Here is a 72,089-nt window from a genome sequence, read left to right as displayed (position 1 = left end):
TTTATTTAGATGCGCTAATTTAGCAAGTATTAGTGATTCCACAAATGAGCAAGTTAAATATTAACCAATTCCCGAAATTCAGTTCATTAATTTAGTGATAAAATCCATCATTTGTCGAATTGCAAACAGTGTTATCGACAGGAGATTGAATACGATTTCATTGGTTAATTTAAACAATTTCCCGTCCGCTCCAATATTATTTCACATAAGGCAGCACCCATTTGTTTGGATTTATTTCAATTTAGCTGAAATGTAAAATTCCTTTAATGCAACAAAACAAATTCGAATGAGTTCTGCGGCAGCAATGCATGATTGATTGCCCATCGTTCGTGGAAAATCAATTCATAATTAGTTGCGCTTATTGTCTCGGTACCGCATTATCCTTTTACTCTGATGCATGAAAACTTTTATGTAATTCTGGAGCCCACTCAGCTTATGATGCACGTAACTTGAGCAGATAGTTTGCATGTAATACTTGCTTTTAGAAACTGTTATGCATCTCGTATCTCATGCAATAATGCAATACATCTGCAGCGCATAGCTATCGGATTGGAATTGCCAGCAATTGCGTTGGCATAGAATCGGACTGCAACAATGTTACTCTTGCATGTTGCACATCATCAACCGATGCATCAACATTAATTTAGCTTTTGCAATACATTTGTCATTTATAATCGCTGACAAATGGCTATTTGGAAATCCGCCCGGCTAAGAGGCTTATTGTTGCCGATAATGATTTTGCCGCTTACTACTACTGTGTATGCAGCCCCAATCAACAAATCTCCTTCTTGGGCCAATGGCATCTATGAATTGTAATTTTAATACCAATTTATGCGGGACTTCTCTATTGAAGCATTGCCCGTATTGTAGGTATAAAGTACTGCGTGCAGCAAAAACTAAAAAGATTTCATGATTACTTTAATTTTGCTTCAAATCGTTTGCGGCCACTGCCGCTCACTTCTTCGCATTCATATTAAATCTTAATAATCATAATTTAAACTGATTACACGCTTTAATGCATGTTCCACCGTAGGCGGTTAAATAATGTTCCGCACTCTTGTCAGCAAATCGCTTGCGTTTATGCTGAATAATCAGTAAATAATTCGCTTATTAATTGTGTGTTTGACATGTGAACAATATATCAGACGTTGTCAGTCGAAATGTTAATCAAGTAATTCTCACTCAAGCTCAACTCAAGTAAACTCTTATCGGGTACCAAACTAAATTAGCGTTGAATAATTGAAGAAGTTCGTATAGCACATCAAATTCCAATCAATTTAATTTGATTAAATTTTTTTAAAAAATATTGTCAAATCAAATAAGTTTATGTAAATAAAATATTACGAAATTATAAATGGTACAATACTCTCGAGTAATTCGAAGCACTTTTAGGCTTATCCATTCTTTTAATGATTTTACAAATCGTAAACCTCATTTGAACACGGATAGCATATGCAGCATTTAAACAATTAAACCTTGGAGGATTATACAAATGTCAAGACTTATTATTATGTTTTTTACTCTTTATTAACTGCAAAGATTTTCATAACCGGGACGGGTTAATCCGCCTAGACTGGATTATTGTTTATCATTTCATCAGACTAAGCAATAACTGAGCTATTACTGAGGCATTGTACTTGAGCACTTTTACTCTTTATTAACTGCGTGGTTTCTTCGTAAACCCTCTCTAAGCCTTGACTGGATTATTGTTTATCATTTCACCAAACTAAGCAATAACTGAGTCAGTGCACTCGAGCACTTTTACTCTCTATTAGCAGCGAGTTTTCTTCATAACCACTCTCTATCCCTTCACTGGATTATTGTTATCACTTTATCAAGCTAAGCAATAACTGACTTTAGACCTGCATAACTCTCCCAAGAGCCTGTAACCATTCTGAGATTGGAGAGCGTGTTGTTGGTAATCCGCCTAACACTTATTTATTGTAGAAACCTTTGATTAAATCAGATTGAGTTCAATATCTTCTTTTTCATAACCCCTACAGCTAAGGTCACATTTCCTTCGAACAAAAATCGAAAATGGTTATTTCTGCGTTCTTTATCGACTCTGAGCAAATTTACCTCATAATTTAAATGATCTTCCACAAAATGAAAGTAATTAAGGGCTTACATCGATATAGGAAAAAGATTTTCAATAATAAACATAGAGAGAAGTTAAAGTAAATCGCTTTCATTTGAGATATTCACCAAAGCTGTTTTTAAAATTCATTCAGTGAACCAAGAATGTAAAAATATCGACAAAATAATGGCGCTATATTATTTCTGAACTGAGAATGACTATTTATTGCAGGATTCGCCGAAAAGACCTATTCAAAAGCAATTTTCAATTTCACACTTACCGCCTCTTGCAATTTAATGAATGCAAAACAGCACAACGACGGAAAAATTTTAGTTTTTTTCACATTTTCCAATATTTTCCAACATTTTCCTGAACCTTAATAGGATACAAAGTTTTTTATATATTTTCCTCTTCGAATTTGTTGCTGTTTATTCGCTGGCATGGCCACAAAATTCTACTGAACTTGGCAAACAAATTCATTGCGTGGTGGAACATTTATTGATGCAATCAAATATTTGGCAATTTTCCCATGTAGAACAACTTTAACCGATCGTATTCGGTCGTAGTTTTTGGTGTCAAATACATAAAATACAGTTTTTATCTGAGCCGCAGGTGGTGTAGCGAGTTCCGTAATGCACATCACTTCCATTTTTTCGCATCGCGTTGTGTAATTCAGCAAATGGAGGGTTCCAAAAATGGGTTCGTGGAAGTCTCGAATTGGGCAGTTGCTGCATTTGTCAATGTCCTTGCCAACGGGCTGTGTGTGATCATCTGCATTTATGGGATTATCTGTTGCAAATGCATTATACGCAACCGAGAAATACCAATTAATGTTGCAACCACAATTTTGTGTGTTGCGGTATTTACGCGCATAGATACGCGAATTTATTGCTGCAAATTGCTACTGCAGGATGCAGGATGCATTTTAAATTCCTCTGCTGCGAAAGTAATTTTTATAATTGCTGCATTTGTAAAACACAAGTGTTGATTGCTTTAATTTAATGGCATATTCAGTACCGGTATATGCAGAATGACGAGAGCAGAATTAGCTCTTCTTGCTTTGTGTCCAAATACTATGGAAAATTATGTTTCAATAAATATTTTCAAAGTTTGGAATTATTGTAAAAGCTCTAATTTACTTAAATCATAAAACTAATAAGTATACATAGAAAAATCTTCACCACAATTTTGACATAAACAAAAAAACTAAACATATAAAATTCTCATTATATCCTGAGAAATGATTGCTTCACTCTATTCATTATATCCTAAGGAATATAAATGCTTTGAAAACCAATAGACATGCATCTTTACTATATTAAATATATAGTGTTTCTAGATTTAATATGTAATCGTAATAATCGGGCGATTGTTTCGTGGTACAAGATGTAAAAAAGTGTACGTGAAGATCTCCATATTGAATATTTACCGAGGTACAGGGTATCAGCCAAAATCTTGATAGAAACAGGATTTGGTTAACAAACTTTTAAGATCTCAAAAATGTTTAGTCAAAATAGCTTAAATCATATAATTAGGTCTGTTCCACAAGCTAACCGTAGAAACTTTGAGTAACACTGTGTATACACAAGTGCGTTCCACGAACAAATTTTTGAGTAATCAAGAGCATCTGAGAGAGCGTAACATCCCTGTCGAAATTTGAAAATGCTACCCAGGCTTTACTCGTACATTTTATTTCAAGTAAAATTTGTGTTGATGCGCGAATCAGCTGTTTTGGTGTGAATTAAAATTTGCTGATTTGCGCGGCACTGGTGTTCTCACCAAATTTTACACAAAACGTAATTAGCGTAATTTGGCACTTTATTTGTTTTAAGCTCTCAGTTTGTACTTTACTTGTGTTTTACTTGAGTTTTACTACGAGTATTTCGTGGGACAAACTTATTATGTCTACCCCAATAAATATTCTTCAATTTAATGTTTAATATAATCTTTTAGAAAATGAATTTGGAAAACACATTAGTTGCAAATAAACTTTTTTTAAAACTTTAATTATAAATAATAATCATAAATTATGAATTATGAATAAATTAGTCCGTTTTTGTTAAAAAAAATTAATAGATCATTCACTTTCTAAGCACCTCTATAGGTAGAAACTAATTTAGTATTTCACTAATAAAGTATTGGTGCCAAAAAGGAGTAAAAATTGTTAATAAAAATTTTGAATTGAATAAAGTTTTCTAAAAAAGCAGTTCACTGAGAATCTATTAACAAAGTCGTTTTTTTATTACAACTTACTCCACCACTCATTGAATAATTGCTAATATCAGACAGTGACAAGAGCTCCGTACCATTACATTCCTCAAACTCCACATATAAGCTGGAAAGTCACGAAGAATATGACTAGTAATCTCAATCAATTTGAAATAGACACAATATTCTTCTACTTCTGATAGAACAGTTTGTAGAGCTAGTACCACAGATGAGGTGTCTTACCTTATAAAGAAAGCTAACAGCAACATCACCTCTTTCATGCGTCAGTTGATATATGTTAAAGACATAGGAATCTCCTACAGAGTTTTATATTAAATTGTTTAAATTTCAATCTGAAATTTCTATAGTATATTTTTTTTTACTAAAGTAACATTAAATTTTATATATGATAGTCATGAGCTATGAAGGAATGAAAATTACTCTGTCTTCCGGCCAACATTCTACACTGAAAATATTTTAAATTAATATTAATTGTTTATTTCACTATAAATGTTTGCACAAGTTCATATACCTATATATATGTATATGTATATTAATTCAATTTAATTTCACAATGTTTCTCATATAACGACAACAAAGGATCTTCATTTCCGTTTGCAAGCTTTTCGAGAGCAACACATGCAATTGAGGGAAATTATTAACACTGGCAGGACAGGATTGCAGTTGCAGTGATGTCACGTCAAAGAAAAATCAGAACATAGCAACATATTTGATATGTAGTACCGTCAGTTCAATTACTCCACAATACATAGTGAGAAATAGCACTTTGGACTTTGCACTTTCATGTTGTCATTTACGTTATTTAAATTAATATTTAACATATTATTTTCCAAATTTTATTAATGTTAAACTCGAACTCGTACATTGTCAAGAAATTAATATTCACAAAAGGCTTCATTGATTCTGATATGTGCACACGTTTTGGATGTACATGTGGCACACATGGGAACTGGCATATGGCATTTTGCAATAACATCAACTATAAATGAAATTATTTAAATTTAAAATAAATGAATGTATATATCTACTCCAGGATGTTTAATTAGCATTGCGTTCTGATATAATGTTATAAAGTACTATTTCATTCTTATCAGAATTTATTACTACACATCTACAGAACCAACTGACATGAAAATAAATTTAAAATCAATTATTTCAATTTAAAATTGATTTAAATTAACTTATTCTTAAAAGAAATATAATATTTCGTATCCAAAAAGTTTTCATGTAATATTGGTATAGATATAGTATATAAGGTATGCTAAAAGTTATACATCCAAGCTGAAAGCAAATACTATAAAAAAGATCACAATTTCAAAGTTCGATAGTCTTCTTCTTCTTCTTCATTTCATTGCGAACATTAGGCCATGTGGTTACAGAATCTAGAAATTTTTATTGTGATTCCCTGCCGTGAAGGCTTAACACCACGGTGTTCAAAAACACACGTATTGAAACAAAGCGCCAATCAACGCGCCATTGGAATAGCCTGTTCTATTCCACTGAAGTATTCCAATGAGGTACCAATGAAGATATTTATGCAAGTCATATCTTGGTGAAATGCGAGGCACATCTTAAACCTATGCTACAATTTAGGTAGTAGCACCCGGTGGTGAATACGCAATTCCACGCCGAATGTAAACTAAAACTGAACATTCTTCTCGCGTAAGTTTCGGAATTAACCATCACCCACTACGAAGCCAACACCAATGGTCAGAACAGCCGAAACTGCGGGCCACTGACCCCCATAGTACCAGATCGGATCATCTCTGGTCAGATGTCCAAATCCATTGTGCATGCTGCCAAAGCAGGTAGATTCGCAGTATATGTTTAGGGTTATGTTTGATTTCCAGAAAATAGTTAAAGAAGAGACCAAAGCCATGACAATGCGTTACAACCGCAATGTCAGTCCTGTAAACTTTGCACGTAGTGACGGGTCACTCCTAACCTGTAGAACAGACGCCTTTTGCGGCCGTTCATTATGAGTTCATTATGAGTTCATTATGCGCTTAGCTTCATTACTCCTACGTAACCACTGAGCCTCGGGGGGAATCCCGACCACGTTTGAAATGTGTTATAGAAAGTGAGAGTAGGTACTTGGTTATTCGAGTAAGCTTAACAGAGTTGAGAATGAAGGAGTTGGGGTAGTGTTTGCCACAGAATGTAAGCCGGTAATTAACTTAATCACGAAAAACTCTTCTTTCGAAGACCCGAATCAATTCCATCTGGTGGAAACCAATCTCGGACCAGTTAGAGAAGGCATATGGAAGGAGGAGTCGTTTGAGTTGCTTATATCAGAGTACTTTTACTTGACTATTAAGATGATTGTGTCCACTGATCGCATTTTTGAGACCTTTATACGACCGCAATTAGGTTCCTTACAGCAGTATTCATAAAAGCATATTTTCACAACCACATTTTCATTATCTTTCACTTAAATAAAATCTGTCATGAAAAATGTACTCATCACATAGAGGTCTTATTTATTTATAATAAAACAAATATTTAAAAAATAAAATAACAAGAGACTACACAGCAATGTGTATTATCTGTTATATTTAAATATAATTCGAATGAGTTTTACTGCATTAATTACACCAACAAAAAACGAATATTAATTAATGTTGTGCACTTAAGTCTTTGCTTAAAAATCTGAGTTTATGTAAAATTTTCCTAAAAGTTACTTATGTCAAATCCATCTTTAATATTCTAAAATAAATCATGTCAGCAAGACAATCAAGTGCACAAAAAGTCTGAACAGAAAAAAATTATAAGGAAACAATGTCAACAAAATTCAAAATAAATTATGCAAATCAACTTGATTGCCACGTAAAGACACAAGGAACTGAACTGAGAAGGGGTAGAGGACCTCTGATGATGTATTTTTAAAATTTTTGCTAGGCAAATCTAACAGTTTGAACAAGGCGAAGTATGAAAGGGAAAATAAATGGAAAATGGAAAAACAAAGAAGAAGAACACAGAACACAAATAAAACACGTACATTCGTTATTGTCAAATTTTTTCCTAATAGGTTTTTCAGCCCTAAAATATGCCTCAGAAAAGCGATTTGCAATTTTAAAAAATAAATGAGATGAATGACATTAAAGTTTTTAGTGTTTGCTATTAGTGTTTCTAAAGTTGTCTTCTTGCTGTCCTGAATTACTTAATTTTTAAAAAGTAGCGATAAATAAAAAACTAAATGTTGATTATATGGATAATTGCAGTCGTCCAAAAATTAAGTCGTTAGTATTTGGACATTATGTCTAATAACGAACACTTTATTACGTTTATTTTTTACTGATAAACCTTTAGATATTTTATCTAAAGCGCGAGGACATTAGTTAAGTGAGTGGAGTATACTAATTATATGTATTACTATATATATTGGTGTAAATCCATAAATTGAGATTTTTGCGTTTAAAAGCTCATTTTAAATAGAACTTCTAAAAGTTGTTAAGTAAAGAAATAACGTTATGCTTGGGAAAGAGCATAAGTCCAAGATACTTCAGCAAGTTGACAAGCTGTATTGAAGTATTATTGTTCTCGAGATCAATCGTAACGATATGAAAATCAATAATATGGTCTCGTTGCGCAGCAGTGAGAATCGGTGGAGGGTAAGAACTTTCTTGAACACTTATTAAATTGATTTTTTAACGTCCTTTTTAACGAAAGAAACTAAAGTCTTAACATAAACTATTGTATTCAATAGAGTGGTGTTTCGAACAGTAGTAAATTAAAATAATAAAAATTTATTATTTATTAATTAATTGAATTTTAGGCTGACGATACAGATCAGGTTCTAGGTTCTATACTCACGAAGAGGTAATAAAATTATGCAATAGATAATACTTTCACAAAATAATACTATTAAAATTAAATAAATAAAAAAATGTAAATATAATAAATAATAATATCTAATTCCAATATTCTACAGCTGGTTTATGATTTCGTTCTAATATATATATGTATGTATATGTTAATAGCTGGCGGGTTTCTGCAGTGTCCCACCAATCTCACTGACTAATTTGTGTATTCCTCATAAGCAAGTGAATTTCTGAATGAACTTTCACAGCAATTAAACGAAACTCCAACTTCGAACATGCAAGTAAAGTACGGCTTTGGATCAGTTGGCTAATGAACGCTGACTCTGAGCTTCAAATTTGGCAGGGCACGAGTTCAACACTTGGTACTTGCAGTCTAAAAATAACTATTTATGAATAATTAAATACAAGATATAATTTCAAGAGCACTGGTGCTGTGTATTTGGTTAAGACTTATTAAGGTATAGAACTGAATTTACTATTTGTTACTATATCACTGACTAATAACTCATGTAATCCAAGATATATGCGGTATTCTTCGGAATCCAAAATATATACTGCTACAGTTACCTGATCTTTACCGGATTACTTGTAGTAGAAGAAACTACAATTAGACCCAGAATCATAACGTTTTCATTATTTTAAAAATCTGTCAACAAAGTATGTTGTTCCAAATAAAAAGAGTAAAAAGTTTACCATTTTCCACTGTATCATTGGGTTTCATATTTTATTAAAATAAAAATTATTATGATTTTAGTGACAAGTATTCATTTTTGAGATTTCAAAAAACTATAAAAACTTATGGACCACAAAAAAACAAAGTCATGAAAGAGCAGCAAGTGGGGAAAGAGTACACACAGATTGCCTAAAAACTTTTAATTGAATAAAATTCATGAGTGTCTGATGTGAAATATGTGAGATATGTGAGATACATTGTAATGAAATCATGCGGGCACTGGTGTTAAATTAATTAAAGCTTAAAGTGTTATTAAGGGATCCTTGCCTCCTTTTAAGCAAATGTTATTTTTCATTTAATTAATTCGTTTCATTTATGAAAAAATTTATTTTCATAAATTCATAAATTTTTTCATAATAAGTTCTTAATGTGTTTTTAACAATATGTTTGCGTTTTGAGTTTTTTCTTCTACGAATTTTTTTATATATTTTTTCGTGGCAGCTCAAAAGTTTTTCTGTTTCTGCAGGGCCCGTATACATTCTCCATGCGAGCATTCATGAATTATTAAAATCCTTTTTGCCATATTAAATGTGGCAAGTGCAGTGACCAAAATTTTTTATTTAGCAGTGCGGCGTTCTTCAATGCAAGCCCAGGCCCGTTTGTTAGCCTGGATGCGTGTGTGCTTACGTGTTCGTCTGTGTGCACTAATAACAACATGTTCCATCAGTGATCCGCAAATGTTAAATGCATATTTAATAACGTTGCCGTTCCCGTATGTCGACTACTGACTACAGTTGCGTCCGCTGGAATGATTCGGTTAGATGTCGCAGATTCTACTTTATGATTCGTTAAAGGACTTGAAATCTGATTGCCAGTCCGTATAACAAGTGAAAAAAGTATTAAATTTTACTTTTTATATAAAATAGCGAAATTGAAATACTCCTTTGACAAGTTTAAATTTTTACGCCAGCTCACGCCTGGATGCTGTAGGGATGCTCACGCATATCGGTGAGCAAATGGCATACGCAAGAGTTTATTTTTATGAATTGTTTACGGCAGGACCGAATAATGACTGCTGTCATGTTCTCAAGCGCATTATTCAATAATTGACATTGACACTACTGCGCCGCATTACAAGTACTTACAATGGATGCATTCCGTTGGTCTCCGTAACAGGTAACAAGAGTCGCTGATATCCATTTCTGCACAATTGTCAATTTTAATTAAGGATTGTTTTATTTATGTGCCATGATTTCGTACGAATTCTGACAGAAAAATATCTGCAAAAGTGATTTAATTATTTACAAACTACTTGGGCTGAGTATGCGTAACCAAAGAATCTGAAAAATTGATCAACTTGAATATACATCATTCTTTTTTACAAATTGAATGGTAAGAATAATAGGGGTATATATATCAATGTAGTTTGCTCCTGCTTACCCCTGCTCCTGTTTGAATAATCAATTCTATGTATATAGTTTGACTGAGAGAAAAGTTCTATAGTTCTATGATTTATCGATGACTACCGCATACGAGCTTTATGTGCTTATCATTTACATTATTTAGCAAAATGCCATCCATCAACTTTGTTTTCCAGACGACTGTAAGGACTGAAGATGATGCGCTACAGAAAACGATGTTTAAAGTGGTAGTTAGAGGAAGAAAAAAGCAGGAGAAGTAATATACTTAAGGGGGCACTAAACACAACTGCCATACGAGACTAAAGGAGGCCTGGGGAGCAAGAACCTGGAACGAGTTATTAAGATCAACTAAACAATTAATTGAGTATATTTTGACTGAAAATTGACAATTTTTTTCCATTGGCAACTTACAAATATTTTAAACAATTATTAATAGCATTTGTTTTTCACTTATATAAGAAACCACAACTCTTATTCGTAGAACTTTCAGTTAGGATATTTCATAAACATGAGAGAAAGAGTTCAAAAAAGTTAACTTAAATATTATTGAATAAAATACACAATCAAATATATGAAGTTTCTAAGCTCGTAATGAAAGATGACACTGCAAATATAGTAAATATTTATGGTAATGACTTGATCGAACCGATCAAAAAACCTTTAGCCCTTCGAATGAAAGTCAGAACATTTCTCGTTGAGTGTTTCTGAATATTAAATAGAATATAAACATTCGGCACTATATTATTAACCTACATCAAAGAATGGGACTCGATGTCTCATCACCTTTCAAACAAAGACAATATTTTGTCAAAAGACTCATCTAATTGAAATGGTAGTCATGTTGAAATGATAAACACCTAATATAAACTGTCTTGTCTATGAACTTATCAACATCTCAACTCTGCTCTAATAAACAGTTAAGTATTAGAGTGCTTGATAATAAAATTATTCATTATATCCATGTTAACCATCACTCATGTATTAATTCGAGTAGACGACATCTTTAATGAGTTGAACATCATCACAAATAAATCCATGTTACCAGCAAAAGCAAAAAAACAAGTAAATCCAAAAAGTCACCGAATCACTGTCCAAAAGTTTGAATGTTCTTAAATTACAGACTAGAAGTTTCATTCTTACTTCTTTCATTTTTTTAATATTCTTTTACTCTATAGCTTGAATTCCTTAGGTCCTGTCATACGACCTGACCCCTTCAGTGGGATATATGAATGTATGTTAAGGCTTTACACGTATTGAATAACATAAAATCAAGGTGCTCTGCACAGATATGGGCCGATGCTAATCGACTAAGGCAATATAAACAACACATCAAATTCTTTAGTCTGAGTAGATGTGAACTTATAATAATCAGCGGTATTAAAGAAAATTGACATCAAAAAATTCTAGATTCATCTGGCTCTCATTGTACAGAATCAGGTCTAAAATCTGAAACAAAGGAATATAAATTGATTACTCAATACCCTGAATGTACTCAACTTAACTAAGCTAATTTTCTTTAAAGATTAGTTCAGTAGATGATGGTGCATAATTGTACCTTCTAATAACTCCAATGCCTCACATCTTACTTATACAATAAGCGAAGATCTGTTACATCGAAGTTCCCATACTTAAATAGTAACACACGTGCTGCCCTCGTCCATAATTAATAAAACACATTTTTCTTCAAACATATGAGCTCAATAAGTTGTCGATGATCCCAAATGTTGCGAGATTCATAGAAAAGTTTTTCAATAGGAAAGTTTTAGCAATTTTAGCATTGATTAAATTAACTCAATGAAGATTTCAGTAAAAATATAAAGCTGAATAATAAAAATCTCATTTTGTACTTCACTGACATCAGGCAATGGAAGAAAACGTCCCAACTGCATTAAAACAATAACAATTAATAAAACGCTGTGGAATTTGATTTTCGGATCAGAAAACCGAAACATGTCCATGTCAATCAAAGTCCATTGTGTCCTATTTACGGGACATGAATATATAATTAGGCGGATGCGCATTATAGTAAGACCTGAAAATTTCAATTTATTAAAATTTAATATTAGAAAGGCTACCTAAACCATTTGGAATGTGAAATAGAAATTTTAATTTTGGGGTACATTACTCGTAAGGGCGTTGAGGCAGTTTGCTCAGTTTATTCATATTTCAAATAATTTTTGGTATTTTGTATATGAATTGCCATATATTAAACGTCTTAAGCTAAATTTAATAAAAATTAAAGATCTTCAAATGGACATGAAAAAAGCCTTACCGAAATTTTTAATATCAGCAAAGAAAGGATTCTGTTCAATAAAAATTAAAAATATTATAAGGTTACTTAAACAAATAAATAGACGAATAAATGTGTCTATTTTATTTTGAAAAACTTCTTCGTATTAAATAATAATAATTTCTAACCAATGAAATAATTTCAGATTAATATAAAGTCTAGCTAGAGAAGGAGGAACAAAAAACGTTCCTCCTGGAACAATTCACTAGGAGTCAGTTTATCTGTGCACTATATCACCTTACAAAACTTATCATTTACTCTTGTGAACTTTTAGGTTCACATTCTGTTAAAGAATGAAACCGAGAAAGACGTCCTGAAAGTATTATCAGGACTGATACAGTAATGAAAGATATAATTAAGGGAGTATCTTCTATCGGGTGTATAAAAATGCCTCGATAAAGTAGGTTCGATGCCACAATTTATTAAGGTAATTGGACTCAGGTCACAGTACATCAGTGATAATATAAGGTATATGATTTTTCCTGCGTAATCCACTTGTTGGAACACACCACCGTTGAAGCATAGACACAATGGCACAGTGCCCCGTTAGCACTCCAGTAAGTACACCAACTGCAGTTTTGCTGAAGCCTAAAAGGCTTATAGTTTTATTTTTGTCCAAACTAGTCCATTGGGTTCTAGCAAACCTCACAGCCTTCGCGGTTAGCCCATAAAAAATACGACTTTAACAGTAAATTTTTTTAAAAATCGTATTATGTAAATTACTTAGATACTACAGATAAATGTTAAAGGCATTCAATAGAAATCCATTAATAAAAGTCTATGAAACATTTAATTATATATTCTTATAAATTGCAACTGATATTGTCTGAAATTCTGGATATAGCGTATCGTTTTTTTGTTTTTTTTTTTTTTGAATCCAATGGACTGCAATATTTTATAGATAACTAAAAGTTTCTAAAAATATTAAAAGTAGTGCAAAAGCTTAATCGGGCATCGCTGCCATCTTTTTCCATAATAATCTTTCCGTACTTTTTACTTTGATTTTATATTAACTTGTACTATGTGAGAATAAAGCAAAAGCTTGCCTCCACATTTGCCACAGTTGCCACAGTTACCAACACGCCACGATTACCAGCAGTGTACGGTGGGAAGGCTTTTTTATTGGCACCGAAATTGCAGTCGCAGCTGGAATCCAATGTCGTTTTAAATGCTGCATATTGAGCATCGCCTGCAATAATTTCGGTTTGGACTCGGTTTAGTTTGGTCTGGTTTGGTGTGATTTCAATTTTTATTTTTGTGTAAATTTTATAGGATTGAGTCGTTGACTTTGCAATCGTCGACACTGTTTAAGTTATCGTTGGCAGGAGTTGCAGGCGATGATGTAGATATAGATGTGGATGCATCAGGCAGTCGCTTCAAGTCATGCAGTTCACTGAACTTGCATATTTTATGAAGAAACTACTGCTCTAACAAAAAAGCCATAACGTTTTTTTACTAACCTTTGGAACTTTTTAACATTTGTTGGTATTTCCTGAGCACAGTCGACTTTTTATGTTAGACGAATATGTCTCTTAGTTGAGGCAAATTGGTGCTTCAAGCGAAATAATTGTGAGAAGAAAGGTAACACAGCTGTGCACTAACCTACCATCAGGACTTAATTTTTTTTTTGTAATGAAATTTCTTATGCAATTCTATGGACGTAACTGCATTTTAAAATGATTCCATTTAAATTTTAAATGCTTGGAAATAGAATCTTCGCTTTTTCAAACATTACCACCCGATAAAAAATAACTCCGATTGCAGTTCAAGACATTTATTTTCAATGTTATAGTCCTATTTCTATTCTAAATGTTCTTAATAAATTAATACAAATTATCATATTATTTATTTTTTAGTTTTTCAGTTTTTTTATTTACATTATTATATTATTTATTAAACTCCACGTGAAAATAAAAAGGATATATTAAATACTGCTCTGCACCTTTTTCATGCTTCTACTACATATGCATATACTAGGTGGCTCGATAAATATCCGGCCTAAGTAATCAAAACGCTTTTTTTTGGAATATTATGTTTTATACTTTAATATAGTCTCCTTTTAGCTCGACACACCGAGTCCAACGATCTTTCAACATTGGGATACCTTTAATTTAATATTATTTATTAAGTTCTCCAAAATATGCCTCAGTTTCCCATTCCCATCCCATTCATCAGTGAATCATCACATAATCCATCCCATAATAGTCAGTGGGAGCCAAATCTGTAGAATACGATTGGTGAGGAAACAATTCGTACCGTAACTCATTTATTTTTGCCATTGTTTCCATTGACATTTTATATACTTTTTATAAATGCTTTCTTATTTTCAGTGATATCAAATGGCACTATTATTTTTTCCCAGTTTGCAGTTTGACTATTGTTTATATCTCGCTACGAACCGAATCGGTACACGTTTTATACTACAACCTCTGACTTTTTAATAAAACTCTACTAGATTACAAACTGAACCAGCCACAATTATCCTGAACCTCTGATGTAGAGACTAGATAAACAGAACCAAACGTTCAAAGTATTTAACCATTGAATCATACTTTAGCATTTTTCTGTAAAAAACCTTAAAGGTGTGGTCGAAATTGGGTGTAAGTCTACTATGAAAGCTCATTCCTTCATGAAGATTGAATTCCATATATTTCTCTTTATATATGAAACCTATTAAAATTTCATCTCTTCTTTTTTTCTGTTACTGTACCATTCTTCTTAGCTACAATATTTTAGCATTATCGTTATCGTTTTTATAATATATATATCTCCATATCTTCTTTCAATTGTTTCTTTCTTCCAATCAAATCAATATTTTTCATCAGTTTTTTATTTTTTTTTTTTGTATTTTATGTGCAATCCGATTTTCGTACCCTTTATCATTTCATTTTTCTCTAATTTGGAATATTCAACTCCTTTCCTTATCTATTCAAATTCCAGACATTCCATATGTATATGCAAAATAGTTGCCGGGGCAAAATGTTACTTCCCTCCAATTTGTTCCACTGTGCAATCTTCCTGAATTGTTAAATCGTGTAGAATGTTTTATTGGTATTTAAACAGAATTTCCTTCCGCTACTTTTGTACACTTTTATTGTTTTAACTTTCATTTTCTTCTTTGTGTGATTTCTGCACATTTTCTGTCTTTCCAACTGCCTTATCCGTGCAAAATATTCCTACTCTTCATCGATACCCGATACCCTATGCCCGATACCCATACGACGAGTGGATTCGAATGAAAAACGTGTGCGAGCAATTTATACATTTCCTCTACGCTAAAATATATATTCGCACTGTACTAAAAAAAAAATCGCAAATTATAGCTGAAACATTGTGTCGATAGAGACACAGATACATACATATATGAATACATGGATACATTCCTCAGAATTGCGAATTGTGTAAGTAATTATATCGATTTTCACACGGTGAGGCACTCACTACCAGTGGAGGTGAAGCAGAGAGACGAACAAGGTAAGAACGTCTGTTATCGGACTGTGAAAACCTAATTTATTTCATCTGTTGAAATGTCTTTGAATGGAGCGAATGGAGCGAATTGATTTGTGCGTTCACAGGATTGAATTACAAATGATGAAAGGTTCTTCGTTCTACTAAAACGGTAATGCATATAAATTGAGGCGGCATTGGAATTAATTTATTTTCCTTGAAATGCATAACCTGACCTAATTAACCAATCAATCAGTCAATTAATGAAACAATTAATTTATCACAAAATAATCAATTTTTTATTTTTAGATAAATTGGAGAGTGAATTGTGTTTATTGACGTCAATAAACTCAGGCCAACTTAATTTGCAAAGACTATTAAATAGATGAAATACAGGCTTCATTTCGAAGTAAGCATATAAGGACTTCTAACAAAAATGCTTGCTAAATTTATGTTATTAAAGTAACAAATAGTAAAAGAATCAAAAAAAAAACCATAGTCTAATCGGCCTGTAATCTTTAGCAGACTCCTGACCGATTTTGCCTGCCTTTGGTATAAAGACGACTTTAACCTGCTTCCAAACTAAGTGGTACATAACATAATAGGGAAGATACCGTCTAAACTTGGCAATTTATAAGAAGAGAAACTGTGCATTAAATACCTAATTTTTTCCGCTGTGACTATTGCTTCAGCCACCTGTAATGATGTGCTTGCCAAAGTGATTGAACCATTTTCTCTAGCATCATCATCGTGAGTATCTAATAGTAGTCTTAGTGTCTCAGAAGAAGTTTCAGTCCATGTGCCGTCCTCTTTCTTGAGATAAGAAGGGTTTACACTTTCCCTGGGTAGAATTTTGCTGAACCTAGCAGAGGATGAGGTTGATTTAATTGACTTACATACAAAATTTCTTCCGGCCATTACTCTGATAGCTCTTCTATAAGTTTTAAGACAATCTTTATATTCTCGCCAACTATTGTCTCAGGTCTATACGTGTAGTACGAATACATTGTGTTATTAAGTCAATTTAGCTAAAATTTTAAAATATTGCCACATATTAAATTTTGCTTGCGATACTTCTACGAAACTAAATTGAAACTATTAAGTGCAATTTATGCTCCTTTAGCAAATTATTTTAACCTATTTGTGCTCCTATTTCATCCACAAAATTTTTCATTACATTTTCATTTGCTCGCTTGCAAACCCAACAAATTACCGCACTCGACCTACTATCCATCAAAGGGATTTACAAGTCCTCCTATTGCTATGTTTGAAGCTATGTGGCTTCAAAAGCTTTAAATTAATATTCTTTAAAAACCTTTTTATTTTCGCATTACTCTCGAATTTATGTACTGCAAAATATTTAAACAAAATGTTATTAAAGAATCTTAAAAGAAAGAAATCTACATAATATAAACCGTTTTTCCCCAACGTTCATAGGTTGAAGTTTTTATGTTGATTTATTTTATGAACCATAATTTTTCAACAAAATTTTTTATGATTTTTAGCGTTTGTCCCCGTCGTCGTCCTCGTCCTTTTTATGACAAGAATTTTTTTGTAAACGACGTTGACGACAATTTTCCAGGCAATGCGAAACTTTTTCACGGCACACATTTGAGAATGAAGGATATGTGCTCGGTGCTATAATTCATTCTATATCCCCTGTTCTTTTTTGGGGACTACGCCCACCTGCAGTTTGAGTGTTTGCTCAGTGTTAAGCGCTTAAAAAGTCACAATAAAAACTAAATTTTTGATTTATACGGCAAATGAAAAGCATATTAAATCCAGAAAAATTGTATAAATAATGAATGAGCAGGGTAGACGAAATCTAGTAACACCCTCCATACACATTGGGAATAGATACGAATTTCTTTATAGTCGTATATGTCGTATTACACATTTTATGTGTGTAGAAAAATTTGTTCAAAAAAATTGGATTTTGGAGTAATTCGTGAAGAAGGAGTTAATAAAATTACAATGAAACTCCTATAAGGTTTCATTTCATTACAACACAATTCAAAAATTGAATCTTTGAAGAAGAGATTAGCCCACTATCGAACATAGTAATCAAAATATAATCCAACATAAAACAAACCAAAGTAATGCTAATTGGCAATGGTAGTTAGAACAAACATTGTACGAACATCTACTCTTCACATCACCTTTGACGAGCAAAACATCACAATTATGTTAGTGATTACTACTAACTTGGAGAAGTGAGTTGAAAGAAGATATCGACAATAGACTGAACAGAGCCAAATTTCTTTTCAATCGTCATATTTCAGTCCTATATCCCAATCTTTCGTCTCATATTTTATGAAATTTCCAACCCTTCTTTGCTTCCATAACAATACGTAGTCTTCTACATTTATTATTTTAAATCAAACCCAGACGTTACGGTATTTAAAATATGTCGTAAACTTAAAGTACACTGGAGAGGAGAAGATATAGGTAGCATAATATTTTACTTACTTGAGTAATGCAAGTACAAGTCATACGAGTAGCAAAAAAAGAATGTATTTGAAATTTTTCCAACGAACTTAACTAATTTTACTCAATCAATTTAATTGCTTTTTAGTCGTAAATCGTTTTCACCTGTTATTAAATCTTCAATGAAGTGCAAAGACATTTATTTATAATTTGCGAAAATTTTTAAAATATTTTGCAGTGTAGTTATGAGCTATGAAGCAACCATATTAACTCATTTCCTTTGAGTTAGCAATTTTGCAAACTCGATGACCCCCTAACAAATTAATTATTGATACTTCACACTTTGAAGCAACCGTAAAAGCGATGAAAAGTTACCTAACGGATTTCATCAATTATTTTTTGGTAAAAATAATTTGTTAAGGACCCTATGACATCAAGGAAAACCTGACGTTTGCTAATTACCCTGCGTCTACACTGATTGCACTTTGGGAATATTTTGGCATATGAAGAAAACAATCAAACATAATAGCCAATGTAGACGCCGATTTAGTGCTACGATACTCTCAAAGAGTCCGGATATGTATACTCAAATACGAACATTCGGATCAAACACTCAAATGTTTGGCAATCCTCGAGCTTTTTGAATACTGAATGTGCTTCTTATACAAATGCCCCTAACAGCACATAACCCAGCACCACTTGGTCTTCGAACATAAGTATATTTTATAAAAGCGGTGTTTTCAATTCAAATATATAAGTACAAGAAAAGTCGAATATTAAAATGATGGGAACTTCATACAGCTCAAATTAGATATGAGCACTCTGCATCTCTTTTCAATCAATCCGAGTTATATTTTCTGTTATGAAGGAAATTTTATATTTTTGAAAGATATTCAGCAAGGCCTCAAACACTACTATTCGTCAGTTGGAAATTGCACAAAGCTAGATTTTGTGAAGACTTTTCAAGGTGCCACGGTACATTAGGACGATTGACATTCTCAGGAACCTCAAGATTGATCCAATTAAAAAATACATAAAGGATAGAGCCCTGAAACTATTTACGAAAACCGACAGGCTTAGCAACACCGCGTTATCGAATTTTAGAATGGTTACAGGCTCCTCGGGGAGGTACGCAGATCTGAGATCCGTTATTGTTTCGTCTGATGAAGTGATAAACAATAACCTAGTTAAGGCGCAGAGAGAGGTTATATAGGAACCTCACAGTTAATAGAGAGTAAAAGTGCTCTAGTGCACTGACTCAACTAGCCCTAACATAATAAACAAGTATAAGACAGACTTCTCTCAATACTGTAGAAACAAAATCAGATCTCGAGTGAGAAATATCAGTAAAAGCTAAAATACATGATGCTTCTGAATTCTCTATATAGCAATGAATGTCAAGAAAACTACATTAACCAAATTTGATTTGACCATACACGCAAACTTTTAATCACTCAAACCATTAAAATCGTCCTTACATTCATCGGGTTTGTTTAAGTAATTCCATCAAATTAATAATAACTCCTTTTTATATCAATTAAGAGAATTATTATGAACAAATTTGTTGTGATATCGAATCAATCAAAACAATAAATAATTACTTCGATTGAATCGAATCGATTCCCGGTACTTGCAGTCTCACGAAAAGAAAAAAATTATTTACGAATAATTAAATACAAAAATTATTTCCAGGACCACTGATGATGGGTATTTGGCAATACTCGAAACAGCTGTATGGTCAGCCAAATATTCAATTAATATAAAATGAAAAAAAACTCTTAATAAATAATAACTAAATCAAAAATCCACTTTCACTAAAATATCGGAAAATATATATTTTGAATTAAAGAAATTCATTTCTGTGGAAACTGAATACATCCAAAATTTATTACAATGTTAGGAACGAATTAAATAAATATGAATAAAAAAAATGTATGTTATTATAAAAACTAATATTTCATTTTATTATATTTCCTATAATATATAAAACATATTCCTTTGATATCGGTATACACATATTTTCGTTAACATAATTTTTTAAAAATTAATTTAGACAACTGCAATTTACATTAAATCTTTATGCTATACTATACTTCAACATTTACTTGCGTTGCTATTTGTCACTAGTGGGCGCTGTACCGTATTTGATGACATCACTTTGACAGTTGTTGTGTTTGTCAGTGCGATTGACACAAAAATTGATTTCATTGCATATTTGCAAAAATTGTATTAAAAAACCAGCGATTTTGCTATTTATAAAATAAACTTTAATATTAAAGATTTTTTAATTATAAACAGCAGCAGTGCCGACCATAATGGCAGATCCCAAATTCGAAAATTTGCCCGGAATTGTAAGTTGCAAAATAAAACAAAGCTACGCCTAAAATTAAAAACTTTTTATCCACTGAGTCACTTATGGCCTTTTTCGTTATTTAAGGCTTACTTTCATTTTTCTTTATTTAATTACCCATAACTCAGGTTAGCAATTTTTATAATTGTCTGTTATTTGTTTATATAAACTATGTATAGGCTTATGACCAACCGGACGTATATGAAACTCCCGACAATCCGGATGCATCTACATCTGACTATTATGAGGAGGAGCCTGAAAACGAATCAATCGAACGTCTGCATATATCCCCAAGCGATGCCTTTAATCGTTTTCGTGGCGCGGCACTTGAGGGTAGCGTAGACTTTTCCGATCGTATTGGGCGTCGTCAATGCAGGGGTTATGATGCGCGTTCTGGAGAGTTTGAATTAGTTGGTACTGGTGAAAAAGAAACACCAGTACAGAAATGCAGGCGATTGCAGTGTGAAATGAATGAATTAATGGATGAAATTGCTGCCTTGCAAGTAGACCGAAAAATAGCTCAGGAGGAAAAAGAATCTTATGATGCAGTAGCCACTATAATATCAACAGCTAAAAGAGTATTGGATTCACTGCGTTTGGAACAAGTATTAGGTAAAGAACAAGTACCGACGGCTGCTGATAAAGAAGTAAAGTCACTTATAGGTATGTATTTATAGTTTTTTTGTTATATTTATATATTAGTATATACTTTTAACTTTGCAGGGCAAGTAGAAGAGTATAAAAAGTCGGGTGTACTTACTGCTATACCACCACCTGGTAGCGACTTGGCAGCTTCAGCTCGCATAGCTAAACTAGAACATCGTTTGCATCAACTGGAGCAGGCGGTTGGTGCACAACCAGAAAAACTAAGTAGACTTTCAACAACAACAAATACCACAAATGTTTTAGAAGCTGTACGTCAGTTAAGCACTAAAGCTGCACTCTTGCAGCCAGCACAACTCGATGCTATTGAAACTCGATTGGGAACCTTAACTAGTAAGATGGATGCCATTGCTGAAAAATCAAGTGGCTCTACAGAAGATGCAAAGCGTGATCAGAAAGTCTGTGAATTGTATGAGATTGCTAAACGCACGGAACCCGTCGCTGAGATACTGCCAGACATAATTGAGCGAATGCAAGCGTTAGAAGCTCTGCACAAATATGGTATTTGTTTTTCAAAAATAAATAAATTAACGACCTTATTAAAGCCTTTTGTTTTTTCAGCAATGAATTTCGCAAAAATTATAGCCGAAATCGAACAAAAGCAGACGAACATCACCACCAGTTTAGTCAATAACAAGGAACTACTACATTCGGTGCAGGAAACGTTTGCGCAAAATCTTGAAACGATTAATAAAGAAGTGGCTAAAGTGGATGAACGTGTTAAGGCAATAGTTAATAAAAAATAATTCTTAGGAAACAATCACTTTTAGTGCATTTGTGTTGGTACTGTGAAAAATACTGAACGTATATTTATTATTTTATTTTATTTTAGTGCATAATTACTCAACAAACTTGAAGTTTATACTGCAAAAGACATTGAAAAGAAAAAATTATCTTATCGATTGCTTTAAATCAAAATAAAATTATGAATTTTGCTTTTAAAATTTTGTGTGGTTTTAATTATGATAATTTAGAGACCTCAGAAAAGCAAGTTTGTGCAACAAGCATCCATGTACAGCATAGGAAAATAGAAACTGCACCTTTATTCGTTGGAGAGACCCAAAGTCTTTCATATCAAAGAAAAATGAAACAGTTTACCTTTAATTATTAACTGTCTAACTAATGGTTCTTATCATGGCAGCCTGTCCAATCATACCAGTTGCAGTGGCCCGACAAACAGAGAGCATATTCCGTCTTGAATATTTCTTTGGTGTGAATGTTAGAGAATGAGCCGGAATGTTGTGTCGAATGGAGACAGGAGATGCTTAGATAAAATCTAAATCGTATAAAAGTATAGAAACCCTGCCACCTCATTGGGCTAGAGCCATGATAGAATTTGTGTGCACAGTTACTTTTATTGCCAATGGTATAATCATGAATACTAGAACGTTAAAAGTTGGTTCTATTTTTTTATTTAAATAAAATAAAATTCAACTGGATAATAAGTACCGAGGGGCTTAAAATGAATATTTATTATATTTATTATATTTATTATATTTATATTTATTATATTTATTATATTTATATTTATTATATTTATTATATTTACTATAAACGACTAAATAACTGCTGTGCTTTTGTCCATTGTTATTATTGAGTCATTTAGCAATACTTAATAAATGTTATTGTTAACAGAGACATACTTACGTATATGAAGTTTAAATTGAAGACCGATTTTGTTAATGTTAAAAAACAATACAAAGAAAAGAATAAAAAAGTCGAACGATTTACAATTTTTATTTAAAGCCTTTTATTTATAATAGTGATACGCCACGTATATATCTTTTGATAATACATTTAGCTTGAATAAAGTTTTATTTTTTATATGTATTTAAATTAAATTAATTTTTAATATACGTTATATAATTTTAATAATTTTTTTTTGTCTTTTGCTGCTGTTCAATAATTTTTTTTTTGTAATTCTCAATTACTTTAAATCAACTCTTTTTGCGCTTCAAACATTTCTGACTCATTCTTACTGTATTTTTTGTTTGTTTTTTTTTTCAATAATCTTACTAATTTTGTAAGTATTGTTTTTAATTTTATTATAACTGTTTTATGCATTTTGTATAATAAAGACATTTTAAATACATTTTTTTTAATTTACGTAAATTTGAGTTTTAATATATATATATATATATGTGTATATATAATTTCGGTTTTCAAAATTGTAATTCAAACTTTTTACGTGTATATATAATTGTGAATAATTTTTTGTATTAATTTTAAAAATTCAAAATATTTATACACTGAAACACTAATTTGAAAGAAAAATATTTTTCATTTAAAAATGATTTTGTTTTGAAGCAAAATATTTATATATACTTTAAAGAAAACTATTATGGATTTTTTTTATAGTTTCCTGTTGTTTTAATTTGGGGGAAAAAATGATATACTGAAAATGTTAACTTTTTACAAATAATTAATAATATTCTTTTTACAAATAAACAAGAGCAAACAACAGCTGCTGATGAAGACAAATACATACATAAATATTTATTAAAACTATAATTATAATTTCCTTAACAATTCTTAAGACATATTTCATTTTCCTAATAAGAACTTTAACCAGAATTCTTAACGTGCATTGAACTCAACGTTTCAACGACGAAAAAACTCTCCATTGAACCTTGCCAGATGCGATAAGTTTCTTTAATGCACCTTTGTAGTGATTGCTTATAAGCTCGTACAGTTTGAAAGCTACTGAGATGTTTGAGCTCTTGCTTGAGCCTCAAAGCTTTCAAAAAATTAAAACATCTTCAACATAAATACAATACTAAAAGCCTAAATAGCAAAATAAATTTTATATTTTTATATATTTTTATATATTTATATATATACCATATAATAAAATTTCTATTAAAATTTATTTCTTTACAATTTTATTGCATTGAAAGCGCATTCAAGTAAGCTTGTCTTTTAAAATTTTAAAATTACACATTTAAATTTAAACGGTTACAGTTTGAGCAACATAGAAAAGGGGGTAAAACAGTGAAGAAGCCGACAAATTAAAAATATTTTTGTAAAAAAAATTGAAAAGCATGCAATTTTAATTAATTAAATATGATATATGTTTTAATTTAAATACATTAATTAATTGAATAAATATATATGTGAATACATATTTTTTTAATTTAATATTTTTTAATATATTTATTGTGTCTACTTCATCACTTTTTGCTTAGTGGTAAAAAGCCAGCACAAGACTGCTTATACTATTTGCATAATTTGCCCTTTATTTAATATATTTAATAATATATAAGTATATATATTTTATTATCTTTAGTTGACAAAGAGAAAGGGTTCCAAATTATTCACATTTATCTTTAAATATTTTATAATTATCATTTCTTTGGTTACGTTACTTTTGTTAAGTTGTTAAGTCTGCTGTTAATCCTTTCTGCACTGTTATTATATTTTAAGTAATCTATAGTTCGAAGCAGACTTCACTGGTTTCATTGAAATACAAGTTTTATAATTGTTTAGCTTTTGAATTATAAACTATTTTAGTGTAACTTAACTAAAGTCAGTCTTAAATGTAGTTTTAAGGTAAATATTTCCCTACTTTACAGCTTAAATTTTCTTTTTTTCGTTTAATGGTACTGCTAATTACAGCAAAAAAAAAATAATAGAGATCAATCTAAATCACGATCACTTCACTTCTATCTTTTTAAATATTATGTTGTACTTATATACTTCACTAGTTACTCTTTGTGGTATCACAACACCAAAATAAGCCCCGTCTAACCGTACAGACAAGCTGCGCGAGATATCTGCCAACTTGTCGGAACAGTTTTAGAAATAAACTTCCTTCCTTACATTTAAGGATATCTTTAAGGTAATATTTAACATTTTATAAAAATTTAATACTTAATTGTTTATTGTTTTCAATTTTATTAAAACTCAAATAACTAAAGCAATATTCAACTGTATAATTTTTACATAAAAGTACAAAGAATATAGGAAGCTCTTATATGGGGTTTTCATTAGTTTTGTTTAGTTTAATATATAATACTGTACTCGGCTCGAAGATTATTATAAAACTTATTTTTTTAGCTGTAGTACGTAACCGTCTGTGTGGGTATTTAAAGTAGTTAGCTCACATCTTATGCGATATGTCCTGAGCAAATTGGACGGTAACTGCTTATTCGAATTTATACAAATTATTATTGAGACGTACTAACCTTTTCAGTTAGTTTGAATTATTTTGTTCTAATTCATTTGTACTAAACGATTTAAACGGTGAGATAAGCATGCAAAATAAATGAAATCACAAAAAGCATTTTGATTACTCTGATATGATTAATTTCACTAATTTCACTAATATATTGAAATAAAGGTTTCAGCTTTCTTTTAGTTTATTCAAAAAGTTTCAAATTTCCATTAATAAACTTTTTCTCTTTTTTTCTCTTTTGCTGTGAATACTATGAAGAAACTGTAGAAGAAACTATTCCAAACACATTTAAGACTTCATTTTAAATTCTTCGTTGAGTAAGACATTATTTTCATTACAAGTGGTCCTGACTATTAAGCCTTTATATTAACTCACATATTACTCCATTACGACTATTATCTTATTCAAAAGCTAAACAATTAATTATTCAAATTTTCTTGTACTTATTAAATATTTTTACATGTTATATCTTATTGATACGAGTCCACCATTATATATTCGATTTTATAATGCATATAAGTGCAGTAGATATTATATATGTACGTATATATTTAAGTATACACATTAAAATATATATTGCATATATATATTTATATATATACATATTTGAGAAACACTTGAATAATACTATTAAGTTTTATAAACACATTTAAATGTAAATTCTTGAAAATAACATTGTGTATAATCTTTGTAATTGTAAATAATATCGTAAATAAAATATATAAAGCATTAACTATACATATATATATGAATTGCTATTAAGTTAAAATTTAGCTTTTTACACTTTTCAAACATTTAATTATTAATAATTTATATAAAATGAAAATAAATTACATAGAATTTATATAAGTGCAATATTTGTGTTTCGTTCATTTATGCTTCATTTTCTTCTCTATATATAATTACAATAAGTCGAAATTTTGTTTTTAGAGTATATATATAAAATAAATGAATATATATGTAAACTGTTGGTTTGGTAACAAATATTGTCTGTATATAAAAAGAAATGTGATATAAATATTATAACACTACAAGTCGTGCTAAACATTGCTGGCAAATCTCTTGTAGGTTACCAGAATAATTAGGTATTATAACAATATATATGTAAATATATAAAATATTGTACACATATATTTGTATAATTAGAAAAATCTATACAGAAAACAAAACAAAATTAACTGCATAATTAATTGATATACTATTTACATAATAACATGTCTAACAAAATTTAAAATTTAAATACAAATAACTTATAAAGATTTAATAAAAAATTTGCCTATTTTGAAAAAAATAAATAATATAAAAAATATATAAAGTAATAATTTTATAAATACTTTGTTTACTATTTTACTATTTTCTTACTCTATCATCTAGATACAATTAGAATGTAAAAGTTAAGTTGTAAATGAAATAATAAGAATACAAATAGTACTACACTTTTATAATTAATCTCATAATAATTCATCTCAGGCTGCTACTACCTATTAAAGATACAACTTTAATCTTTAATTTACTGACAACTGACAACTGAAAACTGACAACTATGCACCTAAATGTCCTTAACTGTTACAAACTACAGTTCTCCTTAAGCTTTCAAATACTCTTCTTATTAACGTGGATGAAATCCGTCGTGTAACTTTTAAATGTTTCTGTTTAACTTATCAAATTTCAATATTTCTTATATTCTTATATATCAGATATAGGTTAATAAATTAAATTTATGTGTTTTTTTCGTAATATTTAAATTTGCCTTCAACTATCTTAACATAATTTATTGTTCTAGTTAACAGAAACATTTTTTCTAGCTAATACACTAAGACGGACTCCATCGTTATTGTATCTCATTTATTGGTATTTGACGAATTTGTAGTTGTTGTTGCTTGTATTTGAGATGCTGTTTGTGATGCAGTCTCCAATGTGCGTCGTGCCAGTCTTGACCTGCAACATTCAAATATAATAATTGCCTTTTAAATAATATTTCTTTTTAAAGTTTTGACATTAACCTTATTTGTCCAGCCAACAATGGATTTATAGCATAGAGCCAATCATGTACTTCCTTATCTGCTAAAGTTTGTAACAAATATCCACGATGCTTGGTTACCACACTGAAAGATTCAAACAATATTAATGACAGTGAACGGATGGAATAAAACATTTTTAACAATTTAATACTAATATTAATAATATTGATATGAAATACATAACATGACAATATAAAATAATTGGCAGAGAATAATAATGCCAAAATATTCTAAACACGTCATATATTTAAAGACTATTTAAAGCACTGATTAAAAGTTACTTAAAGCACTGATTAAAACAAAATTCATTACACATAAATATGATATATCCTAGGAAACCGCATGATGGGACATATCTACAGCACTGTCACTACAAATACATGTTTCTAAGTCAGCTGTAAGTCAGCGATGTAAACTGTTTCCCAGTCGCCTGACTTTTCACTCTCATTTTTAGCCAAATACAGTACTTAAACCTGACTTACTCATTTGGATACAACAACCTGTTATTAGGCTTCTGCATGAATCAATATGCCTTCTCCCGTCTCAAATATCAACGCTCGCAGTAAACGCAGTGGACATGTAGACATGGTCTACCCCTATTTCGTCTACTTTCAACTACTGCTTCAAACACCTTTTTCATCAAAGCATTGCCAACTATGCTTACCACAACATACCATACGATGTCAGCTTGGACATTACATGAAGTACACCATTTACCAATAATGACTACTATAGGCAGCGTATTCAATTGGGATGTAGAGCTCTACCTCTCAACCAACAGAACTTACATTCTATAGATCACTTACCCAAATTTTAGTACCTTAATATTAAAATAATATAATACTATATATTATAAGGTTAATACTACTATCATTTTTTTTACTCATCAAATTTGAAAGATACTTATCAAAAACTATCGGAAAATCAAAAAATATACGATTATATTAACATAGATATTGAATCCGATCTACATAGTGAAGATCGATAAAAACTTATTGTAATTACATTGCAAACAACTTAGGACTACTTCCTGAAACAAATTGATTTTGTAGCCCCCACCAATGATATGAAATGAGGAAAGTGATGAGCTGTAAGATAGAATTAAATAAAAAGACATGTAGGAATGTAGTAATGGGTTCAAATATAACAAACCACCTCAACAGGGCAGAGTCATAGATATGTATACCCTTATGATTTTTTTCATATAGTGTTTAGAAGTATCTGCGGTAATGGTACATAAATCTTATCTACATTTCTATCTTGGATGTTTTCAATTCTTTAGTCAGTCAACTACGACTAACGATTTCGGTAAAACTCTTTTTATATTTCTTACAGAAAACAGTAGATCTATACACCACTCAGTTAATGGATGAAAAATAAATGCTGTCTTTCACAATATATATCAATATGAAGTACAAGAACTCGAACTTTATTATTTAGTATTTTTATAATTAAATGAAAACAAGTTTGCCGGAAGAAAATGTAATAGTTGTTTGCTATTGTTCTCTTCATAATAATATTAGACTATGATTGTCACTATTTTGTACATCATGTAATTAACCGTGCTTACCTAAATGTATTTGGTATTTTAACCATAGCAGCTTGATCCTCACTACATTCGACTTGAGCTGTTGCCAAATTTAAAACGGCACGTTCAACAGGATCCTTTTCGGATTTGTAAATGAATACATAAGGACGACGTACAGTCTATTTGAAGAATAAAATAATTTTTTTATTAAAAAAATTTTTTTTAATTAAGTATCTGTGCCGAACTTACCACCCAGCGTTTCTTCCAACCGGAGCCACCATGTTCTAAAACATTTAAGAGACCTTTGCGAGCCACGACTGGGCTAACGCGAATCTCCTCTAATTCTGGTACGTATAGTCGAAGCGGAAGAGCAGGTTGTGTGGCAGGTGGAGGAGCCTCCCAGCCATTAGGTGCATCAGAACGATCAGGAGAGCATAACCTGTAATACCAATCAACAATATAGTAAAACTGAAGTCATTTTTATTTACTGAGCGAGTCATGAACAAAAGCAACATCGAGAATGTATAAAAACAGAAAGCACAAATGCAGAAAATGAATATTTTGAAGCGCTTTGAAATCGTTAGAATCGTCTTGGTATCGAATTACATGTGTTAAGTGTAACGAATGAAACTTAAAGCCAAAATAAATTACCTTCGTTTAATTTTTGTACTTTGTTGTAATAGTTTTATATAACCAAATTAATATATATGAAAAGAAAAAATTAAAAAAAAACAATTTAGGATACAATTTTTCTGTTTTGATTCAAACAACTTAAAACTTCAAGTTCGTTAGAAATTTAGTTTGATTGCAAAAAATATTCTAATAACGATAAATACTCACTCCATGGAATTACTGGAAATGCAGCTAACGGTCATGTCAGCGCAACCCTCATCACTAGGTGAAACATCTGATTGGTTTTGGTTATCTGTAGGTTCAGTTTTACTATAGCGTCCTGCAAATACATTAGTGCATAACATAATTTAGAGATTCACAGTATGCAAGAATTTTATCTCCTTGTTAGACATACCCTGTATAAGTTTTAAGCATTTCGTCATTAAATCTTGCTCGCGTTTATTATATTCACGTTCGGGTAATATGTACTGTGGATCTTTGACGGGTGTTTGCGGTGACGGTGGAAACTTCATGTGCACAGGTGAAGTAGCAGCACGTGCAGCTAAATTGCAAACATCCTTTTCTGTTTTTGTAATTGGAATTGGATTAGTGTCCATACCCAATCGTTCACGTAACAACAACAGATGTCGCACACGCCCAACCTCTTCGAGACGCGTCAGCTTTTCGAGTTCCCATTGATGATCAAATATCAAAGAATCACCACGTGGACGCCAACCATCTAGATTTTCTTCTCCACGTACATAAGTTGAGCTTGTGTCCAGTACACGACGTTGTCGACGTTGCACACCTTCAAAGATAAAAACAAAATATTTACATTGATAAATAAGGAAGCTCGATTAGCGTTTTCAAAAAACAATTATAATAATTCTATAATAATTTTGTTAAACTTTTTCATCGTAGCGTTTTCACTAATTTACACTCATAACAACAACTACGTTAAAAATTTCTACCTGGACTACCTGCTTCAGATGCTCTTCTCAATGATAATTCGTAAACGCCAGATAAACGATTAGCTTCAGGATTCCGGTATTGTCCTGAGAAGAGATGCTTCAGAGATCGTGGTCCAGTACGTGCATCACGTCCATATATAACCATGCTCAAGTCTTTGGTTATAATAGCTGGCCGTGCACAATTTTCCAGCTGTAAACGTAAACGTTTACATATATTGATAAGAAATTAATATATTCCAAATATCGATTGAGTATAATTACCTCCAAATATGCACTTAACGTTATATATATAGTCTCTCCAGCCTGTGTGACACGATTAAGTAATGCTGAGTTATGTAAGCTAGAGTCCCAAGCAGCCTCGAAACGATAAAACGAACGATCATCCCCGGGTACATCCAACACTTCACCGGGAAAGAGACCCAATGAAAGTACACAAGCATCTTCGTCAAGGTCATCGGAAGATTCTGGTGTGTTTCTTATACGTCCCACTACTAATTCTCTAATATCTTTCCATTTAACTTCAGCTGTAGGTTCGTGCACAATTGTAATGCGTATGCGTCGTTGAATGCCTTGATGCAAAAGGAATAATCCTCGGCATGGAAGATCATCGCTATGTTCAACCACCTGTACGTATAAAGTTTTTACGAATATTTTACTATACCGTATATATCGTATAGGTTTTTTAATAACTTACCGATGGCACATATTCGCCATTAGGAGCCAGTTCACATATTTCAAACCACACCAAGACATCATGTTTAGCTAAGACTGTAGATGATGGTGGACAGGGTAGAGGTCCAAATTTGGGGCTACGTACTGGTTGACTTATTGGAATGCTTGGAGGTAACATACGTCTTGGTGGTGGTCGTGAAATAAACTCTTGTTTGGCGTCCTTGTGCAATGGATGTGACTGATAGTGACCAAATATTTTAAACATAATGGGCTGGGATTTTAGATATTCAATAAATGATTTGGTAACCGTTACAGTTATCTATAAATACACCAATATTAAACACTCAAAATTCATACACCCAAAAGAATTTACTATAAACATACATTTTGCACGTGATAAAATGCGAGAGGTGCACCGGAACCTGAATTTTTCACAGGTTCAGTAGAGAATGCCTCTTCGTGACGATGTAAGAAGCTGAAATAATTTAATAATAATGAATAGAATTAAAAATATAAAAAATCTCTGAGTCTGCTCTTACTTAAACTGGCAGAATATATCGGCATACTCTGCACCAATACCAGTTGCCTGCAAGACAGTAACGCGGAATGTGAACTGTTTTCCGACCTGTAAATGCTCACCAGGTTCTTCATTAGCTTCTTGACACTCAGAAGCTGAGTTCGAATCAATGCCACGTCCAGAGTCAGCATCTTCAAGTTCTATAAATTCAATAATGCAATTGAAAATATATTCATTAAAAAAATTAAAAATTTAAGTGGCAATGGACTGCATATAAAAATATAAAACATCAGCCTAACCTTCAAGTTTACTATCCAATCCACCATTCTCAATATAACGTTGAACATCATCTTTTTCATTCAAAGCACGGTATTTGGGTTTAGCATCATCTTCGTTAAATATTAGGCGCGCCGATTGTGCGACGCCATTATTAAAATCAATTGATTCCTCATCCTTAATGAGAATAGTTTATTAGACTATTTAAGTTATAGTAACTCTCATAATTAAATTACCAAAACAGGCTGCACGGCAATACGTAAATAGCCACGTACATCACCACGTTCATTTACTATAGCCACTTTATGTACCAAAGGCACAGGATAAAGCAAGTTGCTCAAGTAAATGAAAGAACGTCCCACCATACGGAACCATGGAAAACGATCATAAAATGGATCACTACCAGTCAAACTTTCTACGTTATAGTCTGGAGAAGTTGGGCTAAGCTCAGCTTCATTGTGATACATTTCACGCATCAATTCCAAACGTTGTCTGTAATTTTAGACACACAATATTAAACATACTTGTATGATATATAGTTTGAGTATTCGGATATTACATAGAAGGGTGCAAAACAATTATTTAAAAAAACACATTCAAAATACCAGTTGCATAGACATATATATATATATAGGTGCAAATAAAAAGTAAAGCGAGTATTCATAAATTTTTTTTTTATTTTATTTTCAGAGCAATACTGATTTTTATGTAACTGCAATAAGTGAAAAGGCTATAGAATTTGATTATCAACAGATAAATTCGTATTTATACCACAGACAATTTATCTACATATGTCTAACACCAACCACATATGTAGGTGTCTGCGGTGACACGCAGATTTGGTTTGATATACTATGGTATAGAAAAGGAATCTTATCTGTACTATCTGTACTAGTTTAAAAACTAAAATTTATTAGCTTCACTTCCGAATGATTGAATTTATTAAAATTTTGTTTAAGAGGATGTGTTATTTAAGAACTTTTTATAAATCTCTCTTAACTACTATTTAAATATATATTTAAGTACTTTTATATAATATATTGTCCTCCTTTTGTAGATACAGGTACGTCCAAAAAAAACATATATCTCGTGGTATAGTCCTTGTTTGAGGTGGTGTGCGACTATTGATCAACAGGGTGGACGAATGGCTCCAAAAAATAGAACCAACTGTTCCTGGCCTCTAGATACACAGTACAAGTATTGGCTGTTAGGGGTTAAGATCACCTTTCTGACTAATTAAGAAAACTGAGAGTAGGTTTCGAAATGAAAAGTGATGTTTTCAAAATTTCTCTTCATAGATAATATATATGAATATATTACACGAGTTTATGTGTCTTAGCTCTTCTTAAATTTAAGTCTATATATTATATTGTGGAATATCTTGTCAACATAAATTAAAAATTATAACTTATAGGAATAAATTTAAATTTATATTAAAATTAAAATAATTTTATCAACTGAGTTTAATCAATTCCAGTGTAGACATTTTACCATATTTATTATCAAAAATGATCCATAACAAGCTGTTGGACCTTAGAGACACAGTTTTCAAATGTTTATGTAATCCTAATATAAATAACTTGAAAAATAGATATTCGATATATAATTTTTTTTAACTATAATTTAAACAGACACATCAGGAACAGCCTTGGAGGTACCTTTTTTGTTCCTATTTATTCATTAGTTATTTTTAATTGTCAAAATAAAATAATTGTTATTTATTTGTATGAATTTTTTATTTGTATCCTTTTTTCATATGAATGAAGACGCATTTATTTAGAAGCCCGCTGATCCTGAACTTTTTAAGAACGTTCTATTGAGACTTACTTTTTAGAGAATCTTTATCTGCTAAAAGACATACTCTTGAGGAGCCTCATAGGCTTTCTTAAAGGTTTGCAATAGGTTTAAATCTTCCGAAATTTATACAATAAAACAATAGATTGACTAGTCTAAGTGAATGGCTACGATCATCCTAGCAACCCAAATTAACCTTTAAGTGCAACGTTCAGTAATTAATTCTATTTATTAAGCTTTTGCATAAAATAATAAATATATTAATTTTGATTTATTTTGCATAGTTCCTCTAAAAGAAAAAGTGTGACTGGTGTTCTTCATATATATAAATCATATTGTCTTTTGTAAAATTATTTTGCTGTGACAACTTTTAAGAATTAAATATATTTGGGTTAATTAAGCAAATTAAACTAAAAAATATTATTCCTAAACTTATCTTTTATAGCACCAATTATATTTACACAACATTATTTAGTCATTAAATAAATAAAAATATTGAAAGAAAATATATACATATAGTATAAATATTTACAATCAAGCAAGCATTCCTCAAAGGCAGACTTACATTAAACAATTTACAAATAAATATTTTTATAAGTTTAGCATAATATTTATGCATACACATTTTTCAAACAGCCAAATTTAAAAATAAAACTCAAATAAAATAATAGAGGCAATTATAAATTCATATTATATTTTTCCGATTTTCTAAAAAATTATTATAAAATAAATGTATCTAAAAATATAGAAGCAAATGTAAAAATAAAGCTTGAAAATATTAAAGACAAAATTTCCTATTGATCATTACCTACTACTGAAAGCCCTACTGTTTCATCAATTATTTTTTTTAATATTGAATTTATTAAAACAAAGTTTTTCTACAGATACTTTTTATGAAATATATTCTCTCGTTTTCTTAGTGCTGTTAACAAGCGCTTTTTTCATATTTTATTTGGATTTTTTTTCCATTTCTGTTTTGCGAACATACGATTCGAACACTTTAAATTTTTGAAAATGTTGGACCTCTTCGAATATGTCAGCGCTACTGAAACATCTAATCTAGTCAATATCTTATTTTCTTATGTTTTCTTTTTCGTCTGAATAATTTATGAAGCACTAGTAGAAACCATAACACAGCTTAGATGCTAGATTTGGGTAGGATTTTTTCAAACACTAACACAAAGATCTTTTAGCTAACAAAAGATCTTACCAGTCTAGACGCTGAGAACGATAAGCGATGCTTATATTATAAATTCCAATATAGAATTGAACATTGGTGAGATATAATTTAGAATATTTACCTTATCATTAAGAGGTAGCTTAATTTAATAAAATAAAATAATAATTAAAAATTAGACTGGCTATCTTAAATACCATAATAGTAGAAAAATCAAAATATATTTAAATAGAATATGAAATAAAATTAAGCGTTGTGTTTATAAATTTGTTGTACTTCGAAAAGTTCTTTGTTGTTATTGCCTCTATGCGTTGTACTATAATGCATGCATTTACCATAAAAAATCATAACTTATATAAAGATTAAATAATAAAACCTTTGAAAAATGAACGCAAACCTAGAAGGCATAAGATTCGCCAATGTTAGACGAGATGGTGAACTGGAATTCGTTTGTTGCGATTTTAATTGCTGACCATCTGTATTTATACGACTAGTCATAAGTCCATTCTTTAATGTATCTTCATGCATATTAGTGGGATTGTTGATGGTTGTTACTGAGGAATATGTGAGGGTTAAGCAGGACGAATTCTGATCGTGCTCATTGTTCGTCAATGAAGTAACGATACCGTCACATAATGATGAAGTATCATATAGCATTGATGATGGAGGACTCTCGACATTGTAAATTTGGCGCATCAATTCAAGGCGATAGCTTGTTATATTTGAAGTATTTTTTTTATTTTCGTAAATGTAAATTTTTGTAAATTTTAAATAAAGTAAACAAATTATACATAGGATCTTATAATTTAATTTAATTAATAATTAATAAAAAAAATAATAGTAATAAGAATTAAACTAACTTATCAATATATAGAATAGAATATCGCTTTAGCTACATTTATTTATTTTAAGAGTTGAATGTAGATGCATTTGGAAAGTGATAGCGTAAATGGTGGAAGTGCATTTTCAACTAACAGCAATAAATACATGGAAAACAATATAACTTTATTTAAATTTTATCTATCATTACATAGTAAAGTATTGAGTTTAAATTTTTGTATTTTAAATTAAATTACAACCACCATGCACGTTCCGGTAAGTAACAACAAAATATATAATTATTAAATAAATCAAAAATAGTCATTAAAATGCCTAAATGCCTTTGAGGATATCTCAAATATATGCAAACTCTTTTTAGTATTAACTTTCGTCATATAATCTTCAAATAAATCATAAAACCAAATGCAAAAACAATGAATGTGAATTTCGTACTTTCAAAGAAGCACTTTTCAACGAAACTGTGCGACATATTCACTACGACTTACCGTAACTTCTCCAAGGACCAATAATGAGTAGCTCCATTTTTAGTATCGGTTACTTCAACTGCTACAATAGTTTTTGAAACTGGTGGTATGCCAAATTCATCTTCGTTTTGTATAGGTGAAGCAGAAGATGCCAACTCTGGCGGCAAGGGAGAATACAAAGTGTCAGTCAAAAGTGTAAATTGGAATTGCACCTAAAAACCCAAGAAGAAAATAGTTATGAACATTTAGTTTCAGCAGATTTCACAGAAAAGTACCTTTTTCTTTAACTCAACAGAAATTGCATTTGCTTCTTTCAAGAATATTGCATTACCCCAGAGATCATCTCGCAAAGAAGTGAACTGATGATAACGCCATTTACGAAAAGCCCAAGCAGCAAGACCCGCCTCTCGTGCAGTCCAACAGGATTCATATAATGGATTTGCTGAAAATTACAAATAAATACACAATAATAGTACATTAATCTTAAAGAATGTTTTTTTAAACTCTTAATTGTTATTTTGATTTAAATGTGTTGAACTAATTTCATAAAACAGTGTACATAATAAAGTATAAAATAATAAGCTCAAGTTAGTTTGCTTAATTTGCTTATTGCACAAACAAAACGCGTTGTGGTCTCTTAAGATCATGCACAACGCGAAATGGACACCAAATGTACCAATGAGGCGTAGTTGCTATTTCGCATTTATTACTGAGTAAAATTTGTCATCATTATTACCCATAGTTATATCAGCAATCAACCGAAATGCTACTCAATTCACTTAATAGGAATTGTTGGGTACTTAAAAAATAACATAAACTACAAAAATTAATTTCTCTTAACAATAATATCACAACTTTTTCATCAGAAATACACATTCCAGCATTATTATAATTTTATATTACTTACTAAATATATCCTCTTCTTGGTGAAAATCTTCTGGTGAATAACTGCTATACATTGACATAGTCATCGATTGCTCCTCAACTTGCTTTTGTAAAGCATCAATACGTGCCTCGTACGACTGACAAGCAAATATTTTTCATTACTTTTACAGTTCCATTTAAAATATGGATAACAAGATTAGATACATACCTTACGCTGTTCCTCAAACTCTTGATCAGCTTGTAATTTTTCACGTTTGTATTGTTCTTCTAACACATCCAAACGTTTCTTCATTTCTGCTTTCAAATCAATACCCTGCTTTTCCAATAACTCGCACTGTGCGAAGTTCCAATCGACTTGCTGTGTATCGCATTTCTCATTCTCATTTTCTGCATTATCAGTTATCTTTTCACGCAGTTCACGTGCTTGATCTGGATTTGTGAAACGAAATACATGATTTTTACCCAGAATAACACGAGAACCGGTCTTCAAAACTTCTGGATCAACCAGTTTACGTCCATTCAAATAGACTAGTGCATCCTTATGAGGAATAAGTGTTACTACACTGTTGCGACTTTCAAAAGTGCAATGCTCTTTTAGAATATGCGAACCCGATAGTTGTATATCCTGTGGGACGTTCGCTTCATGTGTGCCCAAACGTGTTATACCATCTTTTATATAATACAACAGACATTCAGACAAGTTTGGATCTTCATTTAGATTAACTAAATGTGGCGTTTTCTTCGGTGAGAATACGCCAACAGTGATACCATCTTCCTTAACAGCGACACCCATCTCTGCAAAGACTGCTTCACGCTGCAAACGTATTTCTTCGGTACGTTTCAATTTCTCCTCCCAGGTTTCATTGAGTTCTTTTAAAAATCATCATACATATATTTATTTAACTGAAAATCACGTATGAGTCTTACCTGCAATTAGTTTCTCGCTTGCTTGCAACTGATCTACAGCCATTTCAGCAGTTGAACCATTTCGATTACGCGTCTTTGAAGGAGACTTCATATTTCCAGAATTACCAATCACCTTGTTATTGATTTCATCCTCTGTAAAGTTTTCACATTAGAATATTTTTCCAATTAATTTGTGCAAAAAGGCGGCGTGCATAGCAGGATTATGATTAGATAAGGTTAGACTGTATTCAATTTTATATAGTACATATATAATATTGTGGATTATGTACAATGAACAAAGCAATACCAATTGTAAAACATAAATAAATACAAATATACGCACGAATATTTAATAAAATTAACGAAGAAGTGAAAGGACTTCAAATAATGCCTACGAAATCTCTATTGATTCGGTGAAGGGAATACTAAAAACAAATCCATTGCATCAATTGTTAAATATCTAACCTACTAAAATAAATGCTATGAGTGACTACTTTTGTGAAATTCATTTATAAAAGCTATTGTGTTTATATTATTCGAATTATCTTCGTAACTCTCTTTAGAATTAAATACACTACTCTATCTAAGCTTACAGCAATACTCCACAATCTTCCACAATGACAGAGGTTTCATGAATAACTATGCCTGCATTCCGTTTCGATTACTCAAATATAATATCGATCACCACTCCCCTTACAGTTTTATCGTTTTGAAAACATAAATACTTGGAATGGGAAAATATTAATCGAACTTTAGAATAGGAATAAACACTTTAATATCAAATCTTCACAGGAGAAATCTTGTCACTGGCCACTTGATTCATTAAACTTAATTTTATACTTTTGTTGGACTATTATTATAAAGTTTAAAATATTGAATACTTTGCTAAGATACAATTCCAATTCAAAATTTTCACATAAATTCAATCAAATCGCTGTCATCGACATAATGTCAACAACTTTAACGTATACCAATAGGGTATACAATGTTTCGTTGCATTGAAAGCTGAATACGATTTCTTTTGTAAAATACTCTTCTATTTTTCAGATGATTAATATTATGGAATATGTGCTGATATTTAGTGCTATATTAAGGCTTTTTATTGAAAGTCATAGAGTGAGTTATATATTTTTCAAACACTATAAAATAATGATAATCGCTAATTTTACGCAATTCAAGTTAATTTTTTTTTAAGTTTTTATATCAAATACTTGATGTTGTTCGATTTACACCTCTTTTGAATACTCAGTAACCAATTTTTCTTTTAATAGGAACACACTAGCAAATGTCGAAGCATATATATATCAAGTATCTCCTTAGACGAATATAACTTAGGTTACTAGTAGACTACCTAAAATTACAACCGACACTTTCATCTTAACAAGATAGATTTATCTGGTGACAAAATGTCATATATGCCGGGAAATGGTGACTCTGAATGAGGAGGGGAGAATACTGAACCGGATGCTTATATCCATATCTTACACTTGCACATCCAGAACAGATATTTAAGGTTTTCTGTTCGTTCAGTCAATTTTTAGAACAAAACAAATTCGTGGGTTGCAAGGCACTGCTACAAATTAATCTAAAAAAATTAATTTTAACTAAAATGTATTTTAACTCTCTATGATGCAAATACGGATATCTTATATATACACTATAATAAATTGATGTTTAAAATTTTATTGGCCGGTCATATTTAAACAATCCTCTTTACTAAGGTGTGAAACATCTGTGGTATACAATATTGCACCAAAAGCATATCGGAAAAGATTTTCGATTTTATGTTATTATAAAACTTATATTTAGATTAAAAACTTTATTTTCCCAAGTTCTTAGATAATAGAATCCTGTCAAAAATTAAAATTAAATAATAAAAATTTTTAGATAGTCCGATAAATGAATATTTTTCTTTGCAACACAAATGTATTAAAAAACAAACCTGACAAATTAAAGATTTATAGTTTGTAGTTTTTAAAATACACATAATATGCAATTATTATTATTAAAAGTGTAAGAGAGAGCAACATAAAGAGGACATTAATATTATGTATTACACAAACATCAAATCGTAAAACGTCCTGAAGCAAAAAATAATTGCACTTATAAAATGTTTGCAATAGACACACAAAAAATGTATTTTTTTTAAACGTATATGTGTAATTATTTTCTAATCATATAACGAGTATATTTTTTCAAAAATTATATTGGTGTAGATATATTTAAAAAAAAATTGTTTTAGGAATATTTTAAAGATATTATTTGCATATTAGCAAAAGCCTTTTTCATTCCATTCATGTTACTTACTATTTGGATCGCGCTTCTCACAAACCACTTTGCCATCGGGCCCTAAATGAAATATGTATACATAGTATGCTTTGTTTTTGTAACTAAACTAATTATAAAAAATCATACATATATATTTTTATATAGGAACTAAAAATTTTATATGATCATGTGCTATGAAAAGTTAATAGAACGGCCAAGGATTTCAAATCTTAATTTAAACGTTTCTCACCTTCTTGTACTTCAATACCCTCGGCTTTCAAGAGATCTCGCAACTTTTGTATTTCTTCCTTAAGTTCTCGGATAAGTTTAGCGTTTGCATCTTCGTTAACAACGGCCTTGCACACGATCTGCTTAGCACGGTCGGCATACCTGGATTATTGCAATACAATAATTATTTATACGTAAATACATATATTTTATTTATTATATATATTTTGCACACATATTTTCAAAAAAAAATTTTATATACCTTAAAGTACTTAGAGTTTCATCGTAATTAATGTCAGCTGGAGATATAGCCGCAATCATAGCAGTTTTAGAGTTACCGCCTAAATTTTCACGTAATAGCCAAGTGAGAACAGAATCACGGTAAGGTATAAAGTCAGCTTTCTTTGACTTCTTTTGCTTAGATGCCTATGAAGTTATAGATTTTATTTTTATTTAACTTTATTTACATATTTTATTATTGTATTTGAAAATAAAAAATAGTATGCCAAATAAAGGAAAGAATGTAAATGGAAATTACTTCTAAATATGCTATTCACACGATTAAAAACTAAGACGATTAAAAACACAGTTTCTTAAGATTATAATATGAATGAATGCTATAAAAATATTGATTCCGCACTATAATCTGAATGATAGAAGTGATTAGCACAATGACACAAAGGTTTATATTATTATGAAAAGTTTTGTATAAAAGCAAATCTAATGGAAATCATTTTTGGAAACGATATAGAGCATAAATATGTACTACGCATGCAGTATTGCTTAAATACTGAAAATTACATATCCTAACGCTATTTATTTTGTGCTTGATTGAGATTTTATGCTTATAAGTTTTTTAATTTTTTTATTTATAAGATTGTTCATTTTTTAAATATATATGGAAATCAATACTCTTTGATAGCTGGGGGTTTCTGCAGAGTTCCACCCTTCTTCTTGACTAATTTATGTATAAGCTTCGTGATTATTCGATGACTGATAATTCGATCTAAGATATGAGATTAGATAGTGCTAAGTACGTTAACTTGTCGGTTTTTGCGAATAGTTTCATGGCTCAGTCCCTTATGTATTTTTTGACCGAGTCTTTTCTAAGGTATTTTAGCATGTCATTTATGCTGATGTACCAAGGCACTTTGAAGAATCTTCGGAGAGCCTGACTTTAAGCAGCTTGCAGCTTCTCTATAGTAGAGTTGGCAGCTTTGCTATATGCGACACACCCATAAAGTAGTGCTGATCTGATTATCTGGCTGTAGATTAGCTTTCTTTTCTTCGCACTAGCGAAGCATAATTATTTATATTTTTTAATATATACCTCAATTATATAGATTATAGTTACATATGAATATGTTGAAAGTTTCGCTAACAATGTCTTTTTTAAAGCAAACGTCAACCTTTGGCGTTTTAATTAGATACAGCTTTTACATTACTATATATATAATTTTATAGAACCTATTAAAACCAATTTTTAAACAAACTTGGAATCTCAAAGTGACTTTTTTTTAACACTTTATGTACGGCAATAGCACAAATAAAAATACATCATAGCTTAATAATTTATCTTATAAATTGGCTATCTCTAAACATTCCATTTCTTCTTTATTCAATCGATAAAATTATTAAATTAATATTTTTAATTTTTTTAAATTTTTTTTTAATTCTAAACCGTTAATATATATAATTGCGTATAATAATAGTAATTATGTATATATGAAAGGTTTATGCAAATAAGATATTAAAAATAAAAATTACTTATTTATTTTCATTTAAGTATAATTAAAAATTACTATATAGTTGTAAAAATTATAAAAATTTAATTATTTATATTTTTAAAAATATTTTACAGGTTTCAAATTAAATACATACAAAAAAGATTTAATTTTTTTTACTGACACAACATTTAAAACAAAACAATTTATTATATACTTACGGACTTTTAATTTTAACGTTATAATTGAGGTGTTTTAAATTTGGAATAGTTTTTAACATTTTACAGCAATATCCGATTTTATATATACGATATATATATTCATATATATTTTTTTGCAAAAGTGCAGACATTTTAAAAAAGAAATTGAAACACAATTGAAAAATATGAAGAATTAAATGCAGATGAATACTATGAAATCGCAAAATATATAATAATTATTTATAAATTTACAAGTTTCATAAATATATATATATTTTTGATATTTTAAAAATGAGACGCAAAACCAAAGTACTTACGATTTCAGCCAGAGCAGAGATAACTTTGCCTAAAGTAGTTAATGACTTGTTAATATTAGCGCCCTCTTTTAGACGTGTGCCTTTAGCACCAGTAGAGTCAGCACGTTCGGAACCAGCCAAATCGACTAAACTGATTTTGGAAACTTTTTCAGTAGTCAAATCTGTCATAGTATCATGACGACGTTGTGTAAAGAAAATAGTAAATACAGCATGAGAACGTGAACTAGTTTCGTTCATATTGGTAGCAGCAACAGTTCTATAGAAAAAATCCAAGATATATATACATTTATATTATGAAAAATATTGAAAAAAGATTTGTTGTTAGATATTAAATTCCAAAAAATAAACATGAACTAACCTAGCTTTGTTGCCTTCATCAATGAGATCATGTATATCTTGATAATCTGTAACGGCCAATTTTGATAAGTCCTCTACATAGGGACCCAACAAAGGATGTTCACGAACACGTAAATTGCCTTTGTTCTTAGGATTCAACAAATCACGCACACGTTCACAATAAATTTCCATATAGGATACTTCAACCTGTATTATTATAAGGATATTTAGGATAAATAATTATCTATACATGTTAATATATATATGTACCGAATACTTGAGCTCATCGGTTTCAGTGTCATGGATACGATTGAATAAATCTTTGCATATCATCGGTATTATACCCTCCTGATGCTCCTCTTGTTTACCCATCATGGTATACGACTTACCAGCACCGGTCTGTCCATAAGCAAATATACAGACATTGTAACCATCAAAGGAATGTTGTAACATCTCCTCGCCAATATCTTTGTAGACCATTTCTTGCGTAGAAAAGTCCTCATCTTTTGGCTGCATTTAAATAAATTTTATAATTTGAACATTACATGTTACGAGTATGTTATAGATAAATATTAATAACGAATTTTAGTTAAAATACTAGGCAGTACGTACATTATGTGACCAATAGGAATAATCGAAATTAAATCGTTTTACAGCTTCACTTGAGTTTGGTGGTACTTTCGGATTCACTATAGCTGTAATAAAAGAGGTAATTATAATTTTTTAGTTAAAATTGAATATTGATTAAATATATATTACAATATATAAGTTAAAATAATTTGTATAAATTATCTTACCGGTAGTTGCACCGCTCATTTCTATAATGCATTTTGACTCTCGACAAATTTCGCGTGAGTTGAAGGGACGCACTCGAACCGCCACCTTAACAGACGACATCTTGGCGGTAAGAGGCCCAAAGGCCTTTTTTTTCTATTACTTTCTGAAAAGATATCAATATGAAAGTATATTTAATGTATATATTAATAAATATATAGAATATAAACAACACTTTATTAAACTCACATCAATTTAAATAATATAGTTTTATTTTAATAAAAATAGACTATTATAAAAATAGTCACTATGACTTTTTGCTTCATAATTTTATATCAATTTTTGAGTCTGTTATATACTGAAAAGTAATTATTATTTATTGGGTTGTTAATAGTGCTAAACTTGTTTACTTTAACCGATTATAAGGTTTTGAATAAACACATTCTTTTACGGTGTTGTGTCTTCACATACGTGCTTTGGGCCAACGGTTCTGTCCCAAAGATGGAGAGATCTATTACACAAAAGCGGTATATTATGATTGTTGAGATGATACCTTAACTTAAATTGCACTATTGAAAAACCAATGAGAATTTCGATATACTCTCTGCTCATTGCAAGGAGGATAGATTAATAAAGCTCTTAGCCAGTCTTTGACTGTTACAATTTATCCAGTAGTTTACAAATTATATTTTCTCTCGCTACTTACTTTCTCTACAAATGTACCTTCTCTTCAGTGTATAGAATGGCTTATCTCTTCATTTGACGAGACAATCAGCTCTTTAATTTCGCTTGTGTCCTTCATGCCCCTGGACTTACTAAAAACGGACGTGGATTCTTCATAACGCAGTTAACTTATTAAACATTTATTATAATTAACTTAGGTTATTATTTATATATATTTAACGTATTTTTTAGTCATATACCAGAATATTCTACCATCAATAAACTTTCTGGAAGTTATATATTCTAGTTTGTTTAAGTAAAAGTTTCTATTTTTTTCCCGTGACTCAGAACACAGAAAAGTGTTTTTTTATTTAAGAACCAACTTAATTCTTCTTGCTAGAACTTATTAAAGACTCTTTTAAATAATACCTCACTCAAAGATTTTTTTTTTGGCTAAATTTATATATAGTTTTTCTATCCACAAATTATATATCTGAACTTGTTCCATTGTGTAGAGAAAGATTAATAGATTGGGTAAGCTCTTCTAATATTGTAATCTCAAACAAGAATTAAACTGAATATATGTTATCTTACAATATTTAATAAAATATTTGATTAAATATTTAGTAAGTCACTTTTCTTCATAAAACATATTTACTTAACAAATCTATTTATAATTATTTCATATTCTTATTAAAGGCTAATTGTACATTTCAATGTTAATTAATTGAAATTCTGCGTAAAAGTTATGACCTCATTAAGTTAAGTAACATAAGTTACGTGCAACTTTTAAATGTATGGGGGGCACAAGTGTAAACACTAAAACCCCTTAAATTATTTTTTATTTCAAAATATGAATATCTGCGTGCATTAATATTAAATAAGCTTTCGGAGAATATCTACAATAATGGAATTTTATTACAAATGTTTGGATTTAGTAGCATTTATGGGAAGTAAAATATGAGTGCAGCAAACGCAGGTGGGTACACTTATATTTCTATTAAGTTTTTATACTTTAATACTTTGCGATTTTAAACTTGAAGTTCTGGAGAAGTTCGCTTCCGTGCCATTACTAAAATCCACTGCCATGTCGCACATAATTCTGCACCGAGCATTTTCTAAAATTAAAGTACCTTTTTGCAGGGGCAAAGGAGCAAAGAAAAAGTTTTAAAAGCAAATTAATAATGTAGCTCCCACGACGTGCCACAATGTAATTTATGCAAAAAATACATTTAACAAAGCATGGAAGCAACGCAAGGACTTTTTGTTAAAAGCCATTGTTGCTGTTCGTAAAATGAACTATTAAATGCGGAGCATAATTTTGCGTGGTGGCTCATGGAGTCCTGCACACAAGCAGTTCTCATCCCAACGCCGCTGGTGCTGTTGGTGACTCGATTTATTGAACGCTTTAATACATAAAAAAGCTTGTAGCTTGTAGCTTGTAGCATTTAATTACCACTGTGAAATGCTGGAAAACTCGTGCAAATGTCAAGTTGTTAATGTAAAGTGCTCTTGGCCAAGTTTACTGCGCTACCAGTTTTATTGGCCGTTATACGAGACGAAATTTAATGGCTGGAGACGCAACACACAGTCATGCAAACTGTCGTAAAAAATGGAACAACAACAATGCGAGCAACTGCGAGGATACTGTGACCGCCATTCATTCACTTCAATTCATGACTCATGGAAAATTTGTTAAGTAAGTCACATCTCAATACTTTTGCATTCCACGACTTCTGCTGGCTATTAAATTTACATACAGTCATACGTCCAAGGTTTGCACCGTTAAGTGGACATCGATTTCAATTTTATTTAAGGAATACAAGTTTATTACATATGATTGATTACCATTTAAATTCTTCTAAAAATATGTCTTTGAAAGCTATTTATTTAGAGACTACATTAACGGCCGGTATTGCTATTGCGTTTAAGTAACATTTTAAAAATATAATAACTAAAGAATAAAGAATAAAAACAACAATATGCGACCTATAGACTTAAGAATTAAGAACTAGGACTTAACTTGATTTAGGCTATGAAAAATTATCGTATTTACTTTCATAGCTCACTCATCCGCAGTAACATTGTATTGTAATTCTTGTAATAGGGGGCAGAAAAGAGAAGGACAAGCTAGAACCAACCAGAAGCATAAAGGCAAGAATCCGGCCAATGCTAATACTAGAGAGTGTGTCGCCGAGTGTGTTGAAGAAGGGGACCCCTAGAAATTTAAGCCTAGTTCTGACCAAACCTGGACATAGACACACCAAGTGATCTGGTTTCTTTTTTCCGAGAGCTGGTAGACACGCATTTCAGGAGATACCACAGGGTAGGCCAAGTCTAGCTCCATGTCGTTCTATGGTCCAGTGCCCTGTAAAAACAGATATTATAATAGAAACCTCTGATTTTCTTCTGTATATTAATGCTGCGATTCTATATTTGGAAGGGTTTGGCTATGTAGCTCTCGACCTGGCTGCTGAGGCGGCAAGGGTCCACTCACTATTTAATTATAATTATCAAAGATTTGATTAGACAAATATAGAAGGAGTTGTTTAATTACAATCCTTTTTTTCATCTCATGCAAAAATTTTTGCTTAAAATGTTTCAATTCTAAAGTAATAGAAATCTGAACTCCTATCTGTCTGCCATAAATTTATAATCGATTATAAAAAACTAGATTATTTAACAAAAACCTATTTAACTTCATTGCTTTCTTTTATCATATTTCCAATATGAGAATTGTCTTAGCAGCATAAATGAATTCATCATTGCAGTAAAGAACTGCAATGACGTATGAACTAATCGCGGAGAGTATGACATTGTTAGGATTCTATTGTCTAGGTTACAAAGGAATAAAAGATTTTGGATTTTAACAGATCTGCATTTCGTGACGTATCACTGTGCTATTGCACCAATGCTTCTACGCTGGCTCATTCTATGCTGAAGGTATCATGATGAAAATAGAGTGAAATTTATCAATTACTTTCTATGCCTCGGCCCGGAAGTTCAACTAAAGCAATTCCATTGTCTAGAAAACCGTTTCTCTACTGGCTTGGCGGAGTTGAAGAAGACTTATCGAATCTCCTTAATTTCGTCTGGAAAATTAAATAGTTTAAGAAGCCATTTTGAAAACAATAGAAAATGTAGCTCGTATTGTATGCCGGAAACTTTAAAGTGAGCAGAATGGACAATATTTCACGCACCCTATTTAAGCAAGTGAAAGATAAGTTTTAACCAAAGAAAACTTCCCTTAATAAGAATAAAAAAAAAAATAAAAGACTACCTCATTATATGTTATATATCCTCCTGTGTGTTATTATTAGAAGCGACAATAATAAACCATGATCCCATTGATATCTTCATACCTTATGCTCTAACTACGGTACAAAAAGATAAAAATAATTGTATAGATAATAACTCTGAAGCCAAATTAAAGTATCTTCAAATCAAAGTGAATAGTAAACCCTTTGGGGTCAATACTGGCGTAAAACAAGATTTATTTCGACATTGGATGCCATCATGTGTTCTGTACGTAGCTACAAAACCAAATTGACGTACTCAGTTCCTGTGCCACGAAAAAACAAAAACCTCTATTTAATCACGCATCCAAGTATTCATAAATAAATGTTTAAGAAGAATACTGAAAATATGGTGGCCGGAGCGCATACCCAATACTGATCACTGGGAACGCACAGAACAAACACAAGCCGCCACTGAAATAAAAAGAAGAAAATGGAAGTGGATTGGCCACAGGAAAACTTAGGAAAACATCATCCTGCATAACAGCTCTACGCTGGAAATCAGAAGGTAGCCTCAGGCCAGGAGTTTAAAGACGCACATTACTCTCAGAACCAAATCACGAGAAAAGCAGGCAACAGAATAAGATTTAAAGGAATCGTTTAGGACCTATGCTCTACTTAGGAGAGAAGGACAGCAGGAAGTAAGTAAGTAAAATAAATAGAATATTTTAAAAAAAAACTGAACTGCAACTAAAAATTGAGAGATCACTTCAATTGTTTTTCAAACAAAAAGTCCATTCATTATAATTATGGTATTTTATTTACAGTTCTTATTTAAAAGTTTAAGAAAAGTAGATAATCTTCACACTTTTTTAGATAAATATAGTAGGTGTGTCAAGATATTTGTAATGCAGTAAGATAGATGCTGGACACTAAACATAATATATGAATAAATTTAGCGATGCTCATCGGTCGTCTGCCTGGATATTGATAAACAAATGTCTCAAAAACTAACAAAAACTATGAATTTAGGACCAATAATTGGATTTAATTGGTCGTTTAGATCAAGTAGCACCAATTTATAATGTAGATCTAGATTATTAATAATAACTTTTATATAAAAAAGTTATAAGTAGCTTAAAAAAAAGTGCATTGAAGTCGGAAACTCTATAAGCAAAAACTATGTAGAAAAATATGTTATATTTTGATCTGGGCTGATTAATAGTTTAAACACACAACTGATTCAATGACGCTGATTAAATTGTAAGTATCAACAAATTTAAAAAAAATTTATATTTTAATATTTCATGAATAACATTATTTATATTACTTAAACCTTAAATTTTAACACGACGACCTAGTGCCTACCAAAAAAAAATCGATTAATTACTATTATAAAAATAGTTATATATGAATTCGCATATGAATTCTTAATTAATATTTTTCTAGTTGCGAATAAATTTAATATTTCAACCTGCGTCATATAAATTACGTATATATTTTCCTGCAAATGTTTTAAATTCTAATATTAGCTCTTTGTTTTATTTATTATATGAAAAATAACACACACTAAAGTAATTTACAATCCATTTCCAAAAGGATTCTCTTATCCACAAATATCCACAAATATTTCCAATTCTTGTATGACTCATCGTAGTCATTGGGTTTCCCTTATAGAATCCACGGACAAACTGCCAGCTTATGGATCAAAATATTGTATAATGAAATTACTATACTATTACTATACACTTTGATTTCATTATTATTATTATTACTTAAATTATGATTTAAATTATTATTTTATCAAGAAAAGCTGTTACCTTAAAAAATGTACTAAGAGCTAGTCGATTTCAAAATCGACTGTAGTTGGAAGATATCCTTGTTGGTTAAAGCATTTGCACTTTGAAAATTGTTATATTTCTTTAATGTTAATCACTTTTAACACTTCTGTTTTCGTTAAAATATATACCGATATATATTTTTACACTTTTATTATTTTAATTTTAATTTGGTTTTATATCATTTTGTATTTTTCAATATTTTATAAGACACTTCCGCCTGAAATAAAAACACAATCCGCTTATATTAGTACAATGACAAACACTTCATCCTCGTCGTGCGTGAATGAGAGCAAAGGATTTTTGTTTTCCATTTTAGAAAAGTCACTCTTCCCAGATTTTTCTCTTTTTCCAATATTTTTCATGCTTTTATTTATGTTTACAAATTCATGACAATCAATAAAACTGTCAAAATGAAGGAGAAAAACAACAAAAGAAGAATGTTGAGCACGAAATCACGAATTCTAGAGAGTTTTCTACACCGTTCCTTGGCATGAGAGCGAAATTCTACAAACTTTGAATGATTCCATGTCTGATGGAAATGTTCATATGTGATTTTAACAGCGCATGCACTATTGATGGTTCCAAAACAAAAAAAAAAAAAAACAAAAATACATTTTAATGATTTTAAATAAAAACTAAAACAATTTCATTATTCATTATAAATATGGGAAAGTGGAGTATTATTATTATTTGAATACTTAATATTTTATCAGAATTCTTTGTGTAAAAAAGTTACTCATACGCCATGTTTGCCCATAAAATTTATCAAAAATTTAGTATAACTTAAGTTAAGGTTGTGATATTATACAATATACATTATTAAACAATTAATTATATTTTTATTTACTTCAAAAATATTACGAAGATATATTATTCATTAAATTAAAACTATCATTGCAATAAGAATAAAAAATTTTATAAATAAATTAGCTATTACGCTTGAATAAAAACATCATACCAAAATACACAATGCCTAAATCAGCATAGATAGGAACTACTAAATACAATATACTACTTAATCTAGATCAATATTTTAAATCATATTTCTAATTTCTTCAATATTAACGCACAAAATTCAAAAATTTTGGAAAGATGAAATTCATTTTATTATGTTGAAGTTATTTGAGCCAGTGCACTTGAGCACTTTTACTCACTATTAACTGCGAGGTATCTTCAAAACCCCTCTTTACGCCTTGACTGGATTATTGTTTATCATTTAATCAGACTAAGCAATAATTGATCTCAGATCTGCATATCTCCCCGAGGAGCCTGTAACCATTCTGAGATTCGATAGGCCGATGTTGGGAAGCCTGTCAGGATTTGTAAATAAATATTATAATATAATATATGTTTTTATATAAAAATAGTTTAGTGTAGCCTATTAACATTATTTACGCAAATAAGTATAGTCTTCTCTCTTAAGATCTCTAACTATTAAACCCATTATATTCGGTTTTTGCCGTTGATTACTGGAAAGGGCTTCCAGCACCCGAAACTTTACGCTGTAAAGGCTAACATTTTTTATTGTTCATTACTAAGAGGTTGTTTAAGTGAGCTTAGATTTCACACTGTGGTTTTTGATTATTTCCATCAAACAAAAAGAAATTGTTTTACATCGAGATCATAAAATTTATGTATACTCTTAGCTACTTTGTTCAGCAGACGATGATATAATGAGCATTTCTTAACCTTCTATCCTGCTCTCTCAAGGCTTAGACTTAAAGTACACGAGCCTAACATCATAAAGAGCTCAAATTTCTATTGCTCACGTCTTCCAAATCTTCTCCGTTTCCTAAGAAGGATTACAAATTACAGCAGACAATTAATAGTCATATAATTCTTATTAAATAGGAATATGCTATATAATAAATACTATAAATACCATAACTATCTGTATATATAGCAAAACATAGTAATTACTATTTTTCACTTATAAGATCGTCTATCAAATAAATTCTGTTATGGTTATGTGTCTTTGAATATATGATTATTTGAGAATATGTGAAGATGTGAATAATTTTAGATTGTGTGTAGTATCGAATGTATGATAGTGTCGGCATCTAAAAATCTAAAGGTTTATAATTTTAAAACCAATAGCAGTTGAATTCTTCAGTTACTGAATTCTGATAGCAACAAAATTAAAAAAAGGCATTCTAATCTTACTGAATGGCATTTTTCAATTTATTAGTAATGAGATAGAAATAGCTCAAGGCTTAGAAAAAAATAATAATACTCATGTAGTATATAACACAAATGTATAGACTTGTCCTATTAACTATTATGTTAATTTTTTAATTTCATTTATTATAAGACTTAAAAGTTAATGAAATACATTTTGGGCTATTACTTCAGCAATGGAGACAATGGCCTTCAGCTGGATTATGTAAATTATTTTAAAACTATATGTGTACAAAGATATGTGAAAAATTTGGAAATTTAATCAAATTTTCTAATTGAGCATTGAAATTGAAAAATTAGTCCAAATAGGTTTTAATTAAATTCTAAATTGCTCTGTGGGTGGTAAATACATTTTCAAAATACCTACAATCTCTTTTCTTATGGATGACATAGATATATAACAAACACTTTATTATAATTATATGTTAATATATGAACATAATTACTTAATAATGTAATTTTGTATTTTTAAACTTTGTTAGAAAAAAATTATAAAAATTATTTTTCATAATTTATTTTTGTGATACATATTAAAAGTTTATTATATATATATATATATATTATGCATATAATTTTATATATTATATTATTATAATAGGTGATTGATTTTTTTTCTTGTGAATTTTTAAATATTTATTTTGAGAAGAATTTAAATGTAATATTCTCAATTTTTTCACACATTTCATTAATTAAATAAATTCTTTAATTCTTTAAACTTTAATTAATGCAAAATATGTTTTATGAATAATACAAAGAACGTAATTCCTTAAATAGTATTTTGATTTTTGGAGCAATATTAGTCATACATTTTCACATGCGAAATCTACATTAATTATCCTTCGCGGTTATACTTCACATATATCTCTTAATGTATATATCCTTCATTTCTGTTGTCTTGACCTTTATCAATATATTTTCGTGTTGCCGTTCATTATTATAACAAGTAATAAAAAGTGTCAAGTCTACAGTCTACAAATTCTTACAGTTGTATGAGAACTCTACACAAAATATGTCTACAATTTCCACTTCCACTTCCACTCCCACACATTTATTATACAAAAAATATATAATATAAGGACTACGAAATGAAAAAGTTAAAATATTCATGATATTTTTCACGATAAAATTTTGCACATTTTTTTACCAATTTCGAAATAAAAGGATTAAATTTAATTAAATCAAAATTAATTAATTTCAATTAATTTTTTCTGGGATTTATCATTCCGCAAAAAAATATTGCAGCTGCATTTGCTGTTGTTCATTTTGCATATCATCGAAACTTAGAATTTCGATCAAGAATTTCTTCGACGTCGTCGCAAAAATTAATAAAGTAACCAAAATTGTTGTTAAAATTAGCGAAAAAAGTATTAAATATCCAAAAGCACACATTTGAGGAGTACGAAGAAAACTTTTTTATATATATCCAATATTCAATTCTCGATGACACACAATTTGTTGGTATAACAAATCATAAATGGTGAAGAAAATTTGTTTTTTGAAAATATTTCACATAATTTTTTCACAATTTAACTTCCGAACTGATTTCGTTAGATATTAGCTCACGTCTAGTTTAGTTTAGTAAAATTGCAAAGTAAATTATTTAGAATAAATCAATTCTCAAAATTCTCAAAATTCTATACACATTTCAAGTTTTTTGTACAAAATCGATTGGCAATTGCGACGGTTCAAACCAAAAGAAGCACGAAACAGCACGGCCAGACAGCGTTCTGCACCCAGTAAGGGTAAACGACGTATTAAATTCAAGACAAGAGCAGCAGTACTCCGTGTACTGTGGGCCTTCTGAAAACGTCTTTTTTTCTTCGTCTACTTCGTAGCTGACAAACCCTTAAATTTTGACATGCGCAAACCGAGTCTGGAGAGTTAAAATATTTAAAATAGTTTAGAAATCATTTTGCTTATAAATAAATTAATTATTTTAATTGAAACGCTATAATATGATTATCGTATATATTGTTATTCTACTTTAAATAATTTCGAAACTCAATTTTTTTACATCGACGTAAAAATTATCATTCATATGTATTGTATATAAGTATCTATATAAATTCGCAAATCAAAACTCATCAACAAAAATGCTACCACTCTGAAAATCTTCTCTGTGTATTGTTTGCTTGAATTTTTATGACCGTGTAAATGTCTGAATCCATTCTATCTATACAACGTTATCTTTATTGGTGTTTGATGTGTAGTCAACAACAACAATAAAACCATCAAGTTATCCACTGTGCAGTCAGTTAGTTAGTGACGTAAAATTGATTGTTTCTTAATGTGATAGCAAAATATTTGAATTTGTTATTAATGGAATACACAAGTAATTACTCAATCCCATACCAATAAAGTTATTACACACTATGGAGAAAGCATAACATTTAAAATTTTATTCATCAAATCAAAGTCTGGACCAGGGCTGTCCAGATAAGATGTTTTCGCAGGCCAATACAAATCACTGTACAGATTGGAGGGTCGCAGAAAGAAATACTTACGTTCATAGTTGGCCACATGCGGCCCGTGGGTCGTACTTTGGACAACCCTGATTTAGATTATTGTTGAAGTTTGTGATATACTTTTCATTGAAGTGAATATTAGGGAACATTGGTCCCGCATCTTCTGACAACCATTACTTTCGGTGTCTGTAAAACTCTTTTAACGAAAAAAAATTGAGCAGTCCCTGCACTAACACTAATTGTCATTTCTTTTGGTATCTGTAAAATTCTTTTACTAGTAAAAAATTCACCGACCAAAGACGCACTGAAAATCGCTTAACTAAGTTTTTCGCCCATAAATCACAGAAATTCCACACCTATGGACTTATAAAGCTGCACGAAAAATGGCAAGAGTTCATTAATAATAACGACTTACATATACTTAATTAAAATTGATTTTCAAAACAGAAAATTCGTGTTTGAAAATATACCAAATATATTCTTTTAGTATCATTAAACGCTTGTATATCCGTTTACTATCAATACATTTAACTCCTTCTTCATATTTTCTAGTAGCTGTTAATGGCCATTAGCCAACTTTCACACCCACCTTATATACTACTTTCTTCTCTTTTATTATTCTATTATTATTATCCTATTATTATTATCCTATAATTATTATTCTATGATAATTATTCTATTATAATTATTCTCTTATTATTATACTATTATTATTATCCTATTATTATTATTCTTATGGCCCAATGTTCCCATGGGAACGTACTGGATTGATTGATTGATTATTATTATTCTATTATAATTATTCTATTATAATTATTCTGTTATTATTATTCTCTTATTATTATACTATTATTATTCTATTATTATTTTTCTATTACTATTATTCTATTACTTATTCCTGCTATTGTTTAGATTATATTATATGTAGAGGACGGTAATTGAAGAAAATTTTTCTGTTGAAGGAAATGAAAATGGATTACTGTTACTTTTGAATAAAAATTTACAGAAATGATTGATTTAATATAAAAAATATATAACCTCATATAGATAAAAAAATACTTTAATAAAACAAATTTGAAATACAAAATAATATATACAAACACAATAATTCAACTTAAATAAAAGTAACAACCGTAAAAACTATAATTTATATTCAAAGAATAATGACAACCTACCGACATTGACATTGAAACTATTTTCAAACCTATTTCGTTATCAAAATTAATATACAATATAAGAGAAAAACTTTCATAAATAATAGTTATGTAAATATTAATATATGTATATGTATATATAGCATTTATTTAAGATTTTTTAAGCTTACTACGAGGAGATACTTACATAAAATAAATTTTACCTTGTTTTATTGATTGTTTTTTTAAAAGTATATGTAAAAAATTTATACAAGATAGTTGTAGAATAATAAACGTACCAACGGCTCAATCTCACCATTTAAATATAATTTTTTTTAAAAATAGATTTAATACATAGGAATTTAAAACTTCATTTAATAAGACTATTAAAAATTATTAAATGCGAAAATTATATATTTATTATATAATGTAAGTTCATATTACTCGCATCTACTCTTTACATTTAATATTCCCTAATTTTTTTTCAAATTTTTGCTGAATATTTAAATTATAATTAAAATTAATGTTCGTTTAACAGTATTAAACTTAAGTTTAATTAGTTTTCAAATTAGTGGACAAGTTTCTTCTCATCAAAAAGTACTTAAAATCATAATGGCATCAACGCTGACTTTTTGAAAATTAAAAGGGAAAAATATTAAAATGAAATTGCGAGAAATGAAAATAAATGTTGAAGTTTATTGGAATAAAGTGTCATTTTCACCCTTTGTGGATATTCTGCGGACGGACTATGGCATCGAATTGCTTGCGGGACAATTTGATACTTCACTTAACCACCACCACCATCCATTCAAATGAAGGGTTTGAATAGAAGGGAATTGAGGAAGTCTTTTTCAGAGCTTTTAAAATGTAATAGGTGACATAAAAAAAAACTAAAATTTTAGAGAATATTTGTATTTTTTCAAAAGTTCAACTACTCAAAAAAAGATCCACAAAACTAACATATAGAAATATCTGTCTTTGATCGATATGATTAGACGATATGAATATGCAGTTTACATCAGCCTTTTTAAATAACATATCATATAATGTGAATATATCACATAATGTTTTAGACGTAAATTGAAAATAATAGTTATATTAACATATATATGTATTATATGTATTATATATAAATATCTCCCAACAAAGTGGCGGGCAAACTTTTTAGGAAAGAGGCAGCCTTGCTCGGACACATTCTGTGGCTGGGGAGAAAATAATATCTATCCACACATTAAAAAAGAATAGAACAAGGAAAGAAAGCTATAGTGGTATAATTTACTAGGACTATGATAATCGAATTCACTTATAAGGACTTTCAATGTAAAACGGTTTAAGGATTTTAGGTAACTAAATAAAAATAATTTAGGAATTATCACATAAATTTTGATAGGGCTCTGTAGGTGCAACTATTACCTTACAAAACTGGGAACTTACTCTAACTTGGAACTTACTTGTAGGTTTTGTAGAGAACAGAATAAAACCTTCTGTTGGAAGTTTGTCCGGCACTGATGTATGAACAAAAAAAGTATCTAGTTAGAAATCTCATATCGAATAAAGAAATCAAACTCTATAATATAGATTCAATACTAGAATTTATAAAGAAAGATTGACTTGAAGTAATACCATGTAATAATAATAGTTAAATATATAATTTTTTTCCCCAAAATTTGTTACTTTTTTATTGCTATATTTTTAGATTCTAACCAAAAATTATATTAAACAAATTACTCTTCAGTAAACTCGAAGTTAATGATTATAACCACGCATATTTACATTACAACAATAATAAAACGACTGTAACAGCTTCAGTAGTACCTTCAGTGATTTATTCAACTTTTCAGTGAACTTGATATTTACATACATTCACTCGTGAGCATACACGCATCAATGCACTACAACAACAATGAAAATAGTAGCAGAGGTGCAGTAAAAAAAAAAAAAAACAAAAAGAAAATCAAAGTATCATAACAATCATAATAAGTTTTCAATAAAAAACCTTCCCCGTTACATTTTAATAGTTAAAGATTTCTGAAGCAAATTGTTAACAAATTATTTATTGAAGGATGTTGAAGTAACAGCAAATCCCATGCCAACTTATTTAATAAGAAGAGACCTTAACCCTTAATTTAGTTAGTTAGTTGTGGTGGATAGAAGACGAGTTCTCCTCAATTAGCTAAACAAGCCGTTTTGAATCCACAAAAATCCCGTAATAATGGGTACTAGAGAAAAGGTCAAACAAGAACCAGCCAGAGGCATTTATAAATGCAAGAATCTGGCTAATGCTAATGCTAGAGATATCGCCGAGTGAATTGAAAAAGGGGGTCCCTAGAAACTTTAACCTAGTTCTGGCCAGACCTGGACATAGACACATCAAGTGCTCTGATGTCCTTTCTTCGGAAGCTGATAGACACACACTGCAAGAGATACCACAGGGTAGGCCGAATCTAGTTCCATGCCGTCCTATGGACCAGTGCCCTGTAAAGACAGATATTAAGGTAGATACCTCTGATTTGCTTCTGTGTATTAAGTCAAAGGTTCTATATCAACTTACTTCTTTAAAATTTGAATATTTGTTGGTTCATAATATTATAATATTATTATATAATATTTGTTCATAATACTTTTTACATATTTTTTGAATTGTTATTTTATAATTTTTCTGATTTGATAAAACTCATAAAAATTATTTATGCAAACTTTTAATATTTCTTTTTTTAGTATACGTACCTATACATTATTTTAAAATTTCATATAATTTTACCGGTAATTTCAATCTAATTTAATTGCATTTACTACCACAACAATTTTATATCCAAGTAAATTATAATTGTATCTAAACAGAGAAGAAGTTTTTTTCATATGTTTTTCTCTTGTTTTTGTCTCTGATATTCGATTGCTTAGTGACTCATGATTCGGAACATATAACTCCATAAAAACACTACAGTAACATATACAGAGCTTTGCAGTAGAGCAAGCAGTACAAGAAAGCAACCACTAAAAATTATTTATAAAAGTAAACTTCCTTCCCCCTAAACGTTTAATATTGTCCTTAAACCCAACCCTTACGCAATATACACTTATTAAAATGATTACATTTCCCCCCCTTAAACAGTAATTTCCCTCGTCCACAAACTGCCTTGGATTCTACTGAGACTTCAACATAAGCAATTTCCTGCAGCTTCATTTTTCGAGGTGTTTTTAAAGTCACTTCAACGGCGTTCTCTGAAGTCACTTAATGTTTACTTTCAATAATCCAAAGCCTCACTATTTATCCTTAAATAAAATAAAGTCATTCTCGTATTCTACGAGTGGTACTCAAATATTATTTCGTATTGACAAGGAAATATTAATTTTTGTTTGAAATTTAATTACGTGCACGTGCCTTTAACATTTCGGTGTAATTTAACCTTCAGCTATGACATATCACATTATTAAGAGTGTTGGTATGGGTCAAAAGATACTCAGAGTTTATGAATCCATTAAATATACTGCGTGGATGAAACAGAGATGACTTACTCAAAACGAAAATTCTTAATTTGAGTGGTTGTTGTTATGTCAGTCAATGTGTGCAGCAGGTCGACACAAGTATATTAATATAAGGAGTCTGAATAAATTAAAAGAAAACTTTATTAGTATAAATACATGAGTGTAATCTGTGATTGACAAGACAAAGTACCTAAATCTCCGATTAATTTGAAGCAAATTTTATATGTGTTCTTACAAGTTTAATAAATTTGTACTTACTTTTAGAAGAGATTTTATTAAAATATAATCATCTGCGGGTTTATAGCTCAATTACTTCAAATTCATAAACTAATCTCGTTACTTACAGGCACAGAACTATTCTGTGGCTTGGTAGAAGTTATTTTTTTCACACATTCAATAAGAAGAGGAGAAACAAAGGAAGATATAATGAGATAATTTACAAAGGCTATCACAATTGAAATCGCTTATATGGACATTTGACCTGAAACTTTGTTTGAAAAAATAATTTAAGAATTATTGTAGGAGTTCTGACAGAGCACTGTAGGTTCAACTATCACCACACAAAACTGAGAACTTACTATAAGGAAACTTGTAGGTTTTGTAGATAAGAAAGTAGGATTCCAAAAAAACTTGCTAGATGTTTATCCGGCACTTATGTCAGCATCAGCATCTTAAAGAAATAAAACTCTGTAATGTAGATTCAATACTACAATTTATACAGAAAGTTTGAGTTGGAGAAATACTCAAAGTCATAAAGTCCATGAAAGGAGACAACAGATCTTAACAGATGTTGAGAGCTGCGAATGGCAAACGGAACTTTTCCAGACAAACTAATGAAACTAAGCGCACAGGCCAGATTTAAGCAGCTGCGAGATGTTTATTAATCAATTAATAATTAATATATAATATATAATATTTCACATATTTAATTTTTTGGAAACTCATTTTTTAAGAAAGGAACCAACTAAGAAGCTTTGTCTGTATAAATATATGTCTTGTTAAAGCTTTATATAAATTTTTAATTAATTATTTTATAGAAAGATTTCGAAAAGTACTGAACTGCAACAACAAATATTTATTTTATATTATTTTAATTAATTGAATTTTTAGCTGACCATACAGCTATTTCGAATACTGCCAAATAGCCATCATCAGTGGCCTTGGAATTAGTTCTTGTATTTAATTATTTGTAAATAATTTTTTGAGACTGCAAGAAGAAGGATTTGAACTTGTGCCCTGCCAAATTTGCAGCTCAGAGTCAGCGTTGATTAACCAACTGACGCAAAACTGTACTTGACTTATAAATGCGCACATTTTTCTGGAGTTCTATTAATTTTCTGTAAAAGTTTATCAACAAATTCATGCTATGTTATATTAGAATGAAATCATAAATTTTTAATTAAATATTTTATAATTGACATTTATTAACTTCATCTTTCATTGAATCATGACAAAGAAAATCCACTATGCAAAAATTAAAGGATATGAAAAATGTTTATAATTCGTTAAGGATACCAGACAGAATAATTTTGAGAAAAAAATAATTTGTACAAGGAACGAATAGGAGCATGAACTTTCAATCAAAAAATCTAAATAAATCAACACAATAATAACAACAACAACAACAACAACTAAAACAAAAACAATATCAAAAACGTATAAAATGTCGAGAGAAAACGTTAACGACTTTTTGTAACCTCAACGGCAAAGTACAAGTAGTACACGAACAAAGCTGAATAAATTTACCAGTGAACTCATTGAACGGGGGTTCAAGTATCAAGCCACACACATGAGTACCAATACGTACGGCTCACTCTCAAACACAAACGCAGCTTACACACAAAGCGATTACTTAGTTCAATATTGAAAGGACTTTTTTCACTTGTGACGGCTCTTGTTTACAAATTTACTGGTTTTCATGAGCAGCTGCGTGTGGAGCAGTTCTCCAGGGTTTGAGGGGAATAACATGCCTGCTTTGCTGTAACTTTAATATAAGTTAACGTTATTGTTACAGTGATTTTCTACTTTTAACTTATATACATGCGATTGCCGATATGGAGGAGTGATGACGCATATACCATAGGTGGCATACATTTACACCCAAAAAAACAGTTTAAAGTAAATAAATTATTAGTAAGAAGCTAAATTATAAAGGATTATGGCTTTTTAAAAATGAAGAACATACTCCGATATTTCCAATCTTATCACTATACTTCAATTAAGTATATTTACTTTGTTAAGGCTGCCCATTATATTATCGGTTCATATTCTTCTTGACTCAATTTAATCATGCCCAGTAATCAGTTATTCAAAAAGAGTGGTAGCATTAATGCTTCTACTAAAGATGGAATTGCATTTTTTTTTGGCCGTATATTGCGATCCAAAGATCAGCAATGATTTCTATAAGCCTCACTCCTCAACAGGAAAGAAGTAAAATTCAAACTAATTACTCTAAAACGGTACCGGCAGAATTCTTTCCATTAATGCATTTATCCGCAAATTACATTTCTTATATGACACATAGGGTTTATTCATACTCCTTTTCCAATGTAAAAAAGTGAGCATATCAGAGACGTGCACAAAAGAGTTCTCTGACTTGTTATTAGATTCTATAACTTATAAAACTTTATGGGTTTGAAGAATTTTTTGACCACAAGTTCAACTTTATTATATATCGCTGCGGTTGTATTATTTTTATAGTATTTATGGGTATTTATATGGGTCAATAGGACTAAGTGGATCCCCTGGGGATCACCGGTATAACCTAACCTAACCTATTTATTTAGATTTATGTATTTAGATTTTTGCATTTTATCAAATACCTTGTTACCTATGACGAAATGGTTGTTATTAAATCTTTAATCTAAACATACAAACAATCTTTGTTTTGGAAAAGTTCAATTTTAACCTAACTTGAACATCGAAATCACCATACTTCTCGTGCATTATTATAGGCGATAGGCGATAATCTACCTTTCAATAGGGATTTTTATTTTATATATAATATTATTTGATAATTTTTTTTTTTACGTTCTTTCATTAGTTTCCTAACAAATTTTATGCAGAATTTAGTAAAGTTTAACTTCTCTGCATAATTAAACCGATTAATATCTATATTTTTTTGCGGAATAATGAGTGAAAGATTGAATAGTGAATAAAATTTAACCCAAGTTTGATAATCTTCATTGTTCTAGTATACAATCGCGATACACCTCATGCGGGACATCCGATTTAGGCTGTCACAACAATAATCTTCAACAAATTCCACAATTTTATTTCAACAGATCGAGAACTCGTAGTGAATGGGGTTATTAAAGCTACACAGTCTATATTTTCGCAAATAATTTAGCGTAAAAGACTATATGTTAGATAATAAAGATCTACTGGTACACTTTAAAGATCCTAGAGCCACAATTTGATAAAAGTACTCATATTCTAATCTTATAAAAGCTCTAATTATTAACATGTGTTTATAAATAGCAAAAGCAAAAATAAATAAATCTTTTACATTTTTCATCAATTAGTCTAATTAATTCTAGTAGTTCTCCTTCGTAATTAAAGTTATGCACATTTTTTTATTAGATAAAATTACTTAAGAAAGAGCAACAGAAGTTGTCGCATACTCTAGAGGAACTACAAAATAAACAAGGGAATATAAAAGGAAATCTTTTACTCGCTGACGACATACTCATATTGTAAAAAATCGTATGGTATTTAATTAAAAATACAAGGATATACATATCTTCATAAGCATGGATACACACATAGATATGAGCAGGTGCGTATATATTTTCCATATTTACATTTGAAAAATTAGAACGTAAAACCACAAAACCCTACAGGCCGATGAAATGAAAGTCTATTATTTACTGCAAAATCAAGACAAAAGAGGAACAGAACCGAAGTGCGGTGAAGCAAATATTTATTATAATAATGATAATGCTGACTTATATACATGTGGAATTACATATGCACAATATATGGTATACTTCGTGAACATATGTTTTGGTTGACACACAAACTCATAATTGCAAATATGAAATGCTCTGCGAGCAAAATATTCCAGGCAACAATGAAAATATGAAAAACTGAACAAAATCCGCAACACGGTGAATGGCTGTACAAAAAGGATCCAAATTGAAATATTAAAAAAGTTCAAAAATAAACTAAAGTAATGGAAACCAAACGTCACCGACTTCTTGGCACCGGTTTTAATATTAATTTTACTAACTACCAACAAATCTTTCGTAAACATGAGCGCTCGCATGCTAAATATTTAAAATCTGTCGGTTTTTAATCCAATTTTTAGGTGCAATAAGTAAAATTAGGTGGTCAGATGGTTCACGAGCTAACAAATTAGATTCGATAGTTAGAAGAGTATTCTCCGGCAAGGAAAGAACTTTGATTGTAATGTGCGTACTTATATTTTGTCAGTTGATACTTGTCTAATACCGTTACTGAAGTTCATAATCTGAGATTCAACTTTTTTAATCGATTCCAAAGGTCAGATATATTAAAAATTTAATATTACTTACATTGGCAATGTTAATCAATTTGTGACCTTCACAATTATTGTATTTTCGGTGTATTTTTTTTTTCTCATATTAACATTATATTTTACACAGCCTATATTGAAGAACCCTCTCTTCAAATATGTTTAAATATTGAATTGTTTAAAGCACAAGAAATCACAAACAATTAGTCACAAAATATTCAACTAATTTGAACATTTATGAAGTTTTGTTTTCGCAGTCAAATTTCGTACTTATTTTGGACATTTATAGAATTCGTTTATCTCCAAGAACAATTGTCCAAAAATTTTGTACTATTTTGGACAGCTATAAAATTCATTATTGTCTACAATATTTCGTACTAATTTGGATATTTATAAAACTAAGCTATCTCTACACAATTTGTCTAAAAACTTTATACTATTTTGGACATCTATAAAGTTCAGTATTCTCTACAATATTTTGTACTAATTTGGATATTTATAAAACTAAGCTATTTCCGCATAATTTGTCCAAAAATTTTGTACTAATTTGGACATTTAACCAGCTGATGTGTTTAGCTCTACTTATTTACCTCTGGTTGGAGCTATAAAACAAAAAGAAAATAGTTTTCTAATTAAGCGTACTCTCTATAATTATGTTTTATTCTAAAAATCTCTACTTCTATCGTATTCACTGATTCAAACAGATTTTAAACTCATTACTACGGGATAATTTCTGTGTTTAATATTAACAAAGCTGCGAGTATTGCTTTTCCACTGTAAAACCACTATAGGTGACAATATTGATAAAGTAAAAAAGTTGCCTAGTGGTGCATTAATGTAGGCTCTGAAAGTGTATATAAAAGCATAAACAGTAAAGCTTTCATAAAGACGCTAGTACTACCAAAACTCCCCATCCAACCCACTTCTATAATATATAAACTATAATTTTCTACACAAATTTTTTTGACTTTTTCCTTTTTGCTATTTTAACAAAACGAATGAAAACGATGATTCACCATCACATGTTGCCGCTACGTCTCACTTCGCTTGATTTGTATCCTTACGGGTGCCTACGCGATTTTTGTGCCTCCTCACATTCTCTTCTTTGTTTTGACGACATTCAATTGGTATGAGAGGTAACCCTGCACAGAGTTGTAGTCAGACTATAACTGCTAAGGGGCTTATTCTTGTAGTGAACAATACGTAATAGCCTCCACGTCCAGTCTGTGTTGACTATGACGCTTTAATCAGTGTGCTGCAATTTACAAACACCGACATACAGATAAAGGACTACAATCTAACAAGTAGCAAATAGTGGGGTTATAGACGTACTTAAGGCAAGTGGCGACACTGTTATTTTAGCTGCCGTAGCATAGGAAGCAAGTGTGCGCCCATTTTTATGAGAATTCAGTGCATGAATGAGCGAACGAATGAGTCATCCAAACACCAGCAAACTGGAACACAAACACTTGTTTTTTACATGGATGCCAAAGGATATGTTATAAAAATAATACAAAAATATTGAAAAAAATTACAAATATTTTATTTGTATGTTTTTTTTCTATATATCTACACTTTTATTATCTACTCTTAATGTTTTTTTTTTAATTTAAAATCAAGAAAAGTTCTTCTATAATATTGTAATTACAAATAATGCATATTTCATAAATATTTTTTCATTTTCCGCGCTTATTAAGTCCATGAAAATTTATATTTCCATTAAGCTCTTTAATAATAGTTTGCATGGCATTTCAATTTCTATATAAAAAAGGATTTTGCGAAGATACGAAGCAGAATTTTAAATTAGAACCCTATATATAAATATTCGTAGGATGATAATAAATAAATTTATTTAGCATTTAAGTATAAATATTTAATTGATTTAGAAAGAAAGAAATAAAATACATGAAAGTTAAATTTTGATAGTTACTTTTTAGTTTATTGAGAAAAAAATTGTTTTCTTCAGATTTAACAACAAATAAACACAGACCTCTTGACAATTACAGCTAGAAATAAAAGGCTTTATGGAAATAGAATTCAAAAATAAGTTGCAAAAACTTTTCTATCATTAGGGGACCGTCAAAAGGCGATGAATAATTATATATATTTCAAAAAATCAACATGTGATAAGTTATGACTTGGATAAAAAATTGAAAATCAACCAAAACAGTCTTTTAAGACATTTGCCTAGAGCTAGTTACTTACTCAGTTAGTTACTAGTTACTAGCTAGTTACTTACTGATCAGTTGCTTGCTGTCGGTAGTACAGAGCACCCAAAATCATTGGTCACCTGATCCTTGCATCGAAGATACGGACATCCTCTATCGCGTTTTCCAACTACAGATGCCGAATCAAGCACCTTTCTGGCCGGAGCACTTTCTTCCATTCGTACGACAAGATCAAGCCAGAGCAGCCGCTGAATTTTTATGCGCTTCACTTTATCAATATCGCGGAATAGCTCATACAGCTCATCGTTCCATCTAATTCGATACTCGTCGCCAAGGCGTAAGGAACCATAAATCTTCCGAAGATTTTTTTCTCTCGAATACTTTAAACGCCTTCTCAACACTGTTGGTAATGGTCTAGTCTTCTGCGCCACACAGCAGGACAGCCGTGATAAGTCACTTGTAAAGCGTAATTTTTGTTTGCCGAGAGAGGGCTTTATTTTTCAATTGCATACTTAGCCCGAAGTAACATCTGTTGGCAAGAGTGATTCTTTTTTGAATCTCTAGGCTGATGATGACCAAAAGAAGTGTTATATTTTCTTATGACAACACTAGTAACTTATAAATGTATACAGCAATATTTAATATATGAAAAACCTTCTTTTTAACAATATTAAATGCTACAATAAAGAGAGATTCAAAATATATAGAAAACATGTCTTTAAGAGGTAAAAGTTCTGTACTTACATGCATTAAGGTAATGCAAGATATTATGAAAAATTGTTAGACTATACTTTACTATTGTCTAAGATAGATTTCCTTACAGATTATTGCAACATCTTACAGCCACTTGCAAAACTAAACTGAATACTACTTTGTCAGATATGTGGCATTTATTAGTACATAACTAAGTCTGGATCAATAATTCAATAATTGCATTATTGACGCGACAGCTAACCGCTAGGCAATTGTGTACAGTGTCCATATAACTACAAATAACTGTTTTTCTCAGTAAGACATCTTTGTGGTTACTCATAGGGTACCTGCCAAGATATATTAACCGCCTCGAAAGTGAATGAGATTTCGAGTTACATTCTTTATGACCAACCGCATTTGTTGGGATGGAAGTTTTCATCCCCGTCCGGAAATAATTCTGCCCTTAACGAAAGTAATTCTGACATGCATTTTAAAGTCTGAATATGTTATGTTTTTAGTACAAAAGATAGACTATGGTCACTGTGACTCCGCTTCCGTGTGAATCCTGTTATTGTCTCCTTTTTTTATTTTTCAGTTATAAGCATTTCGAAATTTCTGTTGACATACAATACTACTAGGTTTATAACACCAACGAAGAGTTGAAAATGTAGTAACAAAAACATTTACGAGTATAAAACATAACATGTCGAATTTATTGTTTTTATAAAATATTTTTTTTTTTGACAAAAATATATCAATTCAACGAAAAGTAAATCACACTTTAATATCCTTGCGAGGGCTGCAGTAATAAACCACAATTTGTGCAAGTGCGACCACAAAATCATAGTAGTAGCCAAATGCAATGGATACAGAGGATACAAAGGAACTCCTAAAAGTGCCTTTAAGCCATTAAAACCAAAATGAAATGAGAACACAATAAATCATTTGTATATGCCACAAAGAAACCAAATAAAAATAGCTGAAGAGCAGGAAAAAATACGGCCGAAAGGTAACAATGGATGAACTCTGCGCTAAGAAGACGCAGCTCAAGGAGCAACAGACTTGGTTGCATACAATCCGCAACAATGCCAACATAAAAATTGCAATCCACCGCAATAAAAATTCTGTATACGAGTTGGAGAGCGTAAAACTGCATTAAGCACGCGAGAAAGCAGTTTTTACTGCTACGCCGAGCGGATGCAGATACGCAGCCATAAATATTTTCTTTTATGCTGTATTTCGTCCTTTTTTGAGGATAAAGCACCTACAGTAACATTTCTCAGAAATTAAATACATTATAATTGTGGTTTCAAAAATGCTTCTTAATTAATAGTAAAAAACACTGAAAATTAAGCACAATGGAAAATGTTTGCATAAATAATTAAGTAAAAAACATATTTTTTACTATAAACACTATTTAAAAACATACAATTTAACAACCAAAATCGATTTTTCCTTCTATGGATGAAACAGTTTAAAAATACGTTAATTTAATTTCTCGAATATCACTCGTCTTATGACACAAAGAAACTGGAAACTGATGATGAGTACTTGGCAATACTCGAAACAACGTAACTAAAATTTTTGTTGTTGTTTCATCATTACTGTTCGAACCCTTCTAGTTCAAAAATATTTTGTGGAGTGTAAAAAGAACAACCTTTCTTATATCGTCTTCTCTAAAAAATCATCAGATATGTATACAATAATGATACAATCTGGAAAGCTTTTAGCGGCATATAAAGATAGCGTTAAAACCTATTAAAACTATTCTTTCGAACTATGCCAACTCTTTGGAACTTTTTTGAAACGTAAATTATAAGAAACAAATTAAATGATGTGCAATTTTGCTTAAAAGAAATTTATTTGAAATTATAAAGAATGTAGCAGTTAAATCTCTAGTTCCCAAAAATGATATATGGAAAGGTACCTGGAGTACTACATATTTCAACAAGTAAATATTACAATGTCTGATGAATGCATTGAAAATATAAGAATACAATTTAGCAAATATATCTGAAAAGAATATATTATAATAAATCACAAAAGAATAAACGACGTATATTGCAAAAGACATTGAAATGTATTTATAATTACAGATACAGGCTCTCAGTGTAGCGGAGCACAACGACAATAATATTATTATTGTTCTACCAACTGACTAATCGAATGTGGTTAGAATTTTAGTCTAACTCAGTACATTTTAACAAAACGGACAGGCTAACATATCCCACTACATACCTTGCAAGCAAACTTAGCACTACCCTAGTTGATCACATTGGCAGATCATCAGATAACTTTCCATGTACCATGTTCCATGTAATTTAGGTAATTCAATAGGTCTTTCGTTTTTACCAATAAACAGTCTGATAAGCCAGACATTCACAGAGAAAGTTTCATAGTTTCGTTTTTCTGCAGGTTTGCAGTGACTTTGCATTGAGAATTATGAGGAATGCACAGTTACTCTGCGTGAGTTCCTATACACCAATGACCAGAAACAACTGCAGTAAGCCTTGCAGTGTTCACACGATACATTTTGATGAGTTCCCAAGATCTAGTTTTATTAGAGCAGATGAACATGGATTTATACTTATAAAGAACTAGTTTCTTTAATCAGCATTACAGCTGCGACACTTCCGTTCAATTAATTTCACAAAAAGTATTCGATCAATTGAATTGTATGACCAAATTTTAAAGAACTATTATGAGATTTTCTGAGGATTTCTTGTTAGCAATTTCAGCATATCGGAAATATATTCATTAGAAAAATTAAATTAAATTTCTTAACAGACATCTTTTAAGTGCTGTTGCAAGTAAACAGGACGAACTAGAGAAAATTTTATGTGCCGGTAACGTCAACCACTTTCCAAATTCATCTCGTTTAGCATATTATGTCTTTTACCTTTTCGGAAAAATCTATTTACAGATTAAGCGTTTTCTAGACATAGAACCCATTCAAAAGCGTATATCGACATCTTTATACCAAGTAAATCGCTATCATTATTGAATCAGTAGGAAATATTTTAAGTACAGTAAATCGATTTTGACCAAAAACAAACTTTTTATTTTTAAAGTCTTATTTGTATTTGTAAATCGATTTTTCATCGAAATACATTAATACATGCAAAAATATACCGTCATTATTCTTATAAACTTTACTTTAACAGAATCATCTTTACCAAATTGGTAAACAGTCCCAGTTGACGTCAGAGTGTAAGACGTACGGAGCGAAAAATCAACAAAGCCGATAAAAATATCCACATGAAGATAAATTACTGATGTTAAATATTTACACAATCCTATATCTGTAAGTGTGTGATACATATACAGATATATGTTTTTTGAAATAACATATTGTTTAAATGTCCTTATTGAACCAAAGCAAATATTTTAACTATGTTACATTTTCTACAAAAGGAAACAACTCATTTTGGACCCTCCCAAAGCCTACAGCGTATTGAATCTGTACGTTTTTCATAATGAAAACTAAACTTTTCCGTTCAAATATAATTCACATAACATATCTAACAAAAAAATAATATATCACATAAGTAACTTTGTCATTGACCCTAGCATGAGGCACATGAGCATAGCTGGAAGGAAGGGAACAGCAGAAACGGACAACCCTGAAACTTTGATTCAAGAATGTGTACATTTTTTAATATATTTTTTAATTTCTTTTAATACTTAATACTTATAAATGAATAACGGTGTTAGTAGCTGCTATAATTTCAGTCAAATGTAGTGACTGCTCCACCTTCAACTTGGCTGACATTGACAGCAACTCAGCCACCACACTAAAGCCGATACCGACTCCCACACACAATTCTTACATGTACTCTAGGTTATGAAAATGTCAAGAATTTGCATAACAGCACTCAAGAAAGTGTACTTCTCAGATTATAACTTGACATAGTTGACATTTGTGGGTATTTGGATACATGCAGCGTACAGCGTACAGCGTGCAGCATTCTTGGTAACTACACTCGTCTATATAAACGTATTTGAATATAAATAAAAAATTGTTTAAATAAATTTAAAAATAGGAGTGCTTACAGAATTCATCAATTATTACATAAATATATTGATTATCTGTCATTCCCCAAATATTACTATTTCACTATTTCAATAAATATTTTCTGTAATTCCCCAAATATCGCCACCCACAAAATATATGTTATTAATATTTATGCAAGGATATTAAATTTATAATTATAGTTAATTATAATATTTGAAATGAAATCGAGGTTTATGTTTCACGTGGTGTGTATTTAATAGCCCAAGTAAAAGTGAGAGAGCATGTTTCTGTGGGGTTAACAGCTCCCGAAGCCAAACAGGACTTTTCCAGATAAACAAGATAATGTCCCCCTTGGCAGCAAGCATGTGTTCGAATAATATCGCATGATTACACCGTTATTAAAACGAAGCGTAGGGCCGGATTTGCAGCTAAATACAATGCAGCTAAATACATATCCGGAGGCTGAGAACTCCAACTAAATATGTAAGACATTAACAATTATTGACATTGAAAATATTTTATAAGTCTGATTGTAGAAAGTTATTTATCACTTTTCTGCCTAACAGGATCGTCATGTATTACTATGATACTCGGAAACATCGATTTAAATTCATAATAGCTCATTTCAAGACTCTGTATACTTACACTAATAAGTCGAATATTCGAAAACTTCTCCTTGAAGTTTTTGCCACATAAAAATCTTTCACATGCACTAAGTAACTTATGCCATATTGGAAACAACTAATCTTAAAGTTACTTAAGTAACTTACTAAGTAAGCAGTGGAAACACAGCTTTCTGCTTGCTTTTTTCAACTTTTGAGAACATCGGAAAGTGTTAGCTATCAAAAATAAAACTCTTCTCAAATTATATATAAATAATTATTATTTTGTTAGAATTAAAGTTATAAAAGTCGTCACATCATGAAAACATGGAAGTAGGCTATGGAAAATTTCTAAATGCCAAGCTAACTAATAATATGAAATATTCTGATATTAAACGAAATAATGTATATATTTTTAAATCTGAATTATTTTTAACTGAAATTAAAGTTTCGCTATATTTACCAACAAAATTTGAACTTTTCAAAATTTCAATTGACATATTTGCTTTGATTAAATCCGTAATGCCTTTATTAAGCAGTTCAATCTCTTTTCCCTGGTATTTGATAGGGAAGGCATTAGATTATTTTGCTAAGCCCACCCTGCATAAGACCATTAGCGCTATGAATAGAGAGTCTTTAATGAATACAAATAAGAGCATCTTCCACTCTACGAATCCATTTTTGAATTTTCTTGCAGAAGTGAGAATGCGAGCCAAAAATGGTGAATTCTCAACACCCGGTTTACCTATGGTTAAAACAGACTTAATGAGTTTAACAAAGATATCAGGAGATATTTGGAATAAAATGAGTGACAAGCAGAAGAAACCATATAGAGATTTTGCAAGTAAGAATCGGTTGTATAAAAATAGTATGACACAGAAAGTAAAAAAAGGCAAGAAACGTAAACGGTCTTCGTTGGGAAGAAGGAAAATTGGTCAATATAAAATGCAAAAGAAATATACGAAAAACGCTGAAAACAGTAATGTTGTAACTGTGTATCGTGCCGGTACCAAAAGTTTACCAAGCATTTCG

General features: G+C 30.5%; 2 protein-coding genes across 12 annotated transcripts; one reads left to right on the top strand and one right to left on the bottom strand.

Moving 5' to 3' along the window:
* The first annotated feature begins 20,428 nt into the window (after positions 1-20,428).
* On the top strand, positions 20,429-22,336 carry LOC119683586 (dynactin subunit 2-like). The gene is made up of 4 exons (XM_038097359.1): positions 20,429-20,736; positions 20,915-21,398; positions 21,459-21,899; positions 21,960-22,336. Exons 1-4 carry the CDS (start codon positions 20,701-20,703, stop codon positions 22,142-22,144), a joined length of 1,146 nt encoding a protein of 381 aa, XP_037953287.1. The 5' UTR covers positions 20,429-20,700; the 3' UTR covers positions 22,145-22,336.
* A 4,939-nt stretch (positions 22,337-27,275) lies between these two features.
* LOC119683585 (kinesin-like protein unc-104) lies at positions 27,276-49,931 on the bottom strand. 11 transcript variants are annotated; one of them, XM_038097347.1, is made up of 30 exons: positions 49,802-49,931; positions 44,106-44,248; positions 43,921-44,003; positions 43,579-43,818; positions 43,331-43,515; positions 42,973-43,228; positions 42,677-42,679; positions 40,994-41,157; positions 40,754-40,893; positions 40,543-40,584; positions 38,257-38,388; positions 37,538-38,199; positions 37,352-37,466; positions 36,720-36,886; positions 36,466-36,656; positions 35,538-35,852; positions 32,406-32,661; positions 32,193-32,346; positions 31,916-32,093; positions 31,761-31,851; positions 31,399-31,695; positions 30,966-31,328; positions 30,705-30,894; positions 30,149-30,541; positions 29,962-30,073; positions 29,773-29,790; positions 29,371-29,560; positions 29,164-29,300; positions 27,576-27,677; positions 27,276-27,510 (listed from the first exon to the last, which is right to left on the bottom strand). In XM_038097347.1, exons 2-30 carry the CDS (start codon positions 44,203-44,205, stop codon positions 27,414-27,416), a joined length of 5,373 nt encoding a protein of 1,790 aa, XP_037953275.1. In that variant the 5' UTR covers positions 44,206-44,248; positions 49,802-49,931; the 3' UTR covers positions 27,276-27,413. The 11 variants fall into 11 exon arrangements, with proteins under 11 accessions (XP_037953275.1, XP_037953276.1, XP_037953277.1 ...); XM_038097348.1 differs by having other exon boundaries at positions 30,714-30,894; XM_038097349.1 differs by lacking the exon at positions 35,538-35,852.
* Between the last annotated feature and the right edge of the window lie 22,158 nt (positions 49,932-72,089).

Source organism: Teleopsis dalmanni, chromosome 2, assembly GCF_002237135.1.
Source record: "Teleopsis dalmanni isolate 2A chromosome 2, ASM223713v2, whole genome shotgun sequence".
NCBI classification, from domain to species: domain Eukaryota; kingdom Metazoa; phylum Arthropoda; class Insecta; order Diptera; family Diopsidae; genus Teleopsis; species Teleopsis dalmanni.
This window is presented reverse-complemented; position numbering and strand designations above follow the sequence as displayed.

What these genes read in the sequence shown, in the direction of transcription:
- LOC119683586 (XM_038097359.1), top strand. Translation starts at nt 20,701, where the DNA reads ATGGCAGATCCCAAATTCGAAAATTTGCCCGGAATT. An exon ending in AGAAGTAAAGTCACTTATAG is followed by an intron (nt 21,399 to 21,458) that starts GTATGTATTTAT and finishes TTAACTTTGCAG; the next exon opens with GGCAAGTAGAAGAGTATAAA. An exon ending in AGAAGCTCTGCACAAATATG is followed by an intron (nt 21,900 to 21,959) that starts GTATTTGTTTTT and finishes TTGTTTTTTCAG; the next exon opens with CAATGAATTTCGCAAAAATT.
- LOC119683585 (XM_038097347.1), bottom strand. Translation starts at nt 44,205, where the DNA reads ATGTCGTCTGTTAAGGTGGCGGTTCGAGTGCGTCCCTTCAACTCACGC. An exon ending in ATTCCTATTGGTCACATAAT is followed by an intron (nt 43,819 to 43,920) that starts GTACGTACTGCC and finishes ATTTAAATGCAG; the next exon opens with CCAAAAGATGAGGACTTTTC. An exon ending in GATATATTCTGCCAGTTTAA is followed by an intron (nt 31,852 to 31,915) that starts GTAAGAGCAGAC and finishes AAATTATTTCAG; the next exon opens with CTTCTTACATCGTCACGAAG.